A 72,089-nucleotide genomic window follows, 5' to 3' on the forward strand; every position below is an offset into this window, starting at 1 on the left:
GCTTAAAAGTTGACCGTAACGCCCTTTTTAATTTAAAACGAGAATTTCGGACATGTGAAAGGACCATAACCTTAGTTACTAATTTCTAAGCATGTCCCTAAAATTTCACGTCAATCCGAGGTCCAGAATAGGAGTTATGCTAAATAGCGCAATTTACGGAAACTTTAGTAATTAAATGGCGCAATTAGCATAACGCCTATCTAAACCTGGATTTCGACACCAAACCTTTTACACACTGATGTAAAATAATATTTTGGGATTTTTAAAGATTTTTAATTATTTTTAACCTGCTCATAACCTGCGGTTATGGCAACGGTTCGGTAAATACCGAATATACCCTCTTCGGACATAACTTGAGTTCTACAAGGTCTTTTGACCCGATTCCAGTTGCTACTGATTTTAAATAATAAATAAAGTATTTTGGACTTTATAAACTGTTCGAGAAACTCAGATTTCCTGTAGAACTCAGAAACATCTTTTATAATCTTTAAAAAGACCGAAACACCCCTACGGGGCATAATATGAACTTAAACTCGTTACGGGCATTATGGAAGGTATCCTACTGATACCACAACCTCTTTAAAGCATATTGATTTAGGAAACCTGTGTAGGACTCCTACGGTTACCTGTTGCGCCTTTTGCGCGCACGGTTCGGCTTATGTAACTAGTTTACATAAACTAGCCGAAACGGGTCAAACCATATTGTTTTGACCCCAAAATCCAGAGTGTGGTTATTATACCCATATAAAACAATTCATCAAACTTATTGGGTCCAAATCACATTCCATTCCCGGTTTTCGCCTTTCACGCGATTAAACCGTAACTATCCTTTGAAACTGACCGGTCTAAGCTACGGCTAAATTAAAGACCCGTTAGGATTCTAATAGGTTATTTTAAACCTTCGTTCCAGAATAGGAGACCAGTAAAAGCTATTTTCAATTTATTCGATTAAGGATTTATACTTGCAAAGGTAAATACTTTTAACTTGTTTTCCGTTATACGGGCTTGGGTTACGGTATTTAAAATACCGCTTGGTCGGGCAATTGACCCCAACTCATTAGTAGTTGGGTATTATCAATGTGACCCATTTAAAAATTTGTTTTGTTGGCTTTACGCCTTTGGGGGCTTAATGACCATGTCCCGGATATCATTGGCAGCATTTTACGAAATGGCTACGACCTTGACATCCGGGTGTAGGCGTACACCCGGCATTATGTCCATAATTATAAAGGTATAGCCGTTGGTTTTCCCGCCATGGTTTTATGCTATGTGGTGTGTCTATTAATCTTTAACCCGGCACGACCCGGGCGACCGAACGCATAGTAAACATGTAATTCTTTACAAGATTTAATTATAAATTATCCCAAGTTATAAAGAGTTTGTGCCTTGTGCATTCAAATCAATTTTATTAAACTTTTTACAAAAGTGTCGGTTGAATGTATTTACCAGTGTAAACTGACGTATTTTCCTAAAAAGACTAAATGCAGGTACTAAGCGTAATTGGCTGGATATTTCTCCCTAGCATCAATAAAGACTCTCGCAAGCTTAAGATGCCTACGTCTGTTGAACAATTATCTTTATTTTATTTGATCCCCTATGGATACTTTTCGACTATTCGTAATACATTGATACTACAAGCAATGGTTGAAATATAATTATCTTTATGCTTCCGCTGTGCATTCATATATTGTGTGGTTTGACTATATTGTTGCCAACTACGTCACGATAATCCCCCACCGGGCCCACCGGTGAGACACATGGAAATCGGGGTGTGACACAAGTTATACGTAGACGAGGTAGTATCCTTACATGGAGTCCCACTCTCCATTGTATCGGATAGGGATAGTCGTTTAACTTCACATTTCTGGACAAGTTTTCAAGAGGCAATGGGGACCCGACTAAACTTAAGTACTGCATACCATCCCCAAACGGACGGACAAAGTGAAAGGACAATCAAAACCCTAGAAGACATGCTCAGAACATGTGTGATAGATTTTGGTGGAAACTGGGATGACCACTTACCCTTAATTGAATTCTCCTATAATAATAGTTATCATTCAAGCATTGAAGTTGCCCCGTTTGAGGCACTGTATGGACAAAGGTGTATAACTCCCGTCTGCTTGGCAGAAATAGGAGAAAGTCAATTATCAGGTCCTGAAATTGTGCAAGAAACCACCAACAAAATCACACAAATCAAGGAAAGACTGAAAACGGCTCGAGATCGCCAGAAAAGTTATGCGGACAATCGACGCAAGCCATTGGAATTTCAAGTCGGAGACAAGGTACTCTTAAAAGTTTCTCCTTGGAAAGGGGTAGTCCGCTTCAGTAAGAAAGGAAAGCTAAGTCCAAGGTACGTAGGACCATTCCCAGTAATTCAACGCATAGGACCAGTTGCCTATCGCCTACAACTACCAGAAGAGCTAGCTGGAGTACATGACGTGTTTCATGTATCCAACCTCAAGAAATGTTTATCTGACGAATCCCTGGTAGTACCTCTTCAAGACATAGAGGTAAATGAAAAGCTAAAATTTGTTGAGAAACCACTCCAAATAGAAGACAGAAAGATCAAGTTTCTCAAGCATAAAAGATTAGTACCGGTCAAAATCAGGTGGGATTCAAAAAGAGGACCCGAATACACCCGGGAGATGGAATCAGAGATGAAGCGAAAGTATCCTCACTTATTTCAATAAATCTCGAGGACGAGATTTTAAATAAGGTGGGGAGGATGTAAGGACCTACAAAAATGTCCCAAATAGACCCGTAAGTGAAAACCCGGACCCCTAAAACCCTAATGTGTATGAAAAATCAAGAAATCAAGAAAATTGGTTTCCACGCGGGCCGCGTAAACCATAATAGAAGTCTACGCGGGCCGCATCAACTTAAAGTTGACCGGATAAGCGTTCTGGGCCACGCGTCGCACACGTGGCAGACCTACCGATGACACGCTAGCCCTAATTGTAGACTAGGTGGCTCTCGCGGGCCGCGTAAGACCTTTTTAAGGTTTACGCGAGCTGCGTAAAACTCATTTATCTGCTATAAATTGCTGGTGCATGGGACTTGCTTCTGTGCTCGAAAATTTCAATCAAACACGAAGTTTACTGCTCAAAATCATAATTTTAAGTAGGAAAACGCTGCCGCGGATACAGGGTATTAACTCGATCACTACTACGATATAATGTCCGATCGACTGAAACCAATCCGATGGATGTTTAAGTGCTGCCCGCAATTGGGCTATACTTTGTCATTCGTCGTGAGGGTTTTGATTTCGTGAGTTATCGTAAATGTTGTATTAAGTTACTTACCTAGTTTCGTGTGCATTGTTATTTAAACTAGGTTACAAGGTTAAATCAATAGGCAAGGTTCTGCCCAATTAAACCTGCAATGTGAGTCATTCTCTTTTTATCAACAATGTTTTACAAATACTCCAATTATTTTTAAAATTTATAATTACAGGGATTAAGTCATGGTTATCTTGAATCACTGGCAAGTGGGGTATTGTGCACATTACTAATTTCTCACGGTTAGGTTAACAAACCTAGCAGTGATAATCATCACTACTTGGGTGAAAGGACCCAATAGTGGTATGATCATCGTCACCAGGGTGTGACACGGTGCCAGATAAAAATAAGATAGTAGCCATTGTAATCGCTCTTATGCTGTAATTTATAACTAATGTGTCGTTTTATGTAACCTGAGTGACTCGCAAGTATTTCCCCATTGATAAAATCTTTTTAAAACATGTTTCAGGTGACTTACTGTGAATCAAGGAAAGTGCTACGGAGCACTAACAAGCTTGAGATAGTGGCTTAGTAAAATAAATAAACATGTTTTGTAAAATAAGGGATTTCCTCGTGAAATTTCCTTTACTGTAAATTATGGGGGTTTGTCCCAATTTGTGAAATAAAATAATTGGGTATTTTAAGTTTTTAAAGATCCTGTTAAACTTCCGCTGTCAAATCAAATAAGAAATACCACGGGTTTCTGTCCCGCGGCTCCTGGACCGGGTTAAACCGGAACGGGGGCCGTGACACAGACCATCAAATTGGAGTTGTACCATGGTGTAGTCATAGACAAAGTTCGCTTCCTCATCTGTGATAACAATTCAGTCATCATCCTATGGAGGTGAAGGGTTACAAAGATGAGGATTTAGACAGGGCGATCGTCGTGGTCTTACTACATATGGATAGACTGTTGCAGGTTGCAGGTGGTGGGAAGACTCCTGCCGGTGGTGGGTAGACTACTGCAGGTGGACGGTTTGACAGAGCAGGTTGAGAGTTAGAATGTCGACGAGACGATCGCCTGAGGTTTGACGGTCTGGTTACACCACTTGGATTATAACCACCACCTATATCTTTGAATTAGTTTGGTATTTCCAGTGATTTGTGAAGTGAGAGGTGCAAATGTGGGATATAAAACAAAATGTTGTATTTATAGAGATTGGAAAAATAGTCTTTTGAAACTACCCGTTGAAACAGTAAACAATTGAAAAAATAGTCGTTGGAAAGTAACCATTTGAAGAGATAACCGTTGGTACAGTAACCGTCTTAGAATAATAAATAATAGATACATAATTTAATTTATTTATTATTAAATATTTAAAATTTAATTAATAATTAATATTTATATAATTTATAAATGAAAAATATAATTTATTAATATAAAAGAGATTCAATTATTATTTATATGATTTATTATAAATGGAATATATAAATCATAAATAGTTTAAATAAAAGGAAAATTAGGTGATTAGGTGATAATGAGGTAGAAGTTTGGAATGATTTAGTGTTGTGGGGTATAAGCGGGGTTTGGAGTGATGGTGATTTAGAATGATATAACATGTTGAATAGGCTAGTCTAGATTTGGACCATCCCTTAGCGTTGTGAATGCTCTAAATGGTAAGTGAAAAGTTATTTGCATTAAAACAATTTAAAAAATCTTTATCTCCGTATTAGAGAAATCATAGTTCTTTTGACTTATATTTAATTTTAAACCCCCTTACATCTTATTCATCATACTATCCTTATAATTTTTTCTCTCTTTCTTCTATATTTAAAGTGCAAACTGAATGTAGAATTCCTATATGAGGTACAACTTTTAACATTTTAGAGATTTGAATAATGAATTCCTATACATATGAAATCACTATTCCTTATGCTCTAAATTTTAGAGAAAAAGAAAAATTAGAGATTCTGATGAATAGGTAAAAACTAAAGAAATCTTTAATAGATAGAGAATGAGATGAAGAAACCAATGTGAGTGCTCTAAAGTATTACTTGTTTATATCTATTTTAGATATTATTTTCAACATGGGCATTAGAGATTCACATCCTTTCCATCATTTTTTACCCTATAATATAAGTAAAAATCATACCTTTTAGAATTCATCTTTCATTTAATAAAAAACCCCACATCCCATACACTATACTTATCTCTATATATATATTTTCTCTTTTTTATTATTTATTTCTCTTTTTATATAAATCTTGTGTGCGTGTGTGTGGGGGTGTGTGTAAGAGAGAGAGAGAGAGAGAGGGGGGGGGGGTATAGGGGTGAATATTAGTTTTTCAAATTTGAGGAAAGTGTAAATTATTGTTATATTTTAAGGGGTTAAAATAAAGATAGTGGATGGGATATGGTGATGTTTTTGTAATTTTTTTTTAATTTTGATGATGGAGTTAAGAATGATGTATGGGATGTGAATGCTCTTAGAGCATTCACACGAGAATCTCCATCGAGCTCTCGTTCATCAATAGCGAGTGTCCAGATCATCTACACACACGAAGTGCCACCGACATCTTTAAGTCGAGGGCGCTCGAGTGGTGGAAGCATAAGAGGAACGCTTGTGGGAACGAAGTCGCCCTGTCCCTACCTTGGGACGAGGTGAAACAACTCATGTTAGTGGAGTTTTGTCCGCCACATGAAGTGCAAGAGTTTGACGAAGAATTTTGAACCCTCAAACAAGTAGGTGGCGACAACCTTGCTTACACCACCTGTTTTAAGCAACTTAGCATACTAGCCCATATTTCGTCAACACACCCGAGCGAGCCATCGCTAAATACATCAAGGGTCTCCCACTAGTCATTTGAGATCCGTGATAGCAGCCGAACCCCAAACCCTTGAACGTGCTATCCATTTAGCTGCTGCACTTTCCGACCACCATGTGATAGATGGAACTTTAGCCTTCAAAGGCGTCATAAAGGCCGTCAACCACACCATCACCGAACACCCGATGAGCCCGAAGAACCCAAAACCTCAACGAAAACCAACATCCAAAATGGTAAGAAACGCAAGTTTCAAAATGGTAACTACGCTATGGTAACCCCACCAAACCAACACCCCGCCAGCTCAAACCAAGACCATGCCAAAAAAGGCCTACATCGGGTCTTTCCCCAAGTGTAACACATGCCGCTAACACCATGCAACCACCGAATGCCGGCATTGCACCGCTTACAATTGGTATGGACATGTAGCCTCCGCGTATCGAAGTGGTCATAGACCACAAGGTAACCAAACCTGTAACGCCCTGCGTTTTCAAACATCCTACATTTAGAAACCTTACGTGAAATTCTATCTTTGGAAATCTTGTGTTCTTATAACCATTCTTTCATCGTAATCGTTGTAAAATACGGAACTTGCTTCGTAAATAAAACTTGTACATTACACTTTTTACCTAGTTAAATCATGTTTTATTTCATATTTCACCTTGTTACAAGTTAGGGGAAACATTGTTGCATATTATTACACAACTTAATTAACAAAATTACTCATTATAATGTTTTAAAAAATAAAAAAAATAAAGAAATATGGCAGCCCAATTCAGCAAAATTCAGCCCCATATAGTTGGGTTTTGTGGGCTAGTTTCAAGGTGTAACCCCTTCTAAACACTTCCAAAGCCTAACCCATTGAAACCCTAATCCTTCCCCCTATAAATACCACTTATAACCAGCCTCCCTACCACTTTTGCAACCCTAAAAACTCACAAAACATCCACCAAACCGTAGCTGAAAGCAAGGGTTCGAGTAGATTGACACCCCTTCACGAAAATGAGCATAACTCACTCAATTCTTATCCGATTCACTCGATTCTTTTTCCTACTTGCTTGTATAATCATGGGGTTCGATTCCTAGACTTCTCCTTGGAGAAATCAGACCTGGAAATGCCCCGAAATAGTCCATAAACTTTCTGTTTGTTTTTATGTTCATCAAAAACTTGTTTAAACCTATGCAACTTGTGTCTAACACATCTCATACCTATGTCCTAATGCTTACAACTTATCCCTTGGTTGGTTAAGCTTAAAAACAAGGTTGAGACATTTAAAATCAGAGGATGAAACCTCATAAACTTGGTGTTTTGTTTAGGGTTTTTAACCCACAAGTCATGTCAAACTTTGTCTTTGATACATGAGTGATTATGGAACAACTTGGGTTGTCCAAACATACAATCCTCACATGATTTGATGATTTCTCTTAGTTAGTGTGTATATTTCTTATTCTTTATTGTATGTTCATGACCCTCCTTGGTTGTTTTTTTTACATCAAGTGTAGTGGTGAACACATAGAGGTGCCTAAATGGAAGACTTGATCTTCCTACCTCCTACATGACTTCTATGACATTTAGAGGTACCAAAATGAAGATTTTAATCTTCTACCTCATGCTTGAACTATTGGACATATATTATATAACCTAAATATATTATTCGAATAATCGAATCTTTGATGATGAACTAGTGTTCATATGTCGGGGTACTAGATTACATCATCCTAGACTATGATAACTTGTCACGATTCTAATGGAACCTTGTTCCATGAAAACATCTAAACTCCTTCGAGTTTCCTAGTGTCAAGAACAAGCATCATATGTGCTAAATGATTATTTTCCATGTTATTCTCATATCTTATTTTTATGTTGTTTTAAACACCGAATCTCGACTCTAAACATACTTGAACCTTAACCCTTATACATTCGGACTCTAAATCTCTACTCGTCAACAATTGGATAATCGGAAAACATATGCAAACTTTGTGAGTATACTCGTATTTCCCCCTTTTATTTTTACCACTTTTGGGGTGTAACATGTTTACCTATTGAAACTTACATATGAACTTTTGTCTAAACACATGAACATTCCTATAACATGCTTGTATATGTGATGACTTGATACTTTAAATTTGGGTGATTCTTATGTGTTGAACTTATCATTAACTTCGTACGAGCCAAACCTTGACATATGTAGCGCTATAGGATTAACGACCCGCCTCTACTGAAACTTTGGTTATGTCATGAGCAAGTTGCGTTTTCTTGGTTTGATATGTTATACACATGCCATATTTAATGTTTATCTTGAATCGCATGCTTGCTATGAGGAATTGTTCACATTTTTATCTTATGCTATGTATGTACCAAACTTGTATACTCGCCTTTGCTTTTGCATTGAATTATTTTAAACATGTTACAGGTTGATGAGGACGATGCTAAGAAAAGAAGTAGCGTTGATGCCTAGATACACATATAGACGTTAGGGTTTAATATGTTGTATCAAATTTTGTTATGTTATCATGTTGTTATGTTAAACTTGTTGTATTTGAATTTCTTGTAATGTTGACTATTTGAAGTTATGAAATGAAATGAAATTTGGAATTTCTAAATATTGTCACAAATAGCGTTATGATGTCTCTAGCAATCTTCACACTTCGTCTCATCCCGATGTTTCCGCCATTGGTTGGGGTGTGACAGATTGGTATCAGAGCCATAACTATAGGGAATTAGGAAAAGTAGGAATGCTTTAGCCTAGTCTATAGTTTTAGAACCTTATTCGTATGCTTTGCTTGGACTACTACATGATACTTTATTTGTTACTTATTTATGCTCTTTTAAACATGTATGTTACTCATGTGTAATATTCGACATGTTATTCTTACGCATTAATGCTTGTTTTATTATGTGTTAACACTTGTTTCGTTGTTCGATTCTTTATGTGTTATTCTTGACATATTTCTCTATGTGTTAATACTTGTTTTATTTCATTATTTAAGTATCATCCTTGATATGCTTTCTTATGTGTTTATACTTGTTTGTGTATCTCCTTCGACATACACTTCCCTCATGCATTTTACTCGATTATTCTAAATCCGACAACACTCATATTGTACAAATGAGACGAATTCACCAAAATAGGCGTGAAACCCACAATTTGGTGAACGACTCTCAATCTACCTATTATTTTTTTTTTACACGAGATATCGCGATTAAGCTAGGAGTGAAATCCACATCTTAATGGTAAATCTCAAATTTCAAGTTCTAGTGGACCCTCGTCAACACGTCGAAATTAAATTTTGACCCGACGAGTACCAACCACACTTAGGATACGAAATCGTCAAGTTAGGGGTGAAACCCGCACCTTGTCGACTAGTTCCACTCCTTGGCATTTTTTTCATAAATCCCGCCAAGTCTCGAAATTTCGATTGATTTGGGACATGTAGTAACCGGAAGGGTAAATACCGTTAACCGACTTGTCGGCGAGAGTATTTTACCTATTAGGCCAAAACATGCTCCTCAAATTCAAAAGACTTTTCGACCACTTTGGTTAGTCAAAGTTCCGTTTTGGAACACTCCAAACTTTGGTCAAACACGTGTTTCTATTGTTCATTTTATACGATGCAATCTTTCAACCTCGAGTTTACCTTTGATTTCTCTTTTCACACGCACAACATATCGAACCTTTTCGATACACTTATATACGCATGATTTTCATATAATTTAAATTCATATTCCTTGTAACAACTAGTGGAGATGTATCATCGAGGTTGGAGTGACTTCCTTACCTTGACGATTGACTCCACCCCTCTTCCCTTAAAACGACTTCACCAACGAGTTAGGGGTGATTCCCTTACTTAGGTGACCGTTACCCAAAACTTATCTTTCAAAATATTTTATTATGCAAACCCGATCATGTTTTATACCTAAATCATTTATCATTATTCAAAATACCTACTTATACCGATTTCAAAATACATTGTTTATCAAACGTACTTCTTATTCTACCATCCGTTTTCACTCAAATCATATACACGAGATTCTTAATCATGTCTTTACCGTTTTACTACACGAATTTCCAAACCTTACGAAATGCTACCTATCAATTTAATCGGTCTAATGAATCTCTTGCCCATGAACTTCACATCTGATTTATTAACTGAAACACGTTCACATTATATCATCATACTAGAGACTTCCACTCTTAATCGAAATCAAACTAACCTTTCTTAATTACTTATAAGACCTCATAGATGTATATGACCGTTTACCAAATACTCTTTCCAACATCAATAAATCCTTTGTTAAAAATTATTTTTAAACAATCTCGAAGTTCTTTTACTAAATTTCTTTTCTAATGGTCGACGTTTTCACAAGAACTTTCAAAGTCCAAAATTTTCATGTTTTGATGCAAATGAAACAAACCCGTTATTTAAAAAAAAAAAAAAAAAAAACCTTCTCTACAACGCTTAACTCGTCATCCAAATTTCAAAACACGTGGGCTAGAAGACTTCATGGGGACCGACAATTTTCAACATACGTGAACTTTTTTTTTAAAACAAAAGTAGCATTTCAATCATTACAAAATACGTTAAGCATGACCAATGAGTACTTTATGTTCCTTTACATATACAAACTATATTCTACCTTTCAAACCAAGCTCAATCTAATTTTGATTCGACAAACTCAACGTTTTGTTTAAACAACTATACATGCACATCCTCATACACATTTTAGTCGATATCTCGCGATAACATCATTTATATCGTTCGTATCTACATACTTAACCTTTTTTTCTCCGCAATGTCTCAACGTACACCATATACGCAATATTTATTTTTCATACCTACACCTATGTTCATACGTTTTATGCTTGTACTCATACACATACTACTTATACGTTTTACGCTTCTGCTTGTACACATACTACTTACACGTTTTATGTTTATGCTCATACATACATGCGTATTCATACTTAAACTTATGCTCATACTTTCATCCTTACTCATGATTCGTACATTCGTACCTATACGCGAGCGTAATACGAGGGAATCGCTTACGTGGGTCCCATACATGCTTAAACATAAACATGCTTACATACGACATTCTTCTACGTACACATTCTTATTTTCAAATTCATGTATACCTTGATTCATACATAACTAGTACAAGCTATGTGGATCATGCGACAATCAGTATAATCGCGGGTGCACACGGGATTATAGTGATAGGCGTATGAGAACCATAGAGTGTACTACTGTGTATGGTAAGACACGGAACGTAACATGACCCCGAGTAACGAAACGGACGTAATGTGGTTAAAACATGGTGGATACGCCGCTGGTACTTCCTATATATAAGTGTTTTCACCATGTTACCAAACTTTCGTAAAACGTGCCATGAGAAATTCAGTGTGTTGCAGACCTTTTGGACCTAATACAACTTCACGCAACTCACAAACGCATTATATCCGATTATTCATGACGAGACTTCATCCTTAACACACTATGTTCATCTATCCAACACTTATGCTATTCACATACTTGTACTCTTTAAGAGCCATTCGTTCATTCTATACTCGTATTATTTTATACAAAACTCGTTCGCAATCCAGCTTGTTTAAACATTTGAGTCCTAACTTACCTCATTACCTATAAAATAGCCTCCCTATTCTTGATTCTTGTGTAACTATACTTAGTATACCTCTATTGCTTTATTTAAAGTAACAAACCTTTTCGTTCCTCTCAATAAACAGGATTTACGAAAGTATGATTTTTTTTTATACTATCCTTAAAAACTTCCCCTTGCAAATCTACCTTGATGTTCTCCAAAATTTGGTACTTTTCAAAACTTTCAAACTTCCCAAGTTTCAATTCTTAATGATCACCTTTATGCCAAAAAACTCTTTCAAGCCTTCCTCTTGAATAAATTTCGGGACGAAATTTCCTAAAGGAGGGGAGACTGTAACGCCCTGCGTTTTCAAACATCCTACATTTAGAAACCTTACGTGAAATTCTATCTTTGGAAATCTTGTGTTCTTATAACCATTCTTTCATCGTAATCGTTGTAAAATACGGAACTTGCTTCGTAAATAAAACTTGTACATTACACTTTTTACCTAGTTAAATCATGTTTTATTTCATATTTCACCTTGTTACAAGTTAGGGGAAACATTGTTGCATATTATTACACAACTTAATTAACAAAATTACTCATTATAATGTTTTAAAAAATAAAAAAAATAAAGAAATATGGCAGCCCAATTCAGCAAAATTCAGCCCCATATAGTTGGGTTTTGTGGGCTAGTTTCAAGGTGTAACCCCTTCTAAACACTTCCAAAGCCTAACCCATTGAAACCCTAATCCTTCCCCCTATAAATACCACTTATAACCAGCCTCCCTACCACTTTTGCAACCCTAAAAACTCACAAAACATCCACCAAACCGTAGCTGAAAGCAAGGGTTCGAGTAGATTGACACCCCTTCACGAAAATGAGCATAACTCACTCAATTCTTATCCGATTCACTCGATTCTTTTTCCTACTTGCTTGTATAATCATGGGGTTCGATTCCTAGACTTCTCCTTGGAGAAATCAGACCTGGAAATGCCCCGAAATAGTCCATAAACTTTCTGTTTGTTTTTATGTTCATCAAAAACTTGTTTAAACCTATGCAACTTGTGTCTAACACATCTCATACCTATGTCCTAATGCTTACAACTTATCCCTTGGTTGGTTAAGCTTAAAAACAAGGTTGAGACATTTAAAATCAGAGGATGAAACCTCATAAACTTGGTGTTTTGTTTAGGGTTTTTAACCCACAAGTCATGTCAAACTTTGTCTTTGATACATGAGTGATTATGGAACAACTTGGGTTGTCCAAACATACAATCCTCACATGATTTGATGATTTCTCTTAGTTAGTGTGTATATTTCTTATTCTTTATTGTATGTTCATGACCCTCCTTGGTTGTTTTTTTTACATCAAGTGTAGTGGTGAACACATAGAGGTGCCTAAATGGAAGACTTGATCTTCCTACCTCCTACATGACTTCTATGACATTTAGAGGTACCAAAATGAAGATTTTAATCTTCTACCTCATGCTTGAACTATTGGACATATATTATATAACCTAAATATATTATTCGAATAATCGAATCTTTGATGATGAACTAGTGTTCATATGTCGGGGTACTAGATTACATCATCCTAGACTATGATAACTTGTCACGATTCTAATGGAACCTTGTTCCATGAAAACATCTAAACTCCTTCGAGTTTCCTAGTGTCAAGAACAAGCATCATATGTACTAAATGATTATTTTCCATGTTATTCTCATATCTTATTTTTATGTTGTTTTAAACACCGAATCTCGACTCTAAACATACTTGAACCTTAACCCTTAGACATTCGGACTCTAAATCTCTACTCGTCAACAATTGGATAATCGGAAAACATATGCAAACTTTGTGAGTATACTCGTATTTCCCCCTTTTATTTTTACCACTTTTGGGGTGTAACATGTTTACCTATTGAAACTTACATATGAACTTTTGTCTAAACACATGAACATTCCTATAACATGCTTGTATATGTGATGACTTGATACTTTAAATTTGGGTGATTCTTATGTGTTGAACTTATCATTAACTTCGTACGAGCCAAACCTTGACATATGTAGCGCTATAGGATTAACGACCCGCCTCTACTGAAACTTTGGTTATGTCATGAGCAAGTTGCGTTTTCTTGGTTTGATATGTTATACACATGCCATATTTAATGTTTATCTTGAATCGCATGCTTGCTATGAGGAATTGTTCACATTTTTATCTTATGCTATGTATGTACCAAACTTGTATACTCGCCTTTGCTTTTGCATTGAATTATTTTAAACATGTTACAGGTTGATGAGGACGATGCTAAGAAAAGAAGTAGCGTTGATGCCTAGATACACATATAGACGTTAGGGTTTAATATGTTGTATCAAATTTTGTTATGTTATCATGTTGTTATGTTAAACTTGTTGTATTTGAATTTCTTGTAATGTTGACTATTTGAAGTTATGAAATGAAATGAAATTTGGAATTTCTAAATATTGTCACAAATAGCGTTATGATGTCTCTAGCAATCTTCACACTTCGTCTCATCCCGATGTTTCCGCCATTGGTTGGGGTGTGACAAAACCCAACCCCAAAACCAAAACCAATGACCACCAGCTAAAATGGTTGTGCTTGCTACAAATGTGGTGATCTTAACCACCTTAGCCCCCAAAGCCCTCAAGTTAACCAAGGTCACGTGCAGATGCCTTGTGGACGCGCCTTCCACATCAATGCAAAACAAACGTAAAACGACAATGATGTTGTAAATGGTATGTTTCTCGTAAATGGAATTTTTGCTTTATTATAATTTAATACTGGTGCGGATAATTTTTTTTATCTGTAGAATTTGAACTAATACTTAAATGTACACGCTCTAACTTACCGAATTCTTTTACCGTCGAAGTCGCCAAAGGAAAATCTATTTCATACTCCCGATTGTGTCCTTAACCATAACAAACACGAATTCCTGATTGAATTCATACACATGCATTTGGGTAGCTTTGACATTATAGTGGGCATGGATTGGCTTACCAAGGTCCGTGCCGAAATCGTTTGCTTCGAAAAGTTTATCCGCATTCCGCTTCCATTCGATGAAGCTCATTATTTGGGTAGCTTGCAAGTCTATGGCGAGAAACCCTCCAAAGGAATCAAGCTCAAGCTCATGTCATACACACAAGCCCGAAAGTACTTACGTAAAGAGTACTTTGCCTTTTAGCCCACGTTGTGGAGGAGAAGGGCAAAGGATGAAGTGTGAAAGACATTATAATCATTTGTGATTTCCCCGAAGTCTTGCTGAAAGACTTACCCGGTCTTCCTCCCGCTCATACCATTGACTTTCGAACGACTACATGCTTGGTGCTACACCCGTCGCGAAAACTCCTTATCATCTCGCTCCTTAGGAAATGCGAGAGCTATCTAGCCAACTTCAAGAGTTACTTGATAAAGGCTTCATATGCCCTAGGACATCCCCTTAGGGCGCTCAGATCATTTTTGTTAAAAAGGACGGTTAGTTTCACATGTGCATCGATTATTGTGAGATTAACACACCCACCATCATAAACCGCTATTCCCTTCCTTGAATCGACGACCACTTCGATCAACCCTAAGGCGCAACTTGTTTCTCAAAAATAAATCTTCATTTCGGTTATTGTCGCAACCCCCGACCCCTGCCCAGGCACGGGTGCCGCGAGATCAGATCGATGGTATTGGTGTTTATTAATTTGGCAGCGGAAGACATCAGGACCGTAGTTAGGAGATATTTTTATCAGAGTTAAACACCAAACTTTTATAATAATAAAGCATTGGAATAAAACCCAAGTTCATTTGTCAATACATTTGTAGGGATAAACCCTAATTATTGAAAACAAAAACTCATTTTTATTTACGTAACTTTTATAGTCACTTTTCCAAGTCTTCAGTGCTCTCCAGCTGGCTTCTATTAGCTTTCACATTTTGTTACCAGAAACGCATTTTAAAAAGATTTTATCAGCAAGAAATACTGGCGAGTGCATTCCAGTTTAATCAAAAATGTTTTATCACTTTACAGTATTGAGGGCATCCGCAATTACATTTGCTTATATCTACTCAGTTACTTATTCAGTACTGTCAACACCTGACTTGTGGGGTCATATTACTCATTGGCTAACTCTTTGTCCAATGGTAACGTCTTTCACATTTTGTATACAAAACCCCAACATACCGGCAGTAATTGTAGAATCACAAATACTCAATTACTGTTAAGTGTAATTTAAAACATTTGAGGTTTTGGTAAAACATTTTGACTCACAAAAAGATTTACAAAAAGAGAATGTACTCACATTGTTTATTTAGGTAAAACTAAAGCTTCCTGGTGTATCTCCTGGTTATTATCTAATAAAATTAAACAATGCACACGTGTTAGTAAAATAACCCAAATCACATTAAACGTACAACTCGAAACAGAACTCCAATGACTGAGTCAGGTAGAGTCTTGACATGTATTACGATGTCCTAAATCAATCGGGTGTAACACGAGACAGAACTCCAACGACTGAGTCAGGCAGAGCCTTGACACGCGTTACGGATCCCTAGATCGATCGTGTAGGGTAACAAGCAGGGTTATAATACTTACAACGAGGCAGAGCTTTGCTTTAAAGGGGTATAATACCCGAGTATTATAATTGCTACAGAAAGTTGAGAGAGAATTCGATTTTTGAACGAATTGAAAAAGAAGCCTGAAGCCTCTATTAATAGGCTGATTCGAAGGCGGCTCGTGGCCCGGGAAGCACACCTCCGTCCCTTACGCGGCCCACGAGACAAGTAGGTTATGCTCTAGCCTTGTCCGGTCATCACACTAGCCTCGACACATGTTAGGACACGTGGCGCAATGCTTTGTCCGACAATCCAGGCCAGTCGCGGCCCGCGAGAGAGGTAGCTAAGGGAGTCGCACCCTGTGAGCGGCTCCTAGATTTTGTTTTTCTTAGTTTTTATAAATATTAGGGTATTTCGGGCTCGTTTCTTGCACACAGGGTATATTAGGAACGTTTAGGGTCACTCTGAAGAGTTCTAGGAGGGTTTTCATATCCTCCCCACCTTGTTTTAGATCTCGTCCTCGAGGTCTACTAGAACAGGTGTGGGTATTTCTTCTGCATCTCTGACTCGAGTTCCCAAGTGTACTCTGGTCCTCTCTTGGAATCTCATTTCACTTTGACCAGAACTAGTCTCTTGTGTTTGAGATTCTTGATCTTTCTATCTTCAATCTGAATGGGCTTCTCGATAAACTTAAATTTCTCATTTGCCTCTATGTCCTTAAGAGGTATCACTAATGATTCATCTGCTAAACACTTTTTGAGATTGCAAACATGAAACACATCATGTATTCCTGTCATTTCTTTTGGCAGTTGTCGCTGATAGGCTACGGGTCCTATTCTTCTAATGATTTCAAAAGGTCCAACATACATGGGGCTTAGCTTTCCTCTTTTAACGAATCTGCCTACTCCTTTCCATGGAGAGACTTTTAACAATACTTTATCTCCTACTTGAAATTCTAAAGGTTTTCGTCGATTATCTGCATAACTTTTTTGACGATCTCGTGCTGCTTTTAGTCTTTCCTTAACTTGAATTATCTTGTCCATTGTTTCTTGCACTATCTCTAGTCCAAATAGTTGCTTTTCTCCAATTTCTGCCCAACAGACTGGAGTTCAGCACTTTCGTCCATAAAGTTCTTCAAATGGTGCAGCATTAATGCTAGTATGATAGGTGTTATTGTAGGAAAATTCTATTAATGGTAAATGGTCGTCCCAATTTCCTACGAAATCAATTACACAGGCTCTAAGCATATCTTCCATTATTTGTATTGTCCTTTCACTTTGTCCGTCTGTTTGAGGATGATAAGCTGTGCTTAGGTTTAACCTGGTTCCCATTGCTTTTTGGAAACTTGTCCAAAAATGAGAAGTAAAACGGCTATCTCTATCAGATACAATAGATAAAGGAATTCCATGTAATGAAACTATTTCATTTACATATAGCTTGGCTAACTGTTCCATACTGAAAGTTTCCTTCATTGGTAAGAAATTAGCAGATTTAGTCAATCTGTCAACAATCACCTAGATTGTATCATTTCCTTTTCTTGTCTTGAGTAATTTGGTAACAAAGTCCATTGTTATCAATTCCCATTTCCATATTGGCATTTCTAATAGTTGCAATAACCCTGAGGGTTTCTGATACTCAGCTTTAACTTGTGAACAGGTTAGACATTTAGCAACGTATTTTGCTATATCCTTTTTCATTCCTATCCACCAGAAATTCTTTCTTAGATCTTGATACATCTTATTACTTCCGGGATGTATCGTATACTTAGACTTATGAGCTTCTTCTAGAATTCTGTGGCGTAGGTTTCCTTGTTTAGGTATCCTTATCCTTTTCTTATGGAACTTCCAAATTCCATCTGTTCCTTGTTCTAATTCCTTAATCATTCCTTTTAAACTTTCAGCATCGTCCTTGATTCCTGTTTCCTGTACCTTTCGAATTTGATCATTTAAATCTACTTGTAGTGTCTCCAAATCTTAAGGGCAAAAACTATGGCTCCTAACTCTAGATCATGGGTTGTATAATTCTCTTCATGTTTCTTAAGTTCTCTAGAGGCATAAGCTATAACCTTTTGACGTTGCATTAACACACATCCATATCCTAACTTAGACGCATCACAATAGACTATAAAGTCTTCAGTTCCTTCTGGTAATGCGAGTATGGGTGCGTTGGTTAACCTTTGCTTAAGAATCTTAAAAGCTTCTTCATGTTTTGGTCCCCATTCAAACTTAACTGATTTGCAGGTCAGTTTGGTTAATGGAATGGCTATTCTAGAGAAATCTCAGATAAACCGTCTATAATATCCTGCCAGTCCAAGAAAACTTCTTACTTCTGTTGGCGACTCAGGGACTTTCCACTTAGTAACCGCCTCGATCTTTGTGGGATCCACATGAATTCCATCATGATTAACCAGATGTCCAAGGAATTGCACTTCTTGTAACCAAAATTCACATTTTGAGAATTTAGCATAAAGCTTCTCTTTTCTCAATAATGTCAGAAGTGTATGCAGATGCGCTGCATGTTCCTCTTTACTCTTAGAGTAAATTAGAATATCATATATAAAAACAATTATGAATTTATCCAGGTATGGTTTACATATCATGTTCCTGGTGCATTGGTTAAACCAAATGGCATGACGGTAAATTCATAATGACCGTACCTTGTTCTGAAAGCAGTTTTAGGAATGTCCTCTTCATGTACTTTCAATTGATGATATCCTGAGCGTAAGTCGATCTTAGAAAAGAATTGATCTCCTTGAAGTTGATCGAACAGATCATCGATTCTCGGTAGTGGGTACCGATTCCTAATCGTAACTTTGTTCAATTCTCGGTAATCGATGCACATACGCATCGATCCGTCTTTCTTCTTAACAAACAACACCGGCGCTCCCCACGGTGATGAACTTGATTGTATAAAACCCTTGTCAAGAAGTTTGTCCAATTGTTTCTTCAGTTCCTGCATCTCCGTTGGTGCTAATCGATATGGTGCTTTGGCAATCGGTGTCGTTCCTGGTATTAGGTGAATCCTAAATTCAACCTCTCTATCAGGCGGTAATCCAGGTAACTCTTCTGGAAAGACGTCTGAAAATTTAGATATCACAGGGATATCTTTTAATTCTTTTCCTTTAGTATTGATGATTATAGAAATCATATATACTATTCCTCCTTTCCTTTCATAACTTGCGGCTTTCATCACAGAGATGAACTTTGTCGATCTGGTTGGCTTATCTCCTTTAATTGTGATCTTTTCACCTGTTGGTGTACTTGCTTGTACTGACTTTTGATCACATAAAATACTGGCACGATTGGCTACCAACCAATCCATTCCTAATACAATATCAAATCTGGCTAGATTCATTGGGTAAAGGTTAGCTGAAAAGTTATGATTCAAAATTTCTATTCTTGCTCCCTACAAGATTTCACTTATCTTAATGGATTTTCCGTTTGCTGTCTCAACCAGACAATCTTGTTGAAGTTTGGCTAAGGGTAGGTCGAGAAGTTTGTAGAAAGAAGTATTGATAAAACTTTGGTTTGCACCAGAGTCAAATAATACTTTGGTGAATATATTATTAACTAAGAACGTACCGGCAATCACATCCGGAATCATCTTGGCTTCCCCAGCTGTCAGAACAAATGCTCTGGCATTCTTCTTAGGTCCTTCAGTTGTCTTAGCCTTGTTGGTTATTGCTAGAGCTAGTTTCGGACAGTTCGGTCTGATGTGCCCAGTTTCTCCACAATTAAAACATATCATATTGCTAGGTTTCTTCCTATAGTCTTCTTCCTTGTGTCCAGACATTTTGCAAAAGTTGCAGTATACGGAACATCTTCTAGAGTGCTTTCTTTTGCAATACTTATAGTAGGGTGTAGAGGAATATTTTTATCAGAGTTAAACACCAAACTTTTATAATAATAAATCATTGGGATAAAACCCACGTTCATTTGACAATACATCTGTAGGGATAAACCCTAATTATTGAAAACAAAAACTCCTTTTTATTTAGGTAACTTTTATAGCCACTTTTCCAAGCCTTCAGTGCTCTCCAGCTGGCTTCTATTGGCTTTCACATTTTGTTACCTGAAAAGCGTTTTAAAAAGATTTTATCAGCAAGAAATACTGGCGAGTGCATCACTGTTTAATTAAAACAGTTTTATCACTTTACAGTATTGAGGGCATCCGCAATTACATTTGCTTATATCTACTCAATTACTCATTCAGTACTGTCAACACCTGACTTGTGGGTCATATTACTCATTGGCTAACTCTTTGTCCAATGGTAACGTCTTCTACATTTTGTATACAAAACCCCAATATACCGACCGTAATTGTAGAATCACAAATACTCGATTACTGTTAAGTGTAATTTAAAATATTTGAGGTTTTGGTAAAACATTTTGACTCACAAAAATATTTACAAAAAGAGAATGTACTAACATTGTTTATTTAGGTAAAACTAAAGCTTCCTGGTGTATCTCCTGGTTATTATCTATTAAAATTAAACAGCTCACACGTGTTAGTAAAATAACCCAAATCACATTAACCATACAACTCGAGACAGAACTCCAATGACTGAGTCAGGCAGAGCCTTGACATGCATTACGGAGTCCTAAATCTATCGAGTGTAACACGAGACAGAACTCCAACGACTGAGTCAGGCAGAGCCTTGACATGCGTTACGGAGCCCTAGATCGATCGTGTAGGGTAACAAGCAGGGTTATATTACTTACAACGAGGCAGAGCTGCGCTTTAAAGGGGTATAATACCCGAGTATTATAATTGCTACAGAAAGTTGAGAGTGAATTCGAATTTTGAACGAATTGCAAATGAAGCCTGAAGCCTCTATTTATAGGCTGACTCGAAGGCGGCTCGCAGCCCGCGAAGCACACCTCCGTCCCTTACGCGGCCCACGAGACAGGTAGGTTAGGCTCTAGCCTTGTCATGTCTTCACACTAGCCTTGACACATGTTAGGACACGTGGCGTAATGCCTTGTCCGGCAATCCAGTCCAGTCGCGGCCCGCGAGAGAGGTAGCTGAGGGAGTCGCGCCCCGCGAGCGGCTCCTAGATTTTGTTTTTCTTGGTTTTTATAAATATTAGGGTATTTCGGGCTCGTTTCTTGCACACGGGTAGATTAGGAATGTTTAGGGTCACGTTGAAGGGTTCTAGGAGGGTTGTTATAGTTATCATCAACTTTGTGTTCACAAATTAGATATTCCAAAAACCGTGTTTCGTACAAGGTGTGGTCACTATGAATTCATGGTAATGCCTTTTGGTTTAACCAATGCACCCACAGTTTTCATGGTTTTGATGAACCAGGTTTGTAAACCTTTCCTCGATCGTTTCATGATTATATTTATCGATGATATCTTAATCTATTCCAAAACCGAACACAAGAGACACTTGCTTTAATCTTGAAACTCCTTCAAGCCGAACGATTGCACGCTAAATTCTGTAAATATGAATTTTGGCTATAAGAAGTTCAATTCCTTGGTTACATTGTAAACGAAAAGGGTAGCCATATTAATCCAACCAAAATCGAAGCCATAAGATTTGGATCGCACCGAAATCTCCTACTGAAGTCTGTTCGTTCCTTGGATTGGCGGGTTACTACTGTCGGGTCATCTTCAACTTTTAAAAGATCGGCGTACCTCTCACTTCCTTGACCCAAAAAAATAAACCTTTTGTTTAGGGTCCCAAACAAGAGGAGTCTTTCTAAACTCTGAAACATATGCTTTGTGTGAACGCGTTGTAGGACCGTAAACGACTCCTTAACGATTGCGAGATGACACGTGTGACGTGCGGAATCCGTACATGTGTGTGGACCGAACACAAGAACGAATATAAACTATGATTCTATTGAAGATGTGACAGAATACAAGCACCGTGAATCACCGTTGCTACTTTCTCTCTCTAGAATCTCTCTCTAATCACCTTAGCTCCAAAGTTTGCCAAAAGTGACAAAAGTTCAAAAACACTAGCCTTAGCCTCCTATTTATAGGCAAAGGCTTTAAGGAGTTCTATTTAATTACAATAATGCCACCTTGACTTTTCCCTACATTTAACATCATAAAACCTTGTCTTGTTCTGATTTCTGCTACGATCTGAATTGACGGAGGCGATAGACATAAATGCACTCACAGACCCCCTAGATATTGCACAGTCAATCTCGTAGCATCTTGTCTTTTCTCTCTCTCTCTAAGTCTTTATGAAGCACTTACATCTTCAGCAATCATAGACTCTCACTTGCTCGATCAGACTCCCCGTGGATCTGTCTTCAGCATTAATTGCTCCCTCTTTCGTTTAGACTCTTCCTTCAGGCTCCCCCTTTCGTTAAGCTTCCGTGCTTTTGGGATCGACAACTGGCTTTCCAATTACAAGCTCCCCCTTGCGATAAGCTCGTCTTCAGACTCCCCCTTAGACTCGGCTATCGGGATCGTAATCTGGCATAGTATCTGCAAATCTCAAACATTTATAAGAAATTTGACAATATAAGTTTGAAAACCTAACTCTCAGCATAAGCTGAAGCATTTCAAATATGTGACAGTGAAAGCTTTTTCAGATTTTCCAGGAATGATAATCCTGGTTCTTAAAATCTTTTTAGATCAAGAATCTGGCTCTATTATACAAATATAACAATATGAATATATCCAGGATTACTTGACTCCACTCCCCCTATCAAATGACTTTATGAATTTGACAGTTTAAGAATCCAAAACCTCACGTATAATCTTCCAAGTCCAAATTAATGACCTTGGAGATCTCACAAACTGTTTTTGATTTTTGATTTTTTAAAAACTTCAAGTTTCAAATTAATGAACTTATTTATTTTCAAAAACACGTTCAGCATACTTAGATTTTGAAACTCAGCTTTTAGACATCGGTTGTCGAAAATAAAGCGGAAACAAAATCTTTTTGTATTTTTCTGAAACATAAAGCATTCCTACGATTCTTCCTCTTAGTCAATTGTGAATATTTTGTAATTATTATGTAGTCAATAATTGTTATGACTATGCATATATTTCTTCTTGTAGTTAGCTTTGTAATCAAGTATATAATGATATCAAATCTCTCTAATCCATCAGAGAGAGTTCCTTGACTTACAAAAAATAATCACATTATAACGGCAAAGGCGGTTTTTTTTTTATAAAACATCATGTTTTAATGGTTTTACGGAAAAAAAAGAAAAAATGAAACCTTGAAGGAGCTTTGATGACTTGTATGTTTGTTCTTTGATGACTTGTACATTATCACGTACAACTCAGTTTTGAAGAAAATATACACCGAAAGGTAGATAAAAATAAACACTATGCAACGGTATATTCGAAATGTTGTAAAAAAATTATATTTTAAAGTTTTAAGACAAAAACAAAAATATAAAGGGCAAAACTTTACGAAGTAAGGATAAACTAAAAACGAGCATGTTGTAACGTCAAAATAGTAAGCTTAATAACTTGTAATGTTTGACTTGACACTATTAATATTGTTTGTCGTGAGAGCCGAGGTTACCAACCATTTGTATGTAACATCCGATCTCATATACCGTCAATATTGTCCGCTTTGCCCGTGATAGGTTTCTCATCCAGGAACTCATGGATTTGTTTTTTGTTGTCTTGGTGGAGACTTCCTAGTAAGTCACCCATCCTGGTACTACTCCTCCCACCTGAGCACACTTAACTGTGGAGTTTTAATGTGCTCCAAAGCCAACTAAGCGCAAAACGCGTTGATGATTTAGGTGGCGAGGAATATCTTTTGAATCAAGAATCTCTCCTGTCCACGACCGCTGTGGGATTTGCCTAGGGTATTACAGTGGTCTATGTTAATCTTTTCGATATCTTTGCAATCACCCCCTGAGAGACTCATCGTCCTCTATGAGTTTTGCCCCCACCATCCCGAACGACACAGGAGTGGCTCTGATACCATTTGTAACACCCGGCCTTTCGTACCATCAATATTGTCCACTTTGTTCCCCGATTAGTAGGTGTTGGTCCCCTTAAGGTCAAGGGTTCGAGCCCCACCAAAAACGAATTTAATGTAACTTAAGTCGTTCAAAAGAAAAACATGCATAGTTATGTATATTTCCTTAATTACCTCTTTGCATTTGTCATGTATAACGATGACTCGTACACTCTCTATTTCTACTATTAAGCTACACCGTTTTCTTTTCAATAAGGCTAAAGGGTGTGGGGGTCATGGTTGGGACATGATTCACCACCTAGGAACATGAATGGAAGGCTATACTACTCTCTTTCTTGATCCACCATGGTCTACATGTATTAAATCATTACAACCATGGTCCTCCTTTCCATTTTTAAAGAAATTATTTCCTTTAGACAAAATTAAATTAAAATAAATAAGAGGCTAGTGGTTTGGGTCATGACCACATCTTTAGGTAGTAGTTTTGGATGATGAATTAGAGGTGAGTGACATGACACTAACATAGAGGGTCATGATAGTCATAAAGGGTCATGACCACACCCTATCGTCTAAGAAGATTGAACTCTTACCATTTGAGCAAAACTTGTTATCACTAGAAAAAAAGGCCCTTTTAACATTTTATATAATTTAAATGTATATGTGTTTAGATGATAATTTATACATTTTTTAACATTTTTTAATTAGTTTATCAAGTATAATCCGTAATGCATGGTCTAAAAGTCGTTAAAATTATTTCTTACCACGTGTACTTGATATAGCAACACTCAAAACACATACAACTTTGTCCCCAAATCGATGGTGCGTCGACATACTTCCACGAATTATTATTATTATTATTATTATTATTATTATTATTATTATTATTATTATTATTATTATTATTATTATTATTATTATTATTATTATATTTTCAGATTTTATAATTGTTTTTGAGGATTTAGCAAAGATTGCATTATTGTGTATGCATCTAAAAGAATTTGTTGTGTAGGTCCACTTAAAGGCAGCTGCACATGCTCTATTATTAAGTTGCCTTCCCCGTTTAAAGCACTATCAGACACGTATGAAATAGACATGCTCATTAAAGGTAAATAAACTCTTTGTTTGTGTTCTTCTAAAACGACAAAGAAAGTTGAAGATATCATTATTTGTTGATAAAAGTCATCAAATATCTATTAACTGGTTTTAGGAATCTATCAGAGTATTAGAGCATTCTCATTCAAACCACCAAAATCTGTGTGGGGAGTTTTTAAAATATAAGAAGTATAAAAAGTGGTTGTGAGTGGAGGAGAGAGAAAATATTACTGTTCATCTGTATATTTGGGGGGACACTGTTCACCCCCTATACTTTTTTAATATATATTGAAAGTGGTTGTGAGTGGAGGAGAGAGAAAATGTAATATATATTGAAAAGAAGAGAGAAAAAGTATTTGTTTTTAGTGGAAATATATTGATATAGGAGTTGTTTTTTAGTGGAATGTATGTATATTTTTAGTGGATTGGATGTGAATGCTCTTACACAATTACTAGTACCAAGGGCTTTAGGCTGGTATTAAGATTTATTTTTTTAATTATTTTTATTTCTTGTGAAGTTGAAGTTTCGAGTCTTTCTTAAGACAATGTGTAGAATTCACGGTGCGTTATGGGTGTGTGTCATTATGTTTGTAAAAGTCAGGGTCGTCTTTGAGGGAGTGCGTGGTGGGTGACGGCCCAGGGCCTAGTCTTTCCGAGGGCTCGGATACATATTTTTATTAAAATTTTATTATATATATACTGAATGAATGAATAAACTAATAAGAATACCGTAAATGAGTGAAATGATATAAATAAAACAAGCCTTCTTATATGACTCCAGCCCAAATCCAACATAACACGTTGTGGGCCTCAACCACATAAATAATCATATCATTTGATCTGACAAAAAGCAATTCTATTATATGCATTAAATCTATTATAGATTACAAATTTTCTTCTGAACTTGATATGATTAAATTATAACTTATTATTTTTTTTTTAAAATGTTACTTCTTAATATTTGATGTTTTCTGAAAGAACTAGTTGAACCTATATAAGAGACATTTTTATATCTATACATAGTATTTGTTTTGTCTTAGGTTCATAACAATTATTGTCGCATTATAGTCTATAGACTTTTTACACATGATTTAGTGGCGTTATAATCTAGGGGCCCGATTTTTTTCTTGCCCTGGGCCCAAATTTTTTTTGAGAATTTCGAAGACGGCCCTGGTAAAAGTACTAATTACCGCTTACTTAATAGTTATTGCAAATGCAATGGAAGAAAATATTTAGGTATAAAAAATATTGTTAAAAATGATATTTGATGTATGAGAATATTTGTGTTTTTTAATCATTGTATTAAGAAGAAGACGGATGCTAATTGTTGATCACATCAAGGAATCAAGATGGTGGAGCCGATAAAGATTCTAGACAGAAAAATTGAATAACTTCAAATTAAAACAATCAAGTCGTTTGAAAAATCAATGGTTCGATTATGATTTTTTATTGATAATTTACTTTTATGGTGATTTGTGCATGCAAAACTAATTAACCAAACATAATCGACATTATTATAGATATTTTGTTACATGTTAGAAAATATGTAACTTTTTATAGATAAGATATCAGTTGTCACTTGCCAGTTATTTTTCTTTATAAAATTAAAAGAGTTACTAATATTTTAATTAAGACATAGTGCCAGTTATTTTTCTTTATAAATTAAAAGAGTTAATAATATTTTAATTAGGACATAGTATGATTTATTATATTAGATTAGTTTGAATCCATCCATATATATAACTGCCTTGTTAATCATCGGTTAACAGAATTACAGAAATACAAAATTAACAAAACCATTTACAATAACCAAAGTAACCGAACCATTTATAATCGAAACCCATTGGCTATGAAAATAAAAAAATTGTAACATTGATTTAAACTAGTCTTAACACCCCCACGTTGTGGGGTGGGGATGTAGAACCGTTTTACCAGCGTTGTGGGGCCCTGGCATAAAATCGTGCTAAGTAGCAACCGAATCACAATCAAAACCGAGATAAAACCTAAAACAAAAACACGGATTTTTAACACCAAGTGGCTTACGTGACGTAAAACCTATCAAACACTGTACAAAATAGCAACCAAACAAAATAAAACTAAGATACCAAATGTGACTACCAAACACTGTACTAAGTAGCAACCGAACGATGACCAAATTCAAAAAAAAAGTGTAAAACAAAAAATAATAAGAAAACTAAACTTATTTAACTTTTTATGACAAAATAAAAAAAATAAAAAATAAACTTGTATAACAAAAAAAAAAAAAAAAAAAAAAAAAAAAAAACCTAAAGCTAAAAGAGTACCAAAACACAAACCACAAAAGATAAAATTATGTTACTATCAAGATGTGATGTGATGAATTAATTGGGTTTTAGTCCATAACCTAACCCACTATGACTATAACCCAAAGCTTGGCGCCTAGCAGATTTAAGCCCAGTTCTTACAAAGACCGGGCCTAACAAGTATAATGGGGCCTAGTGTTGGACCTTTGCTATTCATTGTTTCAACTTTCAGTGGCCATATAACGTATGACTAAGAATTAATCATAAAATGTATTGACTTAAAACATAACATATGTTCTAATAATATCATAACATATGTTTTAATAATATAATAGTTTTTTAGTTCCTATAACATATGTTTTAATAATATAATATTTTTTTAGTTCCTAAAATAAGTTTAATAGAAAAAAAAAAGTAGACAAATTAAGACACAAAGTTGCATTACTTTGAAATGGAAGTGATGAGGAAAAAAAACATCAATAACACTAAAGAATTTTAAGGACTTCACCTTTAGTGATTGACTGCAGCTACGCCTTCCCCATCATCGGTCTTGTATACTGATCGAACTAAGGCCATCCACTCTAGCGGTGTTCATCGAATTTTGATTTTTTTTTTAATTAAATTTGAATTCGGATTGTTGTGAATAAACCTTTCAACTATGAGAAAAACAAATAAAACTACATACATAACAAATTTGTTTAAGTTTGAGTTCAACATCCTAACCTTATTTTATTTTTAATTTGAAAGGTTAAAAAATATAGTTTTACATGACACAATAAGGGCCAATTTCTAATGCAGTGTGTAACTGTGTAAACTAAGCATCCATAATCAAAATCACTAATTGAGTTATAAGTTTGGAGATTTGCATACTTGAAAACTGTATACATTTACAACCATGCATATTGTAACGTGTAACCATGCAAACTAGAAGCAACACACTTGATAAATTGATGATTGACCAATCTTCCACACATAGCCAGCCACATTCATCTAGTGAAGTGGTGAGTTAAGCCCCTCTTGAGACGACAACGAATACGCCGGTTGGTGTCTCTTTGAAGGAAACGGTGACGTTTTCCTGAAAGATGCTCTTTTCTTCAGATGATTTAGGGTTCTTCGAGTATAAATCTCTCTAACCATTGGTTTAGCTCGTTCCTTTAACTTGAGTATAACAAAGAATAGCAGTCGATATACGAGAATAATCAACATCACTGCTGCCAAGTCCCACCACTTCGAATGGTCGATTGAAATCCCAAGCACCGTGGTTAGTACTAACTCTCCTGGAAGCTTCGGTTCGCCTTGGTTTTCAGCATCAAACTCCAACCCAATCATGTCATTCTTATATGCTCCCTAAAAAAATTGCATATAAGAACATTTCATGGGCAAAAAATGGTACACAACACTTTACAGAAGTGGCTAAGGGGAGTGAAATAAAACACAGGTTCTAAACAAAGAATTATATGTAGACAATTTGCGTTTTTGGATTTTTGATGGCGCGTTTGTGGTTTGTGGTCTATAATTATGCATGCACACATATGATAGATGAATCATAGATAAACAATTTTTTTTTTTCTTTTTATCACGAAAAGAAATTTTATTATCCACTTTGGACCCCGAATAGATTGAGTCTGCGCCGTTAGATAGCGTTACCTGCAATCCCCATGACATATAATTGATGTATGAAACCGGATATCGCCAGAATATATTCGGGAGTTCCGGGAGGAGACGGAAGAAACCTGCTGTCATCATCATCACACCCTGTGAATCAAGATTTTCATTCAAAATTTAGGGTTTTTGTGGATATCTAATTCAAGACACTAAAATGCTAATAAACAAACTTAAGTCTATTTATTTAGAAATGATTGCATTATTATATTTACATGTTTATATCTATAATTCTATGTTCCGGATGACACATTCCGATGGTTAAGTGGTGTACATCACAACCAAAAGGTTGAGATTTCAAATCCTACAGTATACAGGTTGTGGTGTATTAACCCTATATAATCTAGGCAATGTTGTTGAAAAAGTATATAATTATATGGTTGTAATTTGTTGTATAAACAGATTAGTAGAAGCTATTATATGTAAAGAAAATATCATCTAATAATAGTGTTTTGATTTTCTCTCATTATTCCATCACTTACAATGAAACCGGCACCGATGATAATTCCCATCATGAAGTTAGGAACAAAGGAAGCAATAACCATCATGGAACTCTCAACAGCAGCAATGGATAACAGAAGATCAAGACAAGCGTAAACTTGTCGATAGAACCCTGGATGGAACTTCACCATGTTGTAAGTAATCGCTGCGGTACTGAACGACATTACTGCTAAGAATGGGAAGGAAGATAAGAAGTTCGAAAGGATAAATACGGCAATGCCATAGTGTCCGTTGAGCCTCTCTCTTTTGAATATCTGTGCAAAAATGGATCATTATACGTCACTGAAAATGTAAGGATGTTTGTAAAAGATGTAGCGTTTAAGAGAAAATAAATGTTTTGAAGTATGAGTTGAAATCTGATGTGACAGCTGACTAGGTGTGTCTGTAGGTGTTTATGATAATATCCAATGGTAACACTAAAGTTACCAAGTAAGTTATTCATACCTTCATTTCTTCGATGAAAGAAGGGAAGCCACCAATAGACATAAAGATCATAAAACCCGAAATGAATCCACCACACGCTCCACGAGCAAACATCGCATGATAGCTTGTTCCAATATCGTGAAAAACCGTACCGACACAGATTGATACAACAATGTACACCCCTATCCTCAGCCAATAGTAGCCAACATCTCTACACATGTTTATGAAAGATCTATTTGTCAATGTTTTTAGCTGCTTCCACCAAGTGGCCTTGCTTCCAACACTCTTTGTTTCAACCTCTAGACCTTCCTACCAAATTCGAAGAGTTTAAAACAGTCAGAACAATGATGTACTCTTATATCTTACTGTATTTAAGTTGAAAGAGGGTTTAACACTTACCATAGTTGATATTTCTTTGATTTTGGTTCTTGCAGCTGTTGCATATGCTGAGGATTTGTACTTATAAACAAGCATTCCTTTAATTTGTGCAGTTGATGAACAAGGGAAACTAGTGGTGCACATGATTTTTGTGTCCTGCATGCAGTACGTAAAACAACATTGTTTCCTGAGAATCTGTTCAACTGTGGCCGGTTTTTGAGAATATAATTTAGGGTGTGTTTTTAAGTGTTTAGTTTTAGACTTTTAGGATTTAAAGAAATGAAAAGTGTTTGGTTTAGAGGCTAAAATACATTTTATTTCTTATTATCATTTGAGTAAATTACACGGGGTCACGTGGTTTGGGCAATTACGGATTTGGTCCTTAAAATAACGTTGCTAAGCCCATGGACATTCTTGAAAGCAAACAGTGCCACGATGAACTAAATCCGTAATTTTCCCCAAACCACAGGGACCACTTGTGTAATTTACTCTTTTCTTTTATACATAAACACATTTACAAACCACACACCCTAGATGCAAAACATTGTACCCTTAGTCTCTGAGAACCCTGCAACGTAGCGTTGATCCTGTCGAAATCGGAGTTGATACACCGGAGGAAGTGATCCGAAGGGTTTCTTCGGCTTGGACATGGTATACCCGCTTCCGCAAAGAACTAAAATGCCATCAATCAAAATGTCACTAAGATATGCATGTATATATGTGTGACTAGTATAATAAATAAATATACCGTTACCCATAGAGGATACCCCGTATTGGGCCAACTGAACTAGGCCATAGCCTAATAGATTTGGCCCTAAATATAAGGTATCTTCTAGGTACTCAACACAAGTACCTCAACGGCCAGTTTAGCTTCACCAAAGAAAACAGTTTCGCCACCCGACAACAAAAATAGGTCGTCAAAAAGTGCAAAAACTTCACTACTCGGCTGGTGGATGGAGGAGACAACGGTACGCCTACCATCTCGAGCCACACTTCTTAGCGCCTGAACCACGAAGAAAGCGGAAGCACTATCGAGTCCACTTGTGGGTTCATCAAGAAACAATAGGGTGGGTTTAGTTAGGATTTCAAGTGCAATACTGAGTCTTTTCTTCTCACCACCACTTATGCCTCTTAAATGCCAGTTGCCAATGAGTTTATCTGCACAATCTTGAAGACCCATTTCCATTATAGTTCCTTCAACAATTCCATTGACCTCAGATTTGGTTAAGTCTCCTGGTAATCTCAGTCTTGCTGAGTATGTAATGGTCTCTTTGACTGTTAGTGTTCCCATTAGTATATCCTCTTGGGTGACATAAGCCTGTGTTAAAATTGTCAATGAAAACAACCACACTCAAATGTCACATTAATTTATACTTAATTGGTCATTAAGATTTTATGCATATATGTGCAAATGGGCAATATAGAAACCAATTATAGTCAATTTCTTCTAGTAAATCTGTCAAATGTCATCAAACATTGGTGAAAAGGAAAAAATAAATATAAACCTACAAACTCTTTTGTTAACAATGAATGAGAAAATACTAATAAAAAGGGTCTCATTCCACGTTATTAGAAAGGAAAGTCGTGTTAAATAAAGTAAATTTAAAAAAGGCTCCTCCAATTTAGAGATGGGTATAATCGGGTATTCTGAATACCCGGAACCGGGTACTATCCATACCCGGGTACTGACATTACGTAGCGGAACCGGGTACACTAAGGAACCGGGTCCGGGTTGAACCCGGGTAGAGGTATAAAAAAACAGAACCGATGTAACCGGTTACGGGTATTTTCGAACCGGGTTCGGGTACAGTTTGGAACCGGTTATTCCAGGTACTGACAGGAACCGGTTCTGTCGGGTACTTTCAAACCAAAAGCTGCATATCACTATTTGGAACCGGTCCAATGGGTATATGACCGTTGGGACCGATTTTTTATTAAAAAAATTGTATTTTTTTTTCAGTTCGTACCCGGTACAGAGGAGAACCGGGTCCAGGTTCAAAAAACCCAGTGGTTCCTACCCGGTTCCATTTTTTCTAATAATAAATGGGTAGTACCCGGTTCCGAACCATACCCGGTTTATACCCGTACCCAGTTCCTCTGTTATACCCGGTTCTACCAGTACCCGGTTCCTCCAGTATACCCAGTATTTTTGTTACCGTCGGAACCGGTTCTAGCCGTTGCAACTCTTTAATATGCATTAAATGCCTAATATATCCGTTGGAACCGGTTTCTATCCGTTGGAACCGATTACTAGCCGTTGTGAGTGAAGGGCGAGTATTTGGGTTTTTATAGGAAAAAATACAATTTTTTTAATAAAAAATCGGTCCCAACGGTCATATACCCGTTGGAACCGGTTCCAAATAGTGATATGCAGCTTTTGGTTTGAAAGTACCCGACAGAACCGGTTCCTGTCAGTACCCGGAATAACTGGTTCCAAACTGTACCCGAACCCGGTTCGAAAATACTCGTAACCGGTTACATCGGTTCCGTTTTTTATACCTCTACCCGGGTTCAACCCGGACCCGGTTCCTTAGTGTACCCGGTTCTGCTACGTAATGTCAGTACCCGGGTACGGGTAGTACCCGGTTCCGGGTATTCAGAATACCCGATTATGCCCATCTCTGTTGTAAAGTACAAGCATCATACCTCTAGACCCACTAGATCATGGGCATTTATTTTATATAAGATGTACATGTTCAACTTATTTATCATGCTTTATTTGTAACAAAGTTTCCAAATTAACTACATATGCATGTGATTACATTGAATATAATACGAATTAGGTTCTTTAAATAAATGAGTCTCTTGAATTGCATCTTTATATAGTGTCCTTGTGTTTTTACACATTTTTTTCGAGGAAGTAGGCATATGTCTCCGTCACCATAATCATAGACCTATGACCAATGCGAGGAAGTAGGCATATGTCTCCGTCAGCATAGTGATAGTCTGATAGACATATGACCGATTGTGTTTAGGGCACACCATACAGTGTCAACTACAAAGCAATGACATTAAGGTACCAAAATAATTTCCATTCTAAATGGTAAATGTTTAAGTCTCATGGTAAATGTATGGTATTTAAGTAGTGGTTAAAAAACTAGAAAGAAGAAGTGGGGGCCTTCATAATTATTCATACATACAATCACAAGATTGATAACATAAGGGAATAGGGAAATCACATGGTTGGCCAAAAGTGACGGCCATGTTTAATTTTTTTTTTTTGTATAAAATAGTTATTTATAAGTCCCGTCAAATAACGATTTTATCCCCTGTTTAAAATTACGATATTGCTCCAGCTCCAAATTAAATATATACTTTGCCTCCCGGCTTAAATCTACGATTTTGCCATCTATTAAAAAATACGCTTTTGCTCGCCCTCGGTAAAAAAAATTACGTTTTTACCCTCAGCGAAAATAACGTCTTCGCCCCAGCTCAAAAAAAAAAATTTGTTTCCCCCCCCCCCCCGGTTCAAAATTACGATTTTACACCAGTTTATTATTTTATACCTACTTTAAAATTACGGCTTTGTCCACTATTTAAAATTACGTATTTGCCCACAGTTCAAAATAAATTTATGCTTTTGCCCACATCTAAAACTTATGAACTTCCACTCGGTGCAAAATTACGATATCACCCCCAATTCAAAATTACATTTTTGCCCCCATTGCAAAATAAAAAAATGGTTTTCCCCAAGCTAAAAATTAGGATTTTACCCTCGGGAAAAAAAAAATTATTTTTTCCCCAAGTAAAAATAAAAATATGACTTTGCCCATCTAAAAATCGTGTTAAAAAGCCGTCTAACACTCTTTTTACTATTTCTTTCTAGCAAAACTATAGTACTGTTTTTAATTGGTTGAGAATTATTCAGCCATCACCCCGCAACGCGGGCGAAGTATCATCTAGTTTTCCTTACAAAATGGGCTTTGGTTATGACAGTGTTTTAACTTTTCTCAGTTGGGGCCTCTCCCCCCACTCAAGTATTTGTCAATTCGCCATTTCGCCATGTTACATAATAACATGGCCCCTACTCAAGCATCTGTCGATTTATCATGTGTGTATATGCATATGTTTATCTTGTTACATAAAATAATATATTTTGGCCTAATCATGTGATTACTAGAATGAAAAGGTATTGATAATTTTCCTTATATAATAATGCCTTGTTATAACACTCTTTAGCTTTTCTTAGTGGGGCCCTCTACCAGTGTCCCCCACAAAGCATATATAAATCCGCCATGTATGTATATGTCTAGTTTCTGCCAGTCCGTGTTGTGGGCCATTAAGACTGCGGGGTATGGGACGGGAGTTTGGGCGTGGATAGTGGGAAAACGCCTAAGCCACCACCCTGGGTGGGCATGGGTTTCGGCGTGGCCCTTGGGGCATGGGTTTCAAGCTGGGCGTGGGGCGGATTGGCCATCCTAGTTGGCTGAATATCATTGGCTCACCCGCCACGTCATAGCGGGCCATCCCAAAAGTTTTGAATTTTTAAATTCAAACCGTTTTGGCCAAGCGGTCACCCCAACCGGTCACCCAAACCCCAACATCCTCTATAAATACCCCCAAACCCCAACCGGGTGGTCCATCCCAACCCCCACCGTGGTCCCAAAAATTCGACAAAACCCACCCGCTGCCCCAGCCGGTCACCACAAACCCAACATCCCACGAACCCGCTATGGCATTCTGGACCCACCACGAAGAACTTGCCCTAGTCACAAGCGTCGTTGAAGCTATGAAGGGGCGGCCACCGGGCCAAACCAAATATTGGCCGGAAGCTTTCGCGGCCTACCGACTAAACGTCGGTAACGACCGCCACAACATGAACGCATGCCAACATAAATGGCGCGAGCTACGTCCCAAGCTCGACCGTTTCAAGGCTTACTACGAAGCCGTTCCCGGGGGCGAGTTAAGCCACGAGGACCGGGTGGCGGTGGCGAACATAGAGTTTTGCGGCAAGGAAAAAAAGGCGTTCGACAAGATGGACCTTTTTGAAATTTATTTAATGCTTTAGGTTTCTTATTTTGTAATTTTTAGGTTTATGTAATTTTATAAATAATGAAGTTGTATGTTTTTTTTTTTATAAATGTTTGTGTGATTTTTTTAAATTTTGTATATATATATATTTTTTTTATAAACCACCCTGCCACGCGGTGCACCCAACCCAAGCCCAACCCACGCCCCACCATACCCGCGGACACGTACCAGGTAGTGGGGGGGGGGGCTCCCATTCCACGTGTCATCACCCGCCCCAACCCACGGCCAACCCAAGCCCCACCATACCCTGCAGTCTAAGCCAAATATTTCTCTCCCATAATGTGTACGTCTGTGTTTCGATTACTTGTACATACTACTCATAACATGATCTCAAAAAAAATTACATCGAGTTAACCAATAAAAACAAAACACTACCATATACTTTTGCTAAAAAAAAAAGAAAACTAAAACGATGAAAATAATATAATTTTTAACTTAGCCAAAATTGTAACTTTTCAGGACAAATAAGCGTGTGCCGAGCAGCTGTCTGCACGAATAAAAATGATACCGAGTCAACCATTTAAAACAAAACGCTACCATAGTTTTGTAAAAAAAACTAAAACGATAGCATGACTATAATTTTACATAGGGGCAAAATCGTAATTTGACAGTGGAAAAGAAACAAAAAGGATGGCAAAACTATAAGGTTGAAACGAGGGTAAAATCGTAAGTTGGCTAGGAGGGGGAAAATAAAACCAATGGGAAAACTATAAATTTAAACGGAACAAAATCGTAATTTGGTTAGACCAATGGGGAAGTGCTAGACAGTTGCTTGACACTATTCCCCCTCCTCATTTGTATAGTTTATAAATGTGTGTATATATATTACTGGGGAAGGCTCAACTAAAAAGCGGTTTTTGCCTAAATAGCCTAAGAAGGATTGTGATGATAACATGTGATAACCCTTATAAGTAGGAAAGAATAGCATTTTGGTACTAAAACATTTTGATCCTTACAAGTAGGAGTGTGAAAATGACATATGACACCCTTTTTGTTTTCTAAAACATAGAAAAAAATCTAGTACAAAAAATCTAACATAAAAAATCCAGTACAAAAAAATATAGTAAAAAAATCCAGTACAAAAAAATATAGCAAAAAAAAGTCTAGTACAAAAAATATAGCATAAAAAATTCTAGTACAAAAAATCTAACACAAAAAAATTAAGAAAAAAAATTTAAGACCAAAAAATTCAACTCAAAAAATTTAGCTTAAAAATGTAGTACAAAAATCTAGTACGAAAAAATGATATACAACATAGAAATACAACACATTTTTGTGGGTTTTTTTAGTCGTCATATTTTATACAGTAATATGGTACTCAAATTAAAGATAAAAAGACGCTCGATTTAATGATGAATTTTTTATGAAAAAATAATGTTGTATAAAAAGTAATGAAAGTTTATAAAATGATGGTGAAATATGTTGTTTGTATGTGGAGAGAGAACATTAATAAATAAGATTTTCATATACCTTTACACTCCTCTTTTTTCCTACATTTTCATGTCAACCTAATTTAAAAAATGAATGGTTAAAAATCTTTCTCATTCTACTTAGGTAAAATAAACTTTTTATTTGATTTTACCCAATATATATATTACTAATTTGTACTTAAATAAAAAATATAAAATGCAGATGTAATTCAACGAGCTACGTATATGTAGCTAGTTAAATACATTTTACACATATATATAAATAAATCGTAGGGGATGGTTAAAATGAAAACCACTTTTATTGCGAAAACTCAAAAACTAACTAAAAAAACCTTAAAAAAACACAATTTTTTTTAATTTTTTTATTAAAATCGCTAGTTTTTTATATAAAAAAACTTTTTTTTCAAAAAAAGATAAAAAATTTGTAGTGCACATGTGTAATAATTCACATGGATGTGCACTACAATTTTTTTTTTTGAAATTTTTTTTTATATAATTTAAATAGCGAAAATTGGTATGTAAAAAAAAATTGGTATGTTTTTTGGTTTTTTTAGTTAGTTCTCGAGTATTCGCGATAACTTTACTAGCTTCATACATGTACATTCATTTATAGAAATTAAATATCCAAAATTACCTACATGTGTAGAAATTAAATGTGTAAATTTGATCTTACATGCGACGGTTAGTTTTAGTGACGATATGCATTACTTACTACGGCACCATAATCAAGCCTCCTTTTTTTCCCGTTTAGAAGGACGCTTCCAGTCATTATTACATTTCCAGCCAATCTTCCTGCGTTCGGTTATAATAATAAACATATTAATTTTATAAAAAAAAGACTTTCAACTAAAACTACAACGAATTTTATATATCCACATCTAAATGATGACGCCGTTCAAAAAAAAAACATCTAAATGATGACAAATTACTTTTATTTCATATTTATATTTGTTGATATGAAAGAGAAGTGATCATGCAGGTGAGTTGTGACTAAGAAACATTAAATTAAATACCATGATGTCATCACCAAAAAAACATTCTTCATATTTTGTGGAAATAGATTACTATTATGTCAAATTTGATGCAGAGATTTATGAGGGTTCTTTTTTTTATAACAGAAACTCTATAAAAACATAGAAAGAGAACCAACAAGAAACTAAAATATCTAGAAAATAGAGTAGTTACAATCAGATGTAATCAGATAGTGAAAGAGAGCCTATTAAAAACTCATCTCATGTATTAAATTGAAAAGAATTATTACAAGCATTTATGCATTATTAAACATTGGATATTAGTTGGAACAATTTAATTTCATATTAAGAAAGAACAAAGTTGGAACATTTAATTGCATATTAGTTGGACCATTATTAAGCAAGCAATGATGGAATTTTTAATGGAAGCGAGTGAGTATTGATGGAATCTTTGGGAAAATGCAGGCAAATACTTTTCTATGGATTAAAAATAGAGCAAAGCAAACAAATTTGGATTTGAGGAAATGAGTGAATTTTGAGTTTTTAAGTTGAGTCTGTTATTTTTTATGGTGTTAAGGTCCTAAATTTTTAATTCCATAGGGTGATATTGTAATAGGTAATTGAGTTAGTAGCTTACTAACCAATTTTATAATTACGAATTTTAGGTGATGAATAAAGCTGTTTTTTCCCGTTAAAAAAAGAAAGAACAAAGTGACAGAGATAGTACTTGTTACTAGCTTTTTTAATGTTAGCTAAATGAAAGAAGTACACAGTACGTATTTATTTCTAAGGTTCAGTGTAGTGAGGCGTGAAAATGGTTTTTCTTTTTGGGCCATAGCGCCTCATAGCGCCCGCCACACCACGACGGGCGGCGCTATGGGGCCAAATCTTGGATGCGGCGTTATCTCCACAGCGGCGTGACGGAGGACAATCTCAAAATCTTGACCAATCATAAATAGTTAAGAAGGAAGGAGGAAACTCAACTTTATTAATTTCTTGTATATTTGTTGTTTTGTTTCTATTTTAATGTTGCAGGCATCGAAGGAGAAGGAAGAAGGAAGAAAGAAGGAGGTCTATGTTATAACTTTTAAATCCCTCAAGTTTGCTTTAGTGTTAAATACTACTCTTAGAATTATATATACTTCTAATTTGCAACAATTTTGTGCAATAGGTAGTTGTAACTCTAGCTTTATTGGTTTTATGTGCATAGGTAAGGTGTACATTTGCTTAGGTTCATTGAACACTAAAGCTTCCTTTGGAAGCTTAACATTTCATATAAATTGAAGAGAGATACATGAGAGACAGAGATGCAGATTCGTTCCGTTCTAAATTTTGCGAGTTAACACGGCGCAACATGATATGTGTGATTAAACATTTTTACGTTTTTTATTTTTTTTCCGTTTGACAGGTTCATCGTAACGCGCGGGTCCTAGATCGACTTTGTTATTCTTTTATATGTTTTACGTTTCGGTTTAATTTCTTCGCATTAACACGCTGCAACTTTAGTGTTGGCGGTCGTTGACAGGAGTGTGGCATTGGTGTTCGCCCCCGCCGCAACGCGGAGGTGCTTAATCCTAGTTTGTTTTTAATTTTAAAAAGATCCTTCAAAGTTTTTGTTTTAAATAACACATCTTACAATTTAATTATATATGTTAATGTTTTAAAGTTTAATTTAAATTAAAAACAGGTTTAGTTATTTTTATTTTGACAAATTAAAGGAGTAAAAATATGTTATTTAGAATAAAATACATTAATTAAAAAATATAAAAAATTGAAAATTAATTAATTGAGTAATGATGAGGTAAGTACGTGATCTAGTGATATAACCCATAAAGCCGATGTATACGTGGCGTGCCACGTGTCGCCTAAAGCCCCTAATGAGGTTTTATGACTACGCATGACCTAACAAACAAAAAAAAGTCAAGCACAATCAAAGTTAATGCTAGATTGACAGGTGGTATATGCGTAAAAACGAAATCGCATGGAACACACATTTTTTTGAACTGCAATTTTTTTTAACATCATAATTCTACTTTTCTCTTGCATTTGCAAAGATTTAAATTCACAACCTTATATTTGTAATGGAAAACATTATGCCACTAACTAATAGATCTGTTTTTAAATTCACGTCCCACTTCTAACTTTATATTATTATATTATAGTTTACAATATTAAAACACTAGTCAAACCAAAATATATCTTTGGTTGGAGATGCTCGGATAAAATAGATTATATATCTTTTCATAACTTTTGGGAAATTAAAACAAGTAATATAAAATGGGTGTAGGTCGGTTATACGGGCCGTATAGAATATTCTGACATGACAAATACTTGGTCGTATAATACTATATGGCTCGTATAGATGAAAAAATTATTGGGTCGTACAACATTATATGGGGTTTAAGTCATATAACAAGAGTCGTATAACAGTTTATACGGGTCGTATAATCATATACGCCTCGTATAGATAAAGACAAAAACCTTCTAGAGAGATTAATGAAAATCCACCAAAATTCAATTGGGGGGGGGGGGGGGTGTTTCTTTGACCCCATCTGCCATCTTAGGTCCCCCTTCCTCTCCCGGACCCCACAGCCTCACTTCTTTACATAAAGTGGTTTGCTTATAGCAACAAATGATTGATCAACTAAAAAAAAACTATTTGTTGTCTACGTTGATATGTGTAGCATTTATAATGTTTGTAACTTATGCATACAAACAAATTATAGAGATGGTTTGGGAATACGACTTGTTGACTTATACGTGAATTTAGAAACAGATATATACGTCAATTTGACTAAACGTTTTTTAAGCAATATACTTAAAAGTCGGACGTACAATATACGAATTGAATGAGAGAAGAGTACTTATGTGACTAGACTCATTACAAAAGTAAACTAGACAAGGAAAGTTCACACACCGTTGTAATGGATTGAATACATTGTTATAATCAGTATTTATTTAATACTGCTTATAAAAATGAATCAAAATTGAAAACTTGGACACCGATGATGGTTATATATAACTTATACACAATATTACGAGAATAGATAATTCGTTATAAGGTTGGGTTCATTTCAGAACTATAAATAATTACAGAACCTACAGAACTTCTAATAAACAATCATTTTATAAATATATTTTTATATTTAGGGGCACTTTTATCATTTATTATATGTATTTTTATGATTACATACATGTTAATAGTAGTTTACACATGTGTAATAGTCAATTTATATATATGTATAATAACTTATTACGTCTATGTAAAAATACTAGTTTACATTTATGTAATCATAAAATTACATATAAAAAAGATAAAATTACTCTTAAGATGTATGTAAAGATAAAATAAATACATATAATAAATGATAAAGTTATTCTAAATATAAAAATATGTAAATAAAAAGATTGTTTATTAAGGATTCTGCAAGTTCTTTAAATATTTAGGGTTCTGGAATGATTCCCACCCATTCGTTATAATTAATAATGTATCGCACTATTCAAAAAGGTTCTTTCGGAAAGTACTACAACAGTATTTATATCAAACTGAAAAACACAAATTGTAGATTTTATAAGTTTTAAGGAATGAAGTTAATAAAGTATTTAAGATTTGAAAAAATAATGAAATTTATGCTTTTTTTAATTTAAATGACAATAAAAATAACTCTTTGGCTGAACTTTCTTTCTAGACTTTCTAAAAGAAGTTTTTGAATTGGCAGTATTCTGAATTAAGCCTGACTTTGTGTGTCTATATGTAATATACATACTCTATTCAAGGTATTTGAAATAACATTTTTTTAATAAAAGATTAACTGCTTAGAGCATTCACATTCTATCCACCAAATCTTGAGAGATAGGTTTTTAAATTATAAAAAGTGGCTTAAGTGGTTGTGAGTGGAGGAGAGAGAAAATGTTACTGTTCATCTGTATATTTGGGGGGACACTGTTCACCCTGTATAATTTTTTAATATATTTTGAAAGTGGTTGTGAGTAGAGGAGAGAGAAAATGTAATATATATTGAAAAGGAGAGAGAAAAAATATTTGTTTTTAGTGGAAGTATATTGATATAAAAGTTGTTTTTTAGTGGAATGTATGTATATTTTTAGTGGATTGGATGTGAATGCTCTTAGAATTTTGGAGGTGTAAATATGAAATTAATGAGTTCTACCGACCACCCACGAGCTCAAACCACCACTCTGTCCATAGTAAACATTAGTAGCTACCACACTCCCCACAATTAAGTATTTACTGTGAGTATTTAAAACTCATTAATATGTGTTTCGACCAAATAGCCTGTTTACATTCAATGGCGGAGCTTGATCAAAAGTTTCGAGTGGGCGTAAAGTCATGGGACCGAACATCTTTTTCCTATCATTATGTTTCGGGTCGGGCCGGCTATTCGGGGCGGGTAAAATAATAATAGTTCTAAATAAAACTAAAAAAAATTCATTCATTCAAAGAACTCGTTCTTACATATAAAAAAACTAGATATTGTTTAACAAACAAAAGACCAATATATATAATGGTACGAGATAAATGAAACCAGGACGAAGAATTACAACTCGGCCCAAAGACCTTTAGATTTAAAGTGGTAAAAAACTTTACTTTGATTTATATATTTTGTAAATATTTAGGCAAAATAATTGAAGAAGCGAACCTACATAATTTTAAAATTTTCGGACGAAAAATCAGAAATTATACACTTCTAACCAAAACATTAGAGGGGGTGAGTGCACCCACGGGCACCTACTAACCTACGCCTACGCCCATGTTCACATTCATGTCAGTACGTAACCTAGAGGACTAAGCTTTTAGTATTTTTGGTCGACCAAATTATATTATTATACAACTCCTAAATCAGCTAATTAAACTCTTTTTATCTCATCTTGTCACCGGATTCTTCTTTAATCATGCATGCATGTAAATGATTCAAGTTGTGCTCGAGCTCATCTATATGAAGCTCGTACTCACTTCGTTTTAAGCTTTTAGTATTTTTCAAAATGGTAGACCATTTATATTATTATACAACTCCTAAATCAGCTAATTAAGCTCTTTTTATCTCATCTTGTTAACTGATTCTTCTTTAATCATGCATGCGTGCATGTAAATAAGTAAAGAAACTTATTCTATCTATAGACATACATATATTTTTGTATTATTTATAATCATAAACTTTTATATATATTATAATATATGTTATTAAGTTAATACCTAAATATATTTATTAGACTTTGTGTAGTGTAGGCGTTAAAGCTTTCACACCACATAATAAGGGCGCCAAAAACCACATCTTGTTAATGGGGGCAATAATGGTCTCCGCCATTTGAATATTGAGCGTTAAGGGTTTGAGAGATGGGGTCCACCCTTAATCAACCAATCACACATATTTGTTTTTTTCTTTTAAATTAGTTTTTAGTTAAACCACTACACTTACTTATTATTTAGTTTTGTTTTGTGTTTTTGCCTCGGTGTTAGTGACATTGCCGTAGTTATTGCACTTTTTGGTTATTCAACCACAAATGGTCTTATGTTAATAAAAATTAATGTTTACATAAATAGTAGACTTGTTTAAGGTCGCGGTCCTACTAAATCTTGATATATGAAGCTTGGATTCAGGCTCATTTATTAAATGAACTTAGTTTAGGCTATATCGAGCTTAGGCTTGAATTCGTATGAGTTCAACTTAATTAGAACCTTTAACAAACGGATCTAATAGTAAATAGCTCACGACTAATTAGGTTGTCTAGTTTACACACTTTTTATATGCAAACACGTTAACACGTACAACTACTGACTCTTTTCATTGTTTAAAATATCCCTTACAAAAAGTTTATAAAATTATAATCTTTATGATATGTTTGTATTATTAATAAAACCAACTTGCCAAAATCATTTATTACCATGCACATACCAATTTTTATTATATGTTTGTATTATTAATAAAAACAGGGCCGGTCCTATAATTTTAGAGGCCCAAAGTGAACTAAAAGTTGAGGCCCTTTTTAATTTTTTTAGGCTCATAATTTCGGTTTGTATCTGACATGAAATATATTAGGAAGAAACTTATAAAGCACTTAACCATTATAAACTAGATCTAATACATAAATCAAATCTAAGTTGGTCAAAAGAGTTTAACCTAACAAATAACAACTTACATTATGTGTGAAAATGCTACTTATTTTATGTATACTATTGTTATTAGTTAGAATCGATTTTGTTTAAATAAAATTTTACATTGATGTATCATGTTAAAAAAGATACATTTATAACACTTTACTAAAAGAGTGAGTGAGATGATTAACAATTTTGAAAATGGGTAGCAGGTAGGATTCGAACCCAGCCCTCTACAAAAACCAAATATTGTTCTTACCACTAGACTACACTTGTATTAATGTTAACAAATATCACCGTAAATATAATACTCTTTTTTTATAAATATAGATTTATTTTTTTTAATTTTGGAGGCCCTATTTTTTCGGAGGCCCTAAGCCGTCGTCTAGCCCAATTACACTAACGGGCCGGCCCTGAATAAAAACCAATTTGCCAAAATCATTTATTACCACATAGCAATGTTTAAATGGTCGGTAAGTAAGTCGTAATTGTATCAATAATCTCTTGGCCTAGTAGTTAAGGATGAGGCGGGAAGCTTTGCTTCTCTTGGAGGTCTTAGGTTCAAATCCAGGCAAGGAGGATTTTAATAATAACTTAGTGATACTAACATACTAACTACTAACCCGGTTAGCGATGTTAAAAAAAAATAATAATAAGTCGTAATTGTCTGAAAATAAAAACTCATTGAATAAAGTTTGAAATATTTATTTCAATAAACCATCGCCGAAAATTTGGATTTATCTAATGGGTTACAAAATAATTCATGGGTTCATCTTAACTATTAAGCTTGTCCCCTAATTACATGGCCAACCATTATTAATGTTTTAAATGATCTTATAGTTTATTAATGTTTAGAAAGATCTTTAGTATACACCGTTAAAATAATTGTATACGAAACTATTAATGTCATACGGTATACGAGTAAAAAAATTTTTACCAATCATTAATAAGCAAGTTAATAACTTATTTACTTTAGAAAATTTATTGAGTATCGTCTTTTTCACCTAAAAGAAATAAGAAAAAATAGGGTTTATTGATTTTTTAGCGAGATAACTCTTAAAATAAATTTATTCCAAGCATATTTGTCATGACAGTTTTTTTTTTCGAACCGACATTTATGAGCGATAAATGAAGGGAAAATGTAGATTTCTATATCTGTATGGAGAATTTCTATTTTAGAATCAAAGACAGTGAAATCTTTAGAGCATCTATAAAACTTTCATATTTGTAAACAGCAATCATTATATATTAACAAAAAATGTAAGACAAAAATACAACACAACAAATATTTTGTGTGTTAGCTAGAGATATTTGTTAACGTTCGTTTGTTTGACATAAATAAGTATATTAAAGCCAGATAAATAAATAAATAAATAAATACCTGCTAAAGAATCAAGAAGTGTGGATTTCCCAGAACCAGAAGGACCCATAATAGCCATAATCCTAGATGGCTGAGCAAACCCTGTGAGCCCATTCAATATCCTTTTTGTTGGTTTATTGCTATTATTTGGAAGCACCACCGTCAGATCTTCCCAAACCAAATACGCACCAACACCGCAGCCGCTGTGGTCGACAACACCGCCAACGCTACCCTCCACCGCCTCACACAGTGCTGCTTCTATCTCCATCTCACTTAATCAATAAGGTTGTGTTAAAACTTGTTATTGTTGCATGGATATATAATATAGCTGGCTAGAGGGAGGGAGGGGTGGGTGGGGTGATTAATGTGTTAGATAAGAGGGAGATAGAACAAAGGGCTTTATGGTCTGAGAAGATGTTATTACCAAAAGAGAAAGTATAGTGTCATTTAGCTCTCAATGTGGCAAAGTAAGTTTTAATGCCACCATGAATAGGGTTCAGAAAGTTGGTAGAATATGTATGGATGTGTAATACACTTTCTTTGTGTGTATAACTGCATATCTATATATGTGTACGTATTACTTTGGGAGACTGAGTGAGATTTGTGTTCAAAGTCAACTCAACCAATAATAAATATCTTATTATACACAAGCACGCACACAGACATATATACATACATATATATGGCATACATATGTGATATTATCATATAACTGTATCATTTTATCATTATAGCAAATATTATATGTTTTCTTACCATTATAAGGTGCAGGGTATGGTTTGGAGATGGTGGGGGCTTTATTGCGTCACGTCAATAAGGGGGTCTTGCCTCGTCTCAATAGCAAGCATGGTATGAGATGAATCCCCCCTCTTTTCCTACTCTCAACGATGGCGACCGTACCTTCAATAACTCACACACACACACAAAACCTCGCAAATGCTCATTGTTGCAATGCTGACCTTCAATAGCGACCATGGTATGGTGTGGTGGGGCAGTGGGCGCTACTGAGTGAAGAATTGTTGAGGTGGAGGGCTCAATGGCGCCCATACCCTGCAGCCTAAGGGTACCATCACACTAATGGTAAAACAACATAGTTATACAAGTTAAACCTTTAGAATTTTCGCTATAGTGGTAAAACAAGTTAAAAATAAAAATATGCTATTGTCAAATTAAAGATAAAAAAGTTCTCGCTATTATGGTATATTCGTTTAAAAAAATATTGTATAAAAAGTTTGTTTACGTTTAAAAAATTATGAGGAATTTGAAAAGGTTCAAAAAAAGGTACTGAAATACATTTATTTTTTTTTAACAGCGAATTTCTTTCTTCTCGTGACACTTGAATTCAAGATCTCACAGTTAGGTGTTTTAAAAGGCTTTGTCTTACCACTGGACCACCGACCCCAATGGTCAATGAAATGCACTTAATGTTTATTTTTTAGAGCCACATGTCATAACCATGATTGCTTTTTAAGCCTCTTAGAATATCTTCACTTTAATAGTTGGACAATGAATGAAACAACATTTTGCAGCTTTTGAGAGGAACCTTGGCTTTGCCTTGCCACTAGACCACCAACCCAGTGGTCATTGAAATGCACTACATGTTTATTTTTTTAGAGCCACATTTCATTACGAGGATTGCGTTTTAAGCCTCTTAGAATATCTTCACTTTGTATGGTCGGACAATGAATGAAACAACATTTTGCAGTTTTGTGTGAGGAACCTTCTATGGTCCCTTTTGTCTTGAAAGTTCGTTTTAAGGTGTTTTTGGAATTTTGGATTCTTCGTTAATCTTAAAATTTTCTTCATTAATTAATCTGAAGTTAGAAGTTATCTGTATTATGCGGAACTGAAAGTTCGATATCTGATTGTTACACCCTGATATTTCTCGGTTGGCCCGGATGGGGTACGTGACGAGATTGATATCAAATACACAAATAGCCCACCAGAAGTCTTGGATTTAAAATACTATTACAAATAAAAATGTCTGAATGTTCAAAAATAAAATACAGACGGATGTATCAAAAGACCCACAAGCGGATCGAAATTTACAAAAATGAAATAAACAGACTACTAGGCTTCAAATGGAAGGAGTTGCAAATTCCTCGTAAGCATTACCGGGCACTTCCAGCCTATTTCGTTACCTTGCAACTTGTCACTTAGTCTTTTGAAGATATATCAGTTTACACTGGTAAATAAAAATAACCAACACAGTTTGAAAATATTTCAAAATTGTTTTAAGTGCACAAGGGCACATGTAATTTCATAAACAACTTGGGACAATAATAATTATCTTGTATACAGTTTTACATGCTTATCAATACATATGGGGCCCGGTACAGAAACTGATAACATGATTAACCCACACACCACTTTAACTCATAAAGGGTATCCACAATATGGGTATAAAATATTTTATAATAGCATTAGCATATGTCAGGTGTATGCCTATACCCCGTGCTTAAGTCGTGGCCATTTGCAATTAAATGAACTGGGGATATCCAGGACACGGTCGTATTAACCCCCAATGTTTAAGTTCTCAAGCAAAACAAATTAACATGGGTTATGCGGAATTTCTAGTCACAATCCGATATAAATAATAATCACAGCCGATATACCAATTAACTAAGCTTGGTTGCAATCTACAGGAATGCCTTAGTCTGGAATGAATGGTATGATAACCAATTAGAATGTTAACGGGTCTTATTCAAGTCATAGACTTGGACCGGTTAACTTAAATTAACGAAAACGGTACGATACACTAGATTAAGCGATGACCGGATAGAATGTAGTTTAACCCTCACAAGTACTAAGACTTGTATAATATGGGTAAACAATATACATTCTAGAATTTGAATAAATTTGATGAATTGACCCGTTTCGAAAAACTTACGAAGACTAGTTACATAAGCTTAACCGTACGCACATAGGTGGTATCAGGTGATCGGATGAGCTATAAACAAGTTCAATATGCCAAAACATTTTAATTATGTTATAATATCAATAGGTAATTCAATTTATATGTTTATGATTGATTAAAATCAAATTATGCACCATAAGAGCATTTTAGTCATAATATGGCATATTTCATGAAATTGCATAAAAACTCAAGAACTGATTATGATCAGGTAGTATAACTACAAAGGGTTATTCTACACTATGACATTGTCACACCCCAACCGATGGCGGAAACATCGGAGTGAGAGGAAAACGAGATTGTTCAAGACTTCATAACACTATTTGTGACAATATTTAAATAAAACTAATTTCATTTCATTGATACAAATTGTCAAGTTACATCATACGAAATCAAATACAACATTGTTTCAAATACAATACAAGACAAGGTACAATACAACATAATTCTAAATTGATACAACAGAATAGTCTAACGATTTCTAAGTGTGTATCTAAAGCATCCTCGCTAAGCCCATTTTAATATCATCAACATCCTCCAAATATGTTTAAAATACATGGTTCAATACAAAAGTATTGGCGAGTATACAAGTTTAATGTGTAGCATAAGTATAAAAGATTTAAACGAACCCACATGGCAACCTTAGTTATCGAGATTAACGTATAAACTGGCATGTGATTATTCAAGTCAACCCAAAGATTACTGCAAATGTTTAAAGACTTAACATGACCTTAAGAATACGGGCGGTGTGTTACTCCTATAGCTCTATACATGTTAATGGTAGGCTCGTACGAAGTTAATGACAAGTTTATCACACAAAGAATAAACCCAAAATAATGAATCAAGTATAACGTATGTATGCATGTATTGGATTGTTTATGCATTTGAATAAAGTCTAAGTTTAAATGTGTAGGTTTAATAATAAACATATTGCACCCAAAGTGTAAAATAGAAAAAGGGTGTTCGAGTATACTTACGGTTTTGCTAAATCTTCTTTAGTAATTATGCGCGCGATGAGTTGATTGGCGTAGTATAGGAACGCCAAGGTTATTCTACCCTACGAGCAAAGGGTCGTTAGTATAGTACAGGAACACCAAGGTTACCTTATGATGTATTGTAAAATACATCTATTATTCTTGAGTAGTTTACGTGTTTTTAGTTAGATTTAGTTTCGTTTTGTTTAGATTGTACATACTTTTGAGTCATTTGTGTTTGGCAGGCCTTGGTAGATAAAAGTAGCTGATAAATGATGAAAAACGAGCTAAAAGTTGATAAAATGAAGTGTCGGATCGCAAAAGGAAGCTCGGGAGTTGAAACAATGAAAAAAATCAAATATGAGAGGGTTTCATGGGGCGCGATAGGCTAAAGGTGTATGTATCACGGGTGGTGAAAGGATGGTAACGTATTCGGTTGATCTCGGTGCGCCGCAGGGCGCGACAACATAGGTGAATCCTATCGCGGCCCACGAAAGTCTCTTGCCGACAAAAAGTTACGTGATTTGCAAGGATTTTTAGGGTTTTTCAAGTATTTAAACATCCTTATGATCATAATTCGAAAGCTAGACATTTTTGTATGAACTTGTGCACCTTGGAGCTCTGGTTTAGCAAATTTTGAAGACAATTGAGCATACAGAATCACTTGGTGGAAGTTTGAAGCATAGAGATTGAAGATTCATGGGTTTTATCTCCTCGTTTTATTTGTTTCTTTCGTTTCTTGTTCTGTTAAGATGAATTCTCTGAATATGACTTTTGTTGATGCGTTTTTAAACATGTTTCTTGGCTAAACTCGTTAATCTACCTAGGTTAGGATGAAAACTTGAATAAAGATTGGATTTTTATCAGTTTCGAATGTGTTTATGGATTTCTATTGAAAAGTAAAAGACTTTGGTTTCTTGATTTGGTGTGTTTCCGTATTTTTACTTGATTAATGATTGTTTATTGTTTCACATGAATTCTGTTGAATGTCTTTCATATAATGAGTTTGTGTTTATTATCGGGTCTTAGCGGGTTCGGGTAATCTTTTGGTGAATTGGCCAATAAACCATAGAAACAATAATCAAGATTAAATTCGGTTTAAATATTCTACTAATCTTAGTCGCTGAGAAGTGCTAGGTTATTAATAGGTCTTGGTTGGTAAATTGCTAGGATTAGGTTTTGAAAAAAAGTCGGTTTTAGTTTCCTTGCCAATATTTTGTCTATTAAACCAAATCGAGTTCCTTAGTTGTCTTAGACTTTCCGCTGAGAAGTAGTTAGTCACTTTAGGGCACTTTTCTATGAAGTTACATAACCGAAAGGGAGTCTAGTTAACCGGTAGGCGTAACAATCCTTTAGAGTTCCATAGGTGTCTTCCCGAGAAGGGTTGGGGGTCCTGTTCGGTATCTCTTAGGATTTAGCAATTGAAGATCCCGGTTCCATAACGCAAGAACTGATAGAAAGCCATTCGATAGCAAGTAGGATTCCAACCTAGGTAGTTCTTCATCATCACTGAGCAAAACCTTCGTTCCGAGTCGTGTTCTAGTTAGTCTAATTAATTAGTACTTTATTTAATTGCACCCCCCCCAAACACAAAAACAATTAGTGTCGCGTCAGTGTCAGTCTAGATAGAGTCGTTAACGTAGTTAAATAGAGTCTCGTGGGTTTGATATCTAGACTTACTTAGCTTTTCTAGAGTCGATCGGTTCACTTGCGGGTTAGTAGTTTAGTCGAGTATTAAAGAGTCTAGAGTATTACTTAGTGTCTAGATTAGGTTAATTTAGTTTGTTTTTATTAAACTAATTTTAGCACATCACCCTACAGGGGCAAACGAAGACGTGATATATCGGTTGTGATTATTATTTATAATTTGTTGGTAATTTCTAATATATACTCGCAAATCACACGTAATTAAAATCTAATAATAATTTTGTTTTGTCGTGGGATAATTTAACAACATAATTTGAAAAAGGTTGGGTAAATTACACTTTTTGTCCTTTATGTTTGTATCAGATTGAAGTGGATAGCCTTTAACTTCAATAATTACAGTCACAGTCATTTATTTGTAAAACTCGTTACACCATACGTCCTTTTGCCCTAACAATTTTTTAGTTAAATATGGCATGTGCCTTGCACATGAGGACATATTAGTAATTTTACTAATATATTTAAATTAAACAAATAAACAGAACACATGTCTTTGTTTCAGATCTCTCTCTCCCCTCTCTATCTCTCCCCAACCAATCCCCAGCCCCATCATCACTGTTAGAGCCACCACCACCACCGTTTCCGGCAAGGTTCCGAGTAAGGTTCCGACAAGCCACCACCACATAAAGGAGTCAAAGACTATAACCGTTGTCTGAAACCCAAGGCTGCAACCCTAACCACCATCATCCTCCTCCGCCGCATCACTCCCACCTCCTCCATCTTTTGCTACATATCTAGGCCAAAACCCTAGTCTAAAAAATGCTAGCTTTAAAAGTCGAGAAAAATGCTAGATTTGTTATAGATCTGTGGCAAAACCTTCAAAAATTTTAAACGATGGTGGCTAGGGTTCCACTACCATCTAAATTTTGAACGACGGTGGCCGAAAGTAAGGAGGTCGAACGGTGGCCGTGGGTGTTGGGAGATATGTGGTAGCCAACGGTTGGGTCTCTGATTATGTTTGGACGGCGGCGGCACTAGAAATCTCACCGGAAAGGGAATTTGGTCTTCCTTTTTCTCCTGCACACATTCTTTAATGTGGTTAGGTGTTTATGTGTTTAAAATGAGGATTATATGGTGGTGATAGGTCAGATCCGGTGGTGGGTTGTTGGTGGTGAAAGTGGGGTTTATAAGTGGAAGAATCATCCTCCTGCAATATAGCATTTTTTGAATGGAATCATGCTCGGATCCTTGCCGGAAACGGCGGCGATGGTGGCTCTCAATGTGATGGTGAGGGTGGGGATTGGTTGGGGAGAGATAGAGAGGGGAGAAAGATCTAAAACAAAGAGATGTGCTTTGTTTATTCATTTAATTTAAATATATTAGTAAAATTACTAATATACCCTCATGTGCAAGGCGATTGCCATATTTAACTAAAAAAGTTAACCAGGTTAGGGTCAAAGAACATATGATATCTAAAACAAAGAGATGTGTTTTGTTTATTTGTTTAATTTAAATATATTAGTAAAATTACTAATATACCCTCATGTGCAAGGCGATTGCCATATTTAACCAGATTAGGGCCAAAGAACGTATGATGTAACGAGTTTTACAAATCAAAGATTGTGACTGTAATTATTGAAGTTAAAGGCTATCCATTACAATACGATACAAACATAAAAGACGAAAAGTGTGATTTACCCAAAAGGTTATTGTTCTTAATTACGAACGAAAACCCACGAGATCGTAGGAAATATTTTTAATTTATGTAATTTTTAATTTTTTTTACATAAATTATTGACTAAATTCTCAAAAGAAGATTTTAAAACTTTTATTTCACAAGTAGCATTTATAATTCATATACAGTTAAACATAAAGTATTCTACTTCTAGATATTGTATAGTTTAGCATTTATAATTCATATACAACATAAAGTATTCTACTTCTACATATTGTATAGTTTATTTTTTATGTTAATATTTTTCTTTTATAAACTTCTACACACTTATAGTCTCACTCCAAACTTTCTAAGTATTATTCTACTTCTAAATATTGTATAGTTATTTTTTATGTAAATATTTTCCTTTTAGAAACTTCTACACACTTTCCCTCCAAACTTTCCAAGTATTTTTTGATTTTTTCCCTTTTAAGTTTCCTTCCTAAAACTTTCAAGTATTATTAATTTAACAATAAAAATTTCCACATACATAGAGGCTGTTTGTTTATCTTTGGGAAATTCGCCTGTAATAATCACACCTAGACCTTATTGGTCATTAATAATCCCACCTCATAATATTCCCCCCACCAGTCCCACATTTCACATATTTTTCCTACAATGGTCCCCCGTTAAAAAAACTTAACGGAGTTAAGCTTTTTTTCCAAATTACAAACAGATTTTTTAGGGCTTTTGATCAGAACGATGATACGAGTCCATTGATGTAACACTTACTTCGAAATGGTGCTCCAAGTGACTTTATTTTGGTTAATTGGAAATTTAAACACCCGAATTGAAGCGTCGTTTTCATCGTTTGGAGCACCGTTTCGAGGCAAGTTTTACATCAATGGACTCGTATTGTCGTTCTAATCAAAAGCCCTAAAAATCTGTTTGTAATTTAGAAAAAAGCTTAACTACGTTAAGTTTTTTTAACGGGGGACCATTGTAGGAAAAATATGTGAAAGGTGGGACTGCTGGGGGGAATATTCTGAGGTGGGATTATTAATGGTCAATAAGGTATATGTGGGATTATTACAGGTCAATTTCCCTTTATCTTTTAATGAGAATTTTAAAGGTTTAGACTTTTTACTGGTTTAACACTTAATCGTTCAGACTGTTTGTTTCATGGGTAAATGTCTGAATAGTTCAGACATTTGCCTCTGAATGGTTAAGCAATATACTGAGTCTGAATGATTAAGACCTCTAATCTGAATTGGTCAGACATTTGCCTCTGAATGGTTAAACATTATACTAGCTCTTAATAGTTTAGACTTCTTACTGGTTCAGCACTTAATGGTTCAGACCTTTTACTCGTTCAGCACTTAACCATTCAGAAGTTGCCAAACAGCCCCATAACTTTCCCTCCAAACTTTCTGCTTATTTTAAACCCTCCTAGTTTTCCCTCCAGATTGTCCTTTGTTATTTATATTCAGGTTTATTAGTTACTTGGTAATGACGAATGAGTTGTTCTTATGGTCTATGTAACCGAAATGGCATCATAAAAGCAAATGGTTACAATGATGTGTTCAAGCCTATTCGTACCAACTTCATTATAAGTTTCTACTATTTTACTTATTATTGATATTGGCTTGAAATATAACATAACTGATATGTAGTTTTGTTTGTTTGGACTGTAAAGTTCTAACGAAGATATGGACGTATTTGAAAGGCTTTCAAGTATTCTATAAGATGTTATCAATTATGACAAATGTATCAGCGACAAACTCACCAAGATAACTAAAATTTTGTAAAATTCGTCAAAATTAAGCGGAATGGCAACTTGTAATAGACGCACTTAACGCGCATTATGTTAGGAATAATAATGTTGAAAAAAAGTTAAACCTAGATATAGGGTGAGGATCAAATAGAAAGTTTATTCTGGCTAGGAAGGATAGGAAGCAATAGGATTATGACATGTAGCAAAATTTAAAATTAAAAGTAAGGGTATTTTAGTCAATTTTACCCAATCTTCTCTCTTCTTCTTCTCCCTGTAACTTCAAAACCCACCATTTTCAAGACCCACCATCTTCAACCTTTTCTTCACTTTCTATCTCAATAATCACTACATTATAGTACGATTTTCGTCACCAGTCAATGATTCAAACACCCAATCAACGTGTTCTTCAACTTTTTTGAAGAAACCCAGTTTAATTTCATACTATATCTCACTTTTTTCCTGTGATTTTGAAGCGAATCACTCGATTTGTTCGATTCGATCGCTGATAAGTGTTTCTAACATTCAAATTTTGACAATCGGTGAAGAAATCTGAAGAAATCGGCTTCGATCTATGTAAGAAATTTTTGAATTGCATTTTTACGATCTGGGTTTTTTAATTGAGTCATTGTGTTTTACAAAGTAATCTTGGCGGGGGTCCGGGGACAACGCCCCTAGGAGCAGGGTCCAAGGGGCAGAGCCCCTGGCTGGGAAATTTTTTTTGATTAAATTGCTTTAATAAAACTACATCAGATAATTTAATTTTCTGGAAATTGCCTCATTTCGTTGACAAAAATTCGTAGGCAGTTTTTTGATCTCCTACTTCCTGGTTCAGACAATTCACAGACAAAACATACCCTGGTTCAACGCGTTTTAGAGAGAACACTTTCTTTTGTGTTTTTAGGCTATTACGTTTTAGAAATAAGACATTTTTATGTGTTTTCTGGCCATTGTGTTTTAGAAAAACACATTTTTGAAGTGTTTTTTGTCCATTGCGTTTTAGGTAAAACACATTTTTATGTGTTTTAAGTCCATTGCCTTTTAGAAAGAACACTTTTTTTTAGGCCATTGCGTTTTAGAAATAAGACATTTTTATGTGTTTTCTGGCCATTGCGTTTTAGAAATAAGACATTTCTTTGTGTTTTTGGTCCATTGCGTTTTAGGTAAAACACATTTTTATGTGTTTTCAGTCCATTACGTTTTAGAAAGTACACTTTCTTTTGTGTTTTTAGGCCATTGCGTTTTAGAAAAAAAAATTTAAGTGTTTTCTGGCCATGCGTTTTACAAATACGACATTTCTTTGTGTTTTTTGGTGCATTGCGTTTTAGGTAAAACCATTTTTATGTGTTTTCAGTCCAATGCGTTTTAGAAAGTACACTTTCTTTTGTGTTTTTAAGCCATTGCGTTTTATAAATAAGACATTTGTTTGTGTTTTCTAGCCATTGTGTTTTAGAAATAAGACATTTCTTTGTGTTTTTTGTGCATTGCGTTTTAGAAAAAAGTCAATTTTTACGTTTTTTCCAATTGCGTTTTACGCAACTAGGTTTTCGATTTTTTTTTCGAAAATATAGCAATAGTATACTCGTTTTAAAGATAAAAAACGCTCGTTTTTGGTGCAATTTTTATAAAAAAAATAATGTCGTATGAAAAAGTTATTAACATTTAAAAAATAGGGGGGGGGGAGGAATTGGAGTAGAGAGAAACTGTTGTCCTGAATTGACTAGAATGCCCTTACACAAATCCACGCGCCTCTTTTTTTCTCTTCAATTTCATTCATTTAATCTTAGCCTTTGATTAAATTAATTGATGGTCAAGATTACTTCCTAGTATTCCTAGCTAAAAAACTTCTTATTATATCCTAACCCCTAGATATATTAGTATTCAAATAACTTGATTGTAAATGTTATTATTATATTGTAAACAATCAATATTATTAGATATCGTTAATCCTTTATCCGAGGTTACTTTGCATTACAAGTAATCGAAAGCTACTTCACATTTACTTTTTTATAAATTGACTTTGTATACCATTTTCGTTATTCTATTAATATAGTGTAATTATTCATAAAAGTAAGCATAGGCCTGTAAACGAACTGAACACAAACATAAGTATGTCCGTGTTTATTCATTTAACTTTAACTTTAACCGAACACGAACACGAACATATAATCGAACACATTTTTTGTTCGTCTTCGTTCATTAAGAAATCGGGTATGTTCATGTTCGTTTGTTTAAAGCCTAAACGAACAGTTCACAAACATTAACGAACACAAACGATCATAAACAAAAAAAATTTAACTAAACATATTTGAATAAACATAAACAAACATAAATCAATATGATTGAACAAACAAGTCTAATATATTACAATTCATCCGAAAACACATCTAAATTAGAGTTCATAAATATACTAATTAGTCATATGAATATAAGTAGTTAGAAAACCTAATATTTATATAGGGGGCCGCTAAAATGAAAACCACCACAGTTGCGAGAACCACGAAAACCACTCTCCACCAATCAGATAATAACAACCAAAAGGGTAATATAGTCATTTAATCAAAACTATCAAATCATCTCTCTCTCTCTCTCTTCATTAAAGTCTCTTTTTAAAGTTTTTTTCAATTTCTTTCTTTTTACATTTCTCTCTCCTCTTATTGTTATTTTGTAAAAAAAATTGTAAAAAGTTTTGGTCAAAAAAAAGTTTAAAACCGTAAAAAAAAGTTTTCGTAAAAAATGTAAAAAAGTTTAAAAAGGTGTGTGTAAAAAAAAGTTTTTGTAAAAAAAGTTTAAAACCATAAAAAAGTTTTCGTATAAATTTTTGTCTTTTGTAAAAAAGAGTTTTTATGAAAAAAAAAGTTTGTAAAAATTTTTGGTAAAAAAGTTTTTTGTAAAAAAAAGTTTAAAACCATAAAAACGTTTTCGTAAAAAAAACATAAAAAAGTTTAAAAAACGTGTGTGTAAAAAAAGTTTTTGTAAAAAAACTTTAAAACCGTAAAAAAAATTTCGTTTAAATTTTTGTTCTTTGTTAAAAAGTTTTTGTAAAAAAAATTTGTAAAAAAGTTTTTTGGAAAAAGAAAGTTTAAAACCGTAAAAAAAGTTTTCGTAAAAAAAAGTTTAAAAACGTGTGTGAAAAAAAACGGCGCGTAAATATGGGACGAAAAACGGGGCGTAAAAAACGACGCGTAAAAAACAGCACGTAAAAAACGGGGTGTAAAAAATGGGGCATAAAAAATGGCTCGTAAAAACCGGGTGATAAAACAACACGTAAATACGGGGCGTGAATACGGGGGCGTAAAACGGCGTAAAAAACGGCGCATAAAACCGGACGTAAAAAAGCGGCGCGTAAAACCGGGCGTAAAAACGGCGTGTAAAACCGGTCGTAAAAACGGCGCTTAAAAAACGGCTCGTAAAAAAACGGGCTCGTAAAAACGTTTTTTGGAAAAAAAAAATCCTGAAAAAATTTGGTTTTTGTAAAAAAAAAATCAGATTTAAAATGTTTTTTAATTAAAAAAAATCTGATTTTAATAAAAATTAATTAATTTAATAAGGCAAAAAAGTAATAAAAAACAATATATACAATAAGACAAAACAATCAAATTTACTAAACTGCCCTTTTGACATTAAAATATTAAAAATATAATAAGACAAAAAAAATTTAATATTCTTTTTAAAACTTTTAATATCCATTCATCTTCAAAGATCAATGATTGTAAATTGGTTCTCGTGGTTCTCTTAACTGGGGGTGATTTTCATTTTAGCGGCCCCCCTATTTATATAAATCTAGCTATTTATGTATTTACTAAAATTTAAATGAACGTTCATGAACATAAACGAACGTTTATGAACATAAATGAACGAACACAAGGTGTGTTCATGTTCGTTCATTTAATTAAACACGAACAAATTTTTTTGTTCGTGTTCGTTCGTTTATTAAATAAACGAACATAAACGAACTTCCCGCCGAACAAGTTTATGAACGTTCGGTTCGTTTACAGGCCTATGTAAGAATATATCGTTAAGGCGTGCTTATTTTTATGTACATTTCAATAAAAGTTTTGCTCAAGACCGAACTTGTCAAATATAATTGATTTTTTTGTTCTTTACCATGACAAACTGAACCGATACCACTCGAACAAGTTTGGTAGAGGTATAAAGTATATTTTTTATATCGTAAGCTATATTGCAAGTGTGGGTATAGTTATGGCATTGTGATGAACGAGACTGCAACCGTTACAATAATATTCGTACCACATCGATTACGACTGAACAACATTGCTATCAGTATTGGTATTATCTGAACCATTACTGATATTCATATTTATAGTTTCCGATCAATGTAAAACACATGTTGATATCCCGTTGAGCATATCATAACTTTATTTTGTGGGTTTAATCTTTTAATTACTACATCGAGTGTCGGTATTGTATCGATATCACAATAAACTAAACCGATATCGACCGAATTTCTACCACAACACGTGAGGAAATTTCACTACTTACTATTATAAATTACAGTGTATATATAAATATATGTATATAGTAAAATGTATGTATTTACACATAACATAATATATATTATTAATTTTTAATCATATTTATATGTAATAATGTTTTGATATAAAAATATAATCTACTAAATATAAATTATTGTGTTAATATAAGTAATAGGCTTATGAGTTGAGTTAAGTTCAATGTATAAAATCAAAGCTAAATAAATATTATTATGTTAATATAACTAATAGGCTTACGAGTTTACTAAGTTTCGTTTAGTTACATGCAAAGCTAATAATACTCATGTATTATACATGAGCTTGGGTTTTGAATGGAATTCGTTTAACTCAACCTAATACATTCAATTAACATATTTATGAAATTCTTTACTACAAAAGGCAAATGTGTACTTATCCATCTGTTTTTGTAATTAGTTAAGGCAATAAGCGGGTCCATGAACATCTCCTTAGGTTATAATTGTTCCTCACATGGTTGTGGGAAAAAGGTCATCTAGATCTACAACTTCGACGCGTACCTTTTACCTTGTTTTTTTTTTAAGTGCACCTTAAGGCATTCACATCCATTCCACTAAACTGTGTGAGTGAGATTTTTATAATATGAAGAGTATAAAAATTGGTTGTGAGTGAGAAAGAAAATGTTACTGTTTATTTGTATATTTGAGCGAACATTGTTTACCCCCTGTAGGTTTTTAATATATTTCGAAAGCGGTTATAAGTGAATAAGAGAGAAAAGGTAATGATAAAGGTATAAAAAATATTAATTAATTGGAAAAATGAAAGAAAATATAATATTTTTAGAGTAATATAGTGTAAAAATACAGTGGAATAGATGTAAATGCTCTCATACTTTATGTTTGGCCACTTCTTTAATTCCTTTATTATCAATAGTGGATGTTGATAGTAGCTTTGACATGACTACTCATTCCATGTTCCCAACATTCATTTTTCCATCATCAATTGTCTTGAATTAAATTATTTCCCAAAATCAAAGAGTTAAATCATTATACGTAACTCTTTTAAGTATGAATTTTTTGGTACAGAAGAGTAAAAGTCGTATACGTAGGTTTTGTTTGTTTTTCTTGTATTGTCTGTAAAGAGCTTATGTCTGCGGGCGGGCAGACATAAGCCCTTGAAGACTGTTTGTTTAAAAAAAAATAAGATCTTAAAATAGCTTTTAATAGCTTAAAAAAAGCTATGAATTATAGCTTCAAGATCAGATCAGATCTTCACACACCACCCACCCTTCTTCTTCCTCTTCTCCCCTGCCACCACCACTTCCGCCACCACCACCGCACCACCTCCACCACCACCATCGTCAAAACCCACCACCACCAAACCCATCAATTTAAGGAGACCGTAGAGAGAGAGAGAGAGAGAGAGAGAGAGATCTGTGAGAGAGAGAGACCTGTGAGAGAGAGAGACCTGTGAGAGAGAGAGAAATCTGTGAGAGAGAGACCTGTGAGAGAGAGAGATCTGTGTGAGAGAGAGAGAGAGACCTGTGAGAGAGAGAGACATGTGAGAGAGAGAGGCGGTGGTGTGATGGCGGAGGTGGTGCGGTGGTGGTGGCGGAGGTGGTGTAGTGGTGGTTGTGGTTGTAGAGAGAGAGAGTGTTCTGTGAGAGAGAGAGAGAGGCGGTGGTGTGATGGCGGAGGTGGTGCGGTGGTGGTGGCAGAGGTGGTGCGGTGGTGGTGGTGGTTGTAGAGAGAGAGTTTGTAGAGAGAGAGAGCAGAGAGAGAGAGCTTGTGTGTGTGTTGTGTGTGTGAAGTTGTTTTTGAAGGAAAAAAAACAAACCCTCTTCTCCTTGCAGACTGCAGACATTTGGGCCACATCTTCTCTTGCAGATGCCTGCAGATGTGGTTCGCAGCCTACAGACATTTTACATCTGAAAAAACAAACAGCACCGTAGTGTTATGGGTGTAGCTTTGAAGGGGTCGGGAGGGGCGTTCGACCTTCCGAACTTTTCGCTCAATAGTGTTATGTATGTACGTTTCGTATAGAATTTTTTAGGTATATACCTTTTTGACCCTCCGGTTTATGATTTTTTTAGGTATAAATTTAGGTCCGGTGACTTCCGACCCCCCGGTCGGAAATCTCAAGCTTCGCCACTGCATAGTGTATGACAAATATAGTTGGAGAGAGAATGAGATGACTATTGTCAGAAAGAAGACAATAAATTATAGTATAGGCGCTAGATGTGTAACATGGTGTTTTATATAAACACCTTCCTTGTGTAAACCCTAATGGCAACTTTACAATCTAATACAAGCCTCCTTTGTTCTCTATACCGTTTGACATGGTATCAGAGCAGTGTTTCTGATTCTTGAACGCTTTGCTCATCATCTACAAACTATCCCAGCCAATCCAATCTCAACTAGAAAAAACCCGACAATCAAAATCAAACTCCTTCTGGAATCGATCTAAGCGGCAACACATTTCCGACCATCAAGTTAGCCTTTTTCCCACAAAACACAAACTGGCCGGGAAAATCAAACCAACAACTAGCGTTTATAGCACCTCAGTCGTCGTTTATATTGCTTTCAAACCTAAAATTCTTCTCTCAAACATCCAACAGCCGTCACATAAAGATCCAAACCCTAATATCTCTATCTAGTCACAATCAACAGGTCTTCAATTCTTCCAGTTTATGTTTTCAACAATTATTTCAGATCTTTAACTCAGTTAATCAACAACCGCATCATCCCCTGCCTCTGTCGCCGTCACCAGTGTCGCCGTTAACCCGACACCTATTCACCCGTCATTTGACGCATCCACTGCCTCCGCCAGCGGATCCATTTTTTTGTCGGTAAACCCTAGTTCACCATGCCGCCACCAGCGGATTTGTTTATCTTGAGCCAAACAAACAGCCTAAACCCTAGCCGTAGCTCTGAGCGGATTTGTTAAAATATCTGAGCGGATTTATGTCAGTAGAGATTGTCTCTAGGCGAACTTAAATCTTGAACGAGAGTTCAAGTTGCCCAGCACCTATTTGATAAATACGCTGGTAAGAGAACGTGTTTCCAGAGTAGTATCTCCAACGACTTTAAACCTTGAACGCGAGTTCAAGTGTCCAACGTATTTGATAAATACGTTGGTCAGTTGTTTTGTCCGAAACGGTATAGACAGCGTATTTCCCAAAAAAAAACTGTTTCTGAAAAAGAAAAGAAAACTGTTTAAAGATGGTTAATCACAGGAATTATGTATTGTTGAAAGACTATCCGTCAACAAGTGGGGAAGCCTATTTAACAAAACAGAAAATTAGTGATCAAGTCAGTCCTTGGATCTTTGATTGTGGAGCCACTGATACGATGACGTACGAGCCATTGGATTTCGTCTCTACAAAGAAACCAAACAGAACCCACATCAAAACTGCAAATGGAGAAAATGCTTTAGTAAAGGGAGGAGGAACTGTCGAAATATCTCTCAATCTGAGATTGTCAAATTGTTTATATGTTCCTTCGTTAACACACAAACTGTTATCAATAAGTCATGTTACAAAGGAACTCAATTGCACAGTTCTAATGCATCCTCATTTTTGTATCTTACGGGACATCAGAACTGGACAGATAATTGGGCGTGGCACTGAACGACAGAGCTTACACTATGTGGATGAGGTGACCCAGTCAGGGACTGCGATACTTGCTCACGGAACAAAGAGTAGAGAAGCATGGCTTTGGCATAGGAGATTAGGGTATCCTTCCGCAAGATATCTACACCTTTTACTCCCTGAACTCTTCCCGTCCAACAGTACATTAGACTGTGAAACATGCGCCTTAGCCAAAAGCCATAAAAAACCATTCAAACCAAGTAACACTAGGGTCAATGAACCTTTTTCCCTAATACATTCAGATGTTTGGGATCCAGCTGAAACTAATGTAGGTCACAATTTCTGTTTTTTTCCTATTATTTGTTGATGACTGTACCCGTATGACATGGGTGTGTTTTGGCACAATATTTTCTAGTCTCTTATGAATTATTATTATTATAAAGTACAAAAACCCTTAGTGGCCAATTTTCGGCACACCCGGGAGGACGAACGAACGTCACGAAGTTCCCGGTTCGTATAAAAGGTCACTTCGAGGTGTAGTTTCGCTTGTTGACACTTTTAGTCCTTTTGAACGCACAAACTTGTGCGTGTTATCGTTTAATGGCATTAAATCCCTAAATGGTCAACATTAGACATTCCCGAGAGTATGATCGAACCTCATGATGCTCCGGGTTCGTTAAAAGATCACTCAGAGGTAAGAATTAACATGTTGACATTTTTAACCCCTCGATGCACAAATTTTGAATTACATCGCAAACAGTTTCGTTTATCCAACAAGTGGCTCTATAAGAGAATACGAATACCGTGTAAGGTCACTCAGAGGCTTAGTTTAAGCATGTTGACACTTTTAGTCCCTCCACATTCATAGTTTAAAAGTTTGACAAAATTAGTCCCTCATAGTCAACATTTGACTTTATTAGGGTTTAGTACATGTGTCAACAAATCATTGGACACGATTTTACGAGGCGTTACAGTTTGGAAAGTTCACTTTGGCCACAAAGGAATATGGGTATCACCAAAGTAACGTTGATCATACTATGCTCCTCAAGAGAAGAAACGACCTTGTAACTTGCTTGATCATATATGTAGACGGCATGATTATTACCGGAAATGATGTAGAAGAAATAGCACGGCTGAAAAAGAACCTGTTCTCAAAGTTTGAAATGAAAGATCCAGGGAATCTCAAGTATTTCCTCGGGATCGAAGTTCCAGGTCCAAGCAGGGAATCTTTATCTGCTAAAAGAAGTACGTTCTTGATCTTCTAGCGGGAACGGGTTGATTGATTGTAAACCAGCAGATACTCTAATGGTGGTGAACCACAACCTGCTCATGGAACTTAATTGAGGGCTTGCAGACAAAAAAAAGGTATCAGCGGCTCGTGGGCAAGTTAATTTATCTCTCTCACACCCGTCCTGATATAGCTTATGCTGTTGGAGTGGTAAGTCAGTTCATGCACCAACCACAAGTTGTCCACATGGAAGTAGCTCAGAGAATTTTAAGGTATCTCAAGAGGACCGCAGGCCATGGAGTGTTGTTCAAAACAAATGGACATTTAAATGTTGAACTCTACACTGACGCAGACTGGGCAGGAGATAAGGGAAACCGAAGGTCAACATCAGGATACTTCTCTTTGGTCGGTGGAAACCTTGTTACCTGGAGAAGTAAGAAGTAGAAGGTGGTCGTCATGTCGAGTGCAGAAGCAGAATTTAGAGGTATAGCTCAAGGGTTAAGTGAAGTTCTTTGGATCAGGAAGCTACTAGAAGACATTGGCTTTTCCTAAAGGGCTCCCAGTAAAATTATGTGTAACAATACGGCTGCAATACAGATCTCAGAAAACCCAGTTCAACATGATCGAACAAAACACGTGGAGGTAGATCGACATTTCATCAAGGAGAAACTAGAGGAAAGAATCATAAAGCTCCCAACATTTCACCGGAAACACGTTTAATAGCTGCTTAAGCAAGTTAAGTGTTAGGGACCCCATTATCAACTTGAGGGGTAGTGTCGGAAAGAAGACAATAAATTATAGTATAGGGGCTAGATGTGTAACATGGTGTTCTATATAAACACCCTCCTTGTGTAAACTCTAATGGCAACTTTACAATATAATACAAGCCTCCTTTGTTCTCTATACCGTTTGACAACTATACCGTTATATAATTGACAATTTGTTATATGTATTATAGTTAAATCAATAATTATAAGAGTTTGTGCGTTCTCAAATATTTTATATAAAGGTTTTAATATATCTCTAAAATAATTGGTTACAAATATAACATGTATCACTTCAGCGTAATCTTACTGCAAATTCCATGTAATAAATACTTTGATTATTAACAAAATAAAAGAGATGTACAAGTCCAAAAACACTCTTCCTCTATAAGTCTATATTACAAAAGCCCAGTGGGTTTACAATGGCCCAGTTCAGAAGTTGTTTAATCAAATAATCTAGGCCCGAAGTTAGTATTTATGTAAGTTAATAGAGGTAACTAGTATTAAGCATCCCTCGCGTTCCGGCGGGGGCGGGCACTAAATCCACACTACTGCCAGCGACCACCGACACTGAAGTTGCGGCGTGTTAATGCGAAGAAAATAAACCGAAACGTAAAACATAGAATAAAATAACTAAGTTGATCTAGGACTCGCGCGTTACGATGAACCCGTATCTATTTTTTCCCGTTTGACAGGTTGATCGTAATCTAAATATATATATCATTACCACTATACAAACCATAATGCATACATTACAACAACCATTGCATCAATATGTTGCAAATTATATTTATACAAGATTTTGGCTAAATTAATTAGAATATTATAAATAATAATAATTTACAAATAAAACAACACAACTTTGAATGGATCAAACCGATTGAATATGGTAAGATAATGAAACCATTATTTGATTAGGGTAGAACCACTTAAGCACAATTTACAACCATATATGCATACGAAACAAATTGAATTTGGTAAGGTAATGAAACAATTATTTGATTAAGGTACAACCACTTAAGCACAATTTACAACCAAACAATATAAATGTACAATAACACCTTGCAAGACAAACCCTTAATGCACAACTTACAACTAACTAATGCAAATATAAATGTACAATAACACCTTGCAAGACAAACCCTTAATGCACAACTTACAACTTACTCATGCACTCACTTGTTGCAAATTAATAGTATATAAATTTTGTTATTGAGTAAAGTACACGTACAAAGTGTCTTATCGTACAAAACGTACGAAAGTCATGAAAAAGCCAAAAAAATGCGGTGGCATTTTCGTAATTATTTACTCGTAGAGTAATTATCAAAATTACTCTACAAGTGATCCTGTAGAGTAATTTTGATTTTGTAGATTAATTTTGTAAAATATTTTTGTAGGGTAATTTTGATCTTGTAGAGTAATTTTGTAGAGTATCATAATTACTCTACAAATGATCTTGTATGGTAATTTTGATCTTGTAAGGTAATTTTGTAGAGTAATTTTGAATCGTATGTTGTTTGATAAACTTGCAGAGTAATTTTGATACATTTGCAGAGTAATTTTAATACAGAGTAATTTTGATACACTTGTCGAGGAATTTTGATAATTACCATACAAGATCAAAATTACTCTACAAGATACACTTTACAAAATTACTTTACAGAATCATTTGTAGAGTAATTTTGATAATTTTTAATAATTACGAAAATTCACTACGTTTTTTTAGCAAAACCTTCAGTTCGTACGTTTTGTACGGTAAAATTATTTGTATTTGATCTTTTGTTATTTAAATCATAGGAAAAGAGTAAGCTTAAGTCTTCTTCTTTTTTTCATAAAAACTTATTTGATATCATATACTAAAAGTTGAAATTTTTACCTATAACTTTGAAAACTAAATTCATCATTCAAGATAAATATGATTGTATTGTCCACATAAATGAAAAACTAAATAACTAGTTTTGTAAATGTTCTTGAATCATAAAACATTTTTAATATAATTTGTCATTGTTTTCTCATGTAATTAGAGTTTCTATTTTCTAGCGCATTACATTGTTTAACAAGTATTGAATCTTATGTTATCACACGAAAATTCACCTAACTAAACCCTTAAAACCTAACATGCCCATTGATGTAATCAATCGATAGTTGAGATTAGATCTTTTACAGGACAATTAGATTAAATTAATGGCCTAAATTGCTTGAAGGGCATAATGGCCTTTTTCTAGGGTTGGCAAAACTGGTCTTATTGTGTTTAATAGGTCAGAAACGACACGATTAATACAGGCATCAAACATAAATACGACTCGTTTAATTACTTTATGCCTCATGTTGTATGTTTTATGTGTCAAAAAGGAGAAATGATGAAGCCTAGCCTTATAATTTTATTTTTAAAGTATAAATTTACATAGTGTATTTTTTATTAATCATGTCTTTTTGTAGAGAAAAATGCCCGGATAGTCCCTGTGGTTTGCCCATTTTCACCTTTAGTCCCAAACTTTCTAAAATTACAGCTATATTCCCCAACTTTTGCAATTTCGTTCCCGGATAGTCCCTGGCGCGGATGGTGGTTGGTTTTTGGTGTTAAGTGGATGTGAAATGACCAAGATACCCCTACTGTTAAATAATAATATCAGTCAAAGTCAACATCCCCATCTCCTATCTCTTAAACCCCTATAACCACCATAACTATTTCTCCACTGCCACCATCAGACTCGATAAAATTGAACCTATAAACATATTACCGGAAACTACTAAAAGTCTTAGAACCCTCTTTACCCCTTCTCTTTCTTTCCAGAACCTACTTCTTCATCCCCATAAATCCACCATTCAAACTCTACTTTCCTCATCATCCTGTTAGACAACTACATCTCAATTGTTAATCCAAATTCTTCTATCTCTGTCAAATTTCAGAAAAAAGAAGATCATCAACAACAATCAAAATGGAATACAGTCTGATGGGATTAGACTCACCATTCCTCCACAACCTCCACCACATCCTCGAATCCACCGAGGACAGCACCATCGGAAACAAGTCAATCAACTCCTGCTTATGTCCGTGACGCCAGAGCAATGGCGGCAACTCCTGCTGACGTCAAGGAGTATCCAAACTCCTACATGTTTATTGTTGATATGTAGGTGCAGGTGGCTTTAAGAATGCGTATGGATAATAATCAATCAGATGATTGATATGTAGTTGAGTGTTATGAATAATAGGGTTCGAAGAATGAGTTGCTTGCAGGAGATGTTTGGTTTGTTGTTTTGCTATGTTTAATCAATCTGTTCTTTCTTGACAAAACACTCCAAACCCTACACCCCTCTCCTCTCCAGCCGCCATCCTGAATGTTTGGATCTAGCAGCGATTGAATGAAGTTTAAGAGTAATTTCTAGGGCTTTTTTCTTTACATGAAACCTTGAAACCAGTGCAATTTAGATCCGATATTTACATTCGGTGGCCACCATGGGAGCGGCGTTGAGCTCATCAACCTCGGTACTCCCTTTTGACTCGTTCAATTTGTAACAAAATAGTATAATTATCTTCTCAACTGAAACTATAGATCTGAACTAGGATATATAGAGATCGAGCTCACTAACGTTAACGGAAAAGCTATGTGCCACATTGATTCCGTTTGCAATTTTAGTTGAGGTTCTGATTCATAAATTATCGTCATGTTTTGATGATCGTTCGGTAAAACCTGTTTATACGTTTGATGATGTTAGTCGTCTCGCTCGTGATTCGCCATGTGAGTTTTTTTTGTGTGTTTACGAGTTGATTGATTCGGTTTTGAATTTTGTCATCTAGATATTTCAGTTTCGGTTAATGAAGTTGAAGTGTTGCGTGAATTGTTTGATTATAGACGATGGACTTATACACAAGGTATGTATGTGTTATGTATGTATGTTATTGTAGGGATGAAGTGGTATCTAGTTGCCTAAAATACTACTCTGCTGAAAATCAGTAAATAATAACCTGAATACCATACTGATTATGCAAACACACCGAAACTGAAAATCATGAATGGTATTCGGGTAACCATCCACCTATGTTATTTTTAAAAACTTAGTTACGGTACTTGGTTTAGTAACAATTGAGGTTTGATTCAAATTATTTGATTTATTTTATGATTTGTTGATGTTCATTGTAGATTGCAGAGGTTTAAAAAACAAACAGTCTTCTTCTTGCAGACTGCAGAGGTTTGGTCCACCTCTTCTACTATAGATGTCTGCAGATATGGTCCGCAGACTGCAGACATTTTTCCTTTGAAAAGACAAACAACACCAAAAAGTCAAAATTGGTTAGCTATTCATATTCTAACCCTCACCAGTTTATATTATATACGTATATGTGGGACCCTCCATTATGTTGATATTTCTTTAACATTAAGATGTTGTTTGTTTTTTCAGAGGAAAAATGTCTGCAGTCTGCGGACCATATCTGCAGACATGTGTAGCATAAGAGGTGGAACAAACCTCTGCAGTCTGCAAGAAGAAGACCGTTTTTTAAACCTCTGCAATCTACAATGAACATCAACAAATCAGAAAATAAACCACACAATTTGAATCAAACCTCAGTTGAATCAAACAATTTAAAGAAATATCAAAATAGTGGAGGGTCCCACATATACGTATATAATATAAAGTGGTGAGTAAGGCTGTTCATTTTTTATCCAAAAGCCGAAACCTGACCCGAATTCAAAACCACTTGAACCCGAATTAGCGAATATCCGAAAAAACCGAACCCGAGAAACCCAAACCCGACCAACCCGAATTTTAAATGGTTCGGTTATCGGATCACTTTTTCCTGGCCAAAAACCCGAACAACTCAACCCGAAAAACCTGAAACAGGCAACCCGAAAAAAACCCGAACATTTATTGTTTTTTTTCTAATGGAAGTGTTTAGATTTGGAGTCTTTAATGGAAGGAACACTAAGTTTTGAGACTTTTAAATATTATAATAGCATATTGTCAACTAATCTTTGAACTTTGATAATATTTTTAAAGTAACAATATGAATTTTGATGATATTTTGTTTAAAAATAACATTTATCTTCATTTTACATCTGAACCAAAAACTGAATAACCCGATCTGAACTAACCCGAACCCGAATAATCCAAACCTGACTAACACGAACTTTAAAATGGGTCGGTTATCGGGTCAATATTCCCTAGAGAAAAACCCAAACAACCCGACCTGAAAACCCAAAACCCGAATAAGAAACCCAATGAACACCCCTAATGGTGAGGGTTGGAATATGAATAGCTAACCAATTTTGACTTTTTATCTATTTCTCCCAGTTTTTTAGTTGTTTATAATTTTTATACATAGTTATTTAGAAGGAAAAAAACTATTTCATAAAATTGAGCGTTTTTATCTCTGATATGACCATATTGTTTTTAATTAAAACATAATTAAAAAAAAATAAACTGAGTGTTTTTATGCATGGAATTTTACCATCTGGACGTTGAATAATTCATCGACGTTTTAGTTTTTTAGACATGGAGTTTACCATTTGAGCTTCAGTTTTTCAACATGGCGTTTTATATTTTTCATAATGATTTCGAGTGAATTACAAGAATTGTCCTTTATCTTTATACGCAATTTCAGGCGGTGTCCTTTACCTTTAAAATTGATTAGTTTTGTACTTTATGTTTCCAAATGCTACATGGTTTGTCCTTTTGGCTTAACCCAGTTAATTTTTTTCGTTAAATCTTGTCATGTGCCTTGCACCTGAGGGCAATTTTGTCATTTTAACGAAGCAGGGACTAACTCTGTAAATAACTTAAAAAAGGTTTAGAAAAATAAAAAAAAATTATATATATAAACACACAAAAAACCCCTGTTCTTTCATTCTCTCCCTCTTCTCACCTCTCCTTCTCTCCCACCACATCCATAACCACCGGCACCTTCACCGGCGACCCCCATAACCACCGCCACCTGCCACCTGCCACCCCATTACCACCGCGACCTTCGTAACAACCGACACCTGCACCTGCCGCCTCGATAACCACCGCCACCTGAAACCTGCCACCCCCATTACCACCGACATCTGCTAATCACCTCTAAAACCCCATAACACCACCACCACGAATCGGATTGAACAGATTGGAACCCCCCACCCCCCGCACCACAACGTCGACGATTGAATTTGTGAATTTGTGTTTTTGTGTTTTTGGGATTGACATGAATTAGCGGTGGAGGGTGGCGGTTGGTGGTGGCTGTGTGAGAGTGGTGGTGGTGGTGGCGGCGGTGTGAGAGTGGTGAAGGGTGGCGGTTGGTGGTCCGAATAATACAAGCGATTGAAATCAGGATAATAGAAGCAATAAACGAGCATTAAAAGCTAGATCAGTATCAGACAAATTCAATTTGGGATCCCGGTGGAAACTTGGATCCAGGGACGGACTTATTAAGAATGGTCGGGTTCTTAGGAACTCATTCGGTTTATAGTTTTTAGTGTAAATATATATAACAAACTGAAAAGGAACCCATAAGTAAAATTATAGGGAACCCATAAACAAAAAAAGCTTTGGTAGTCCACTGGTTAATCTGCGTTCTTCCACCCTTGATACTTGAGTTCGAATCTTGTATGAGGCAATTATTAAATTTTTGTTCTGTTTTTTTTTTTTAATTTCTATTTTTATTTTTTCTTTAATGAAAAACCCATTTAGGGTTACAATAAAACAAAGCCATAACAAAAAAAAAAAAAACAGCAGACTACGAACAACTGAACAACGCCTCCACCCTCGACCTGCCTCCTCCCTCAGCGACCACCTCCGCTCCGGGCGCTCCTCCTCCAGCCGACAACCGTCCTCCTCCGACCGTTCTTCACAGGTGTGTTAACCAATGTTAATTTGACTTATGGTTGATAATCTGATGTTAAATTGTTATATTATGCAGAAGATTATTTTAATAGTTATGTTAAATTGATAATCTGATGTTACATTATTATGTTAAATTGATAATCTGATGCACCATTAAACGTTAGTCTTCTTAATACATCAAAATATACTTTACTTTTTATAAAAATCATCAATTTGGGATCAAAGATTTTCCTGCTATGACATTTATTTTTAGGGTAAACTTAGGTATGGATTTTGACACAACACAAACATAATATGAAATTCACGGGTTTGAGTTTAGCCTAAACAGGTTTGGGTCAGTTTAGGATCGAACCCGCAAACACGTTTAGCTAAATATGTCGTGTTCGGCACACCCTGGCAGGTTCGCGACACGTTTAATCTGTTTATTTTTATTAGTTGTAAAACTAGGAAATACTATCCATTTAACACCATAATAAGCTATAAAACTAGGAAATAGTTTACATCTTTTTACAATTTCAGCAACACTTATTATGTCACATGTATGATGCAAAGTGGTCTTATTAATGTCGTGTCATCAAAAGAAGCAATCAGGGGTTATTATGATTAAGAGAATACCTAGGTCACGATATAGATTATAGGATAACCTTTTTTTTTTTAACTTTTTTAGTCTTTATCTATTAAAGGTATAACCGTCAATGGATAAAGTATGAATTATAGAAATTACATTTGGGTTGACAAGATCAGAAATAAAGTTGTGTTCATTTTACTTTATGAATACAACTGTATCGTATTTTTACATGTGATGTACCTTATTTGACCCGAACCGTCGAACCGACCTAAAGTTTTTTATGTTCAGTCATAAAAAGGTGAACATAGTAAAAAAAAAATTCCTAGATCCGCCACTACTTGGATCAAA

General features: G+C 35.2%; 1 protein-coding gene across 2 annotated transcripts; it reads right to left on the reverse strand.

Annotated features, from left to right (window-relative positions):
• Window positions 1-28,307: 28,307 nt before the first annotated feature.
• On the reverse strand, window positions 28,308-45,715 carry LOC110898430 (ABC transporter G family member 12). Of its 2 annotated transcripts, none has more exons than XM_035982032.1 (9): window positions 45,372-45,715; window positions 37,620-37,699; window positions 31,300-31,764; window positions 30,976-31,119; window positions 30,468-30,602; window positions 30,090-30,377; window positions 29,627-29,899; window positions 29,130-29,237; window positions 28,308-28,829 (listed from the first exon to the last, which is right to left on the reverse strand). In XM_035982032.1, the coding sequence occupies exons 1-9, from the start codon at window positions 45,616-45,618 to the stop codon at window positions 28,473-28,475; spliced, it is 2,097 nt and encodes a 698-aa protein (XP_035837925.1). In that variant the 5' UTR covers window positions 45,619-45,715; the 3' UTR covers window positions 28,308-28,472. The 2 variants fall into 2 exon arrangements, with proteins under 2 accessions (XP_035837925.1, XP_022000907.1); XM_022145215.2 differs by having other exon boundaries at window positions 28,328-28,829; window positions 30,997-31,119.
• Between the last annotated feature and the right edge of the window lie 26,374 nt (window positions 45,716-72,089).

The sequence above is a fragment of the Helianthus annuus genome, chromosome 13 (assembly GCF_002127325.2).
Source record: "Helianthus annuus cultivar XRQ/B chromosome 13, HanXRQr2.0-SUNRISE, whole genome shotgun sequence".
Taxonomy (NCBI): domain Eukaryota; kingdom Viridiplantae; phylum Streptophyta; class Magnoliopsida; order Asterales; family Asteraceae; genus Helianthus; species Helianthus annuus.

Excerpts from the sequence above, each read along its gene's own strand:
- LOC110898430 (XM_035982032.1), bottom strand. The coding sequence starts at position 45,618 with ATGGAGATAGAAGCAGCACTGTGTGAGGCGGTGGAGGGTAGCGTTGGC. Across the intron at positions 31,120-31,299 it reads AAGCTAAACTGGCCGTTGAG|TTCTTTGCGGAAGCGGGTAT; the intron begins GTACTTGTGTTG and ends ATGGCATTTTAG. Across the intron at positions 28,830-29,129 it reads ATATGTCATGGGGATTGCAG|GGAGCATATAAGAATGACAT; the intron begins GTAACGCTATCT and ends CAATTTTTTTAG.